The sequence below is a fragment of the Miniopterus schreibersii genome (genome assembly GCF_964146895.1).
Source record: "Miniopterus schreibersii genome assembly, chromosome: 4".
NCBI lineage: Eukaryota > Metazoa > Chordata > Mammalia > Chiroptera > Miniopteridae > Miniopterus > Miniopterus schreibersii.
In genome coordinates this window covers 2102954-2174109 of record NC_138105.1, presented here as the reverse complement: position 1 = coordinate 2174109, position 71156 = coordinate 2102954, and positions in this window count along the sequence as shown.

Here is a 71156-nt window from a genome sequence, read left to right as displayed (position 1 = left end):
GACCTAGTGTTAGGGTTATATTGAGGGCTAGGGTTAGAGAGATGATTAGGGTTAGGATTGGAGCTAGCGTTAGGGTTATGTTGAGGGCTGGGTTAAATAGACGATTAGGGTTAGGATTGGACCTAGGGTTAGGGTTATGTTGATGGCTAGGGTTAGATAGATGATTAAGCTTAAGATTGGACCTAGGGTTAGGGTTACCTTAAGGGCTAGGGTTAGGTGGACGATTAGGGTTAGGATTGGACCTAGTGTTAGGGTTGTGTTGAGGGCTAGGGTTAGGTAGACGAATAGGGTTAGGATTGGACCTAGGGTTAGGGTTATGTTTAAGGCTAGGGTAGATAGACAAATAGGGTTAGGATTTTACCTAGGGTAAGGGTTATGTTGAGGGCTAGGGTTAGGTAGACGATTAGGGTTAGGATTGGAGCTAGGATTAGGGTTATTTTGAGGGCTAGGGTTAGATAGACGATTAGCGTTAGGATTGGACCTAAGGTTAGGGTTATGTTTAGGGCTAGGGTTAGGTAGACGATTAGGGTTAGGATTGGACCTAGGGTTAGTGTTGTGTTGAGGGCTAGGGTTAGAGAGACTATTAGGGTTAGGATTGGAGCTAGGGTTAGCATTATGTTGAGGGCTAGGTTTAGGTGGACGTTAGGGTTAGGATTGGAGCTAGGGTTAGTGTTATGTTGAGGGCTAGGGTTAGATAGACAATTACGGTTAGGATTGGTCCTAGGGTTAGGGTAATGGTGAGGGATAGGGTTAGATAGACGATTCTGGTTAGGATCAGACCTAGTGTTAGGGTTATATTGAGGGCTAGGGTTAGAGAGATGATTAGGGTTAGGATTGGAGCTAGGGTTAGGGTTATGTTGAGGGCTGGGTTAAATAGATGATTAGGGTTAGGATTGGACCTAGGGTTAGGGTTATGTTGATGGCTAGGGTTAGATAGATGATTAAGCTTAAGATTGGACCTAGGGTTAGGGTTACCTTAAGGGCTAGGGTTAGAGAGACGATTAGGTTTAGGATTGGACCTAGGGTTAGGGTTTTGTTGAGGGCTAGGGTTAGAGAGACGATTAGTGTTATTATTGGACCTAGGGTTAGTGTTGTGATGAGGGCTTGGGTTAGATAGATGATTAGTGTTAGGATTGTACGTAGGGTTAGGGTTATGTTGAGGGCTAGGATTAGAGAGACGATTACGGTCAGGATTGGAGCTAGGGTTAGGGGTAATTTGAGGGCTAGGGTTAGGTAGACGATTAGGATTAGGATTGGACCTAGGGTTAGGGTTATGTTGAGGGCTAAGGTTAGATAAACGGTTCAGGTTAGGAGTGGACCTAGGGTTAGGGTTATGTTTAGGGCTAGGGTTAGAGAGACGATTAGGGTTAAGATTGGAGCTAGGGTTAGGGTTAATTTTAGGGCTAGGGTTAGGTAGATGATTAGGGTTAGGTATGGAGCTAGTGTTAGGTTTATGTTGAGGGCTAGGGTTATGTAGACGATTAGGGTTAGGATTGGACCTAGGGTTTGGGTTATGTTTAGGCCTAAAGTAGGTAGACAAATAGGGTTAGGATTGGACCTAGGGTTAGGGTTATGTTGATGGCTAGGGATAGAGAGACAGTTCGGGTTAGGATTCAACGTAGGGTTAGGGTTATATTGAGGGCTAGGGTTAGAGAGACGGTTCGGGTTAGGATTGCACCTAGGGTTAGGGTTGTGTTGAGGGCTAGGGTTAGAGAGACTATTAGTGTTAGCATTGGAGCTAGGGTTAGCGTAATGTTGAGGGTTAGAGTTAGGTGGACGATTAGGGTTAGGATTGGTGCTAGGCTTAGAGTTATGTTGAGGGCTAGGGTTAGATAAGCGATTAGGGTTATGATTGGCCCTAGTGTTAGGGTAATGGTGAGGGCTAGGGTTAGATAGAGGATTAGGGTTATGATCAGACCTAGGGTTATGGTTATATTGAGGGATAGGGTTAGAATGATGATTAGGGTTAGGATTGGAGCTAGGGTTAGGGTTATGTTGAGGGCTAGGGTTAGGTAGACGATTAGGTTTAGGATTGGATCTACGGTTAGTGTTATTTTGAGGGCTAGGGTTAGATAGACGATTAGGGTTAGGATTGGACCTAAGGTTAGGGTTATGTTTAGGCCTAGGGTTAGGTAGACGATTAGGGTTAGGATTGGACTTAGGGTTAGTGTTGTGTTGAGTGCTAGGGTTAGATTGACGATTAGGGTTATGATCAGACCTAGTGTTAGGGTTATATTGAGGACTAGGGTTAGAGAGATGTTTAGGGTTGGGATTGGACCTAGGTTCAGGGTTATGTTGAGGGTTAGGGTTAGAGAGACTGTTCGGGTTAGGATTGGACCTAGGGTTAGGGTTGTTTTGAGTGCTAGGGTTAGAGAGACTATTAGGTTAGGATTGGAGCTAGGGTTAGGCTTATGTTGAGGGCTAGAGTTAGGTAGACGATTAGGGTTAGGATTGTACCTAAGGTTAGGGTTATGTTTAGGGTTAGGGTTAGGTAGAATTAGGGTTAATATTGGACTAGGGTTAGTGTTTTATTGAGGGCTAGCGTTAGAGAGAATATTAGGGTTAGGATTGGAGCTAGGGGTAGGGTAATGGTGAGGGATAGGGTTAGATAGACGATTAGGGTTAGGATCAGACCTAGGGTTAGTGTTATATTGAGGGTTAAGATTAGAGAGATGATTAGGGTTTGGATTGGAGCTAGGGTTAGGGTTAGGTTGAGGGCTAGGGTTAGAGAGACAGTTCGGGTTAGGATTGGACCTAGGGTTAGGGTTGTGCTGTGGGCTAGGGTTAGATAGATGATTAAGGTTAGGATTGGAACTAGGTTTAGGGTTATGTTGAGGGCTAAGGTTAGAGAGACAGTTCGGGTTAGGATTGGACTTAGGGTTAGGGTTGTGTTGTGGGCTAGGGTTAGATAGATGATTAACGTTAGGATTGGACCTAGGGTTAGGGTTATGTTGAGGGCTAGGATTAGAGAGACGATTAGGGTTAGGATTGGAGCTAGGGTTAGGGTTAATTTGAGGGGTTGGGTTAGGTAGACGATTAAGGTTAGGATTGGAGCTAGTGTTAGTGTTATGTTGAGGGCTAAGGTTAGGTAGACGTTTAGGGTTAGGATTGGACCTAGGGTTAGGGTTATGTTTAGGGCTAGGGTAGGTAGACAAATAGAGTTAGGATTGGACCTAGGGTTAGGGTTACGTTGAGAGCTAGGATTAGGTAGACGATTGGGTTAGGATTGGAGCTAGGGTTAGGGTTATGTTGAGGGCTAGGGTTAGATAGACGCTTAGGATTAGGATTGGACCTAAGGTTAGGGTTACGTTTAGGGCTCTGGTTAGGTAGACGATTAGGGTTAATATTGGAACTAGGGTTAGTGTTGTGTTGAGGGCTAGGGTTAGAGAGACTATTAGGGTTATGATTGGAGCTAGGGTTAGGGTATGGTGAGGGATAGAGTTAGATAGACGATTAGGGTTAGGATCAGACCTAGGGTTAGGGTTATATTGAGGGTTAGGGTTAGAGAGATGATTAGGGTTAGGATTGGAGGTAGTGTTAGGGTTAGGTTGAAGGCTAGGGTTAGGTAGATGAGAAGGTTAGGATAGGACCTAGGGTTAGGGTTGTGTTGTGGGCTAGGGTTAGATAGATGATTAAGGTTAGGATTGGATCTAGGGTTAGGGTTATCTTGAGGGCTAGGGTTAGAGAGACGTTTAGGTTTAGTATTGGACCTAGGGTTAGGGTTATGTTGAGGGCTAGGGTTAGATAGACGATTAGTGTTAGGATTGTACCTAGGGATAGGGTTATGTTGAGGGCTAGGATTAGAGAGACGATTAGGGTTAGGATTGGAGCTAGGGTTAGGGTTAATTTGGGGGCTAGGGTTAGGTAGACGTTTAGGGTTAGGATTGGACCTAGGGTTACGGTTATGTTTAGGGCTAGGGTAGGTAGACATATAGGGTTAGGATTGGACCCTGGGTTAGGGTTATGTTGACAGCTAAGATTAGGTAGACGATTAGGGTTAGGATTGGAGCTAGGGTTAGTGTTATGTTGAGGGCTAGGGTTAGATAGACGTTTAGGTTTAGGATTGGACCTAAGTTAGGGTTATGTTTAGGGCTAGGGTTAGGTAGACGATTAGGATTTGGATTGGACCTAGGTTTGGGTTGTGTTGAGGGCTAGGGTTAGAGAGAATATTAGGGTTAGGATTGGAGCTAGGGTTAGCGTTATGTTGAGGGCTAGGGTTAGGTAGAAGATTAGGGTTAGGATTGGACCTAGGGTTAGGGTTATGTAGAGGGCTAGTGTTAGAGAGACGGTTCGGGTTAGAATTGGACCTAGGGTTAGGGTTTGGTTGAGGGCTGGGGTTAGAGAGACGATTAGGGTTCGGATTTTAGTTAGGGTTAGGGTTATGTTGAGAGCTAGGGTTAGAGAGACGGTTCGGGTTAGGATTGGACCTAGGGTTAGGGTTATGTTGAGGACTACGGTTAGAGATTCGATTAGGGTTATAATTGGACCTAGCGTTAGGGTACGTTGAGGGCTAGGGTTAGAGGGACAAATAGGTTAGGATTGGACCTAGTGTTAGGGTTATGTTGATGGCTAGGGTTAGAGAGACGGTTCGGGTTTGGATTGGACCTAGGGTTACGTTTATGTAGAGGGCTAGGGTTAGAGAGACGGTTCGGGGTAGGATTGGACCTAGGGTTAAGTTTATGTTGAGGGCTAGGTTTAGAGAGACGGTTAAGGTTAGGATTGGACCTAGGGTAAGGGTTGTGTTGAGGCCTAGTGTCAGAGAGACTATTAGGGTTTGGATTGGAGCTAGGGTTATGGTTATGTTATGGGCTACGGTTAGAGAGTTGATTAGGGTTAGGATTGGACGTAGGGTTAGGGTTATTTTGAGGGGTAGGGTTAGGTAGACTATTTGGGATAAGATTGGACCTAGGGTTAGGGTTATGTTGAGGGCTAGGGTTAAAGAGATGATACGGGTTAATATTGGACCTAAGGTTAGGGTTATCTTTAGGGCTAGGGTTAGATACACGATTAGGGTTAGGACTGGACCTAGGGTTAGGGTTATGTTGAGGTCTAGGGTTAGGTAGACGATTAGGGTTAATATTGGACCTAGGGTTAGGGTTATGTAGAGGGCTAGGGTTAGGTAGACGATTAGGGTTAGGATTGGATGTAGGGTTAAGTTTATGTTGAGGGCTAGGGTTACAGAGACGATTAGGGTTAGAATTGGAGGTAGGTTTAGGGTTATGTTGAGGGCTAGGTTTAGGTAGACGATTAGGGTTAGGATTGGAGCTAGGGTTAGTGTTATGTTGAGGGGTAGGGTTAGGTAGACGATTAGGGTTAGGATTGCATGTAGGGTTAAGTTTATGTTGAGGGCTAGGGTTAGAGAGACGGTTCAGGTTAGGATTGGAGCTAGGGTTAGGGTTATGTTGAGGGCTAGGGTTCCAAAGACGTTTCGGGTTTGGATTGGACCTAGGGTTAGGGTTATGTTTAGAGCTAGGGTTAGATATACGATTAATGTTAGGATTGTACCTAGGGTTACGGTTATGTTGAGGGTTAGGGTTAGAGAGACGATTTGGGTTAGTATTTGACCTAGGGTTAGGGTTATGTTGAGTGCTAGGGTTAGAGAGAGGGTTCGGGTTAGGATTGGACCTAGCGTTCGGTTTATGTTGAGGGCTAGGGTTAGAGAGACAGTTCGGGTTAGGAGTGGACCTAGGGTTAGGGTTGCGTTGAGGGCCAGGGTTAGAGAGACTATTAGGGTTAGGATTGGAGCTAGGGTAGGGTTATGTTGAGGACTAGGGTTAGGTGGACGATTAGGGTTAGGATTAGAGTTAGGGTTAGGGTTATGTTGAGGGCTAGGTTTAGAGAGACGGTTCGGGTTAGCATTTGACCTAGGGTTAGGGTTATGTTTAGGGCTAGGATTAAATAGACGATTAGGGTTAGGATTGGACCTAGGGTTAGGGTAATGTTGAGGGCAAGGCTTACATAGACGATTAGGGTTAGGATTGGAGCTAGAGTTAGGGTTATGTTGAGGGTTAGGGTTTGGTAGACGATTATGGTAAGATTGGATGTAGGGTTAAGTTAATGTTGAGGCCTAGGGTTAGAGAGACGGTCCAGGTCAGGATTGGAGCTAGGGTTAGGGTTAAGTTGAGGGCTAGGGTTAGAGAGACGTTTCGGGTTAGGATTGGACCTAGGGATAGGGATAGGTTTAGGGCTAGGGTTAGAGAGACGGTTCGGTTTTGGATTGGACCTAGGGTTAGGGTTATGTTGAGGGCTAGTATTAGAGAGACGATTAGGGTTAGGATTTGAGCTAGGGTTAGGGTTATGTTGAGGGCTAGGGTTAGAGAGACGTTTCGGGTTAGGATTGGACCTAGGGATAGGGTTATATGAAGGTTTAGGGTTAGGTTGTCGATTAGGGTTATGATTGGAGCCAGGGTTCGGGTTATGTTGAGGGCTAGGGTTAGAGAGACGTTTCTGGTTAGGATTGGACATAGGGATAGGGTTAGGTTGAGGGCTAGGGTTAGAGAGAAGGTTCGGGTTTGGATTGGACCTAGGGTTAGGGTTATATTGAGGGTTAAGGTTAGAGAGACGATTAGTGTTAGGATTGTACCTAGGGTTAGGGTTATATGGAGGGTTAGGGTTAGGTGGACGATTAGGGTTAGGATTGGAGCTAGGGTTCGGGTTATTGTGAGGGCTAGGGTTAGAGAGACGTTTCGCGTTAGGATTGGACCTAGGGATAGGGTTACGTTGAGGGCTAGGGTTAGAGAGACGGTTCGGGTTTGGATTGGACCTAGGGTTAGGGTTATGTTGATGGCTAGGATTAGAGAGATTATTAGGGTTAGGATTTGAGCTAGGGTTAGGGTTATGTTTAGGGCTAGGGTTAGATAGACGATTAGTGTTAGGATTGTACCTAGGGTTAGTGTTATATTGAGGCTTAGGGTTAGAGAGACGGTTTGGGTTTGGATTGGACCTAGGGTTAGGGTTATGTTGAGGGCTAGGATTAGAGAGACGATTTGTGTTAGGATTGTACCTAGGGTTAGGGTTACATTGAGGGTTAGGCTTAGAGTGATGGTTCGGGTTAGGATGGGACCTAGGGTTAGGGTTATCTTGAGGGCTAGGGTTAGAGAGACTGTTCGGGTTAGGATTGGACCTAGGGTTAGGGTAATGTTGAGGGCTACTGCTAGAGAGACGTTTCGGGTTAGGATTGGACCTAGGGATAGGGTTAGGATGAGGGCTAGGGTTAGAGAGACGGTTCGGTTTTTTTGGACCTAGGGTTAGGGTTATGTTGAGGGCTAGGATTAGAGAGACGATTAGGGTTAGGATTTGAGCTAGGGTTAGGGTTATGTTGAGGGCTAGGGTTAGGTGGACGATTAGGGTTAGGATTGGAGCTAGGGTTCGGGTTATGCTGAGGGCTAGGGTCAGAGAGACGGTTAGGGTTAGGATTGGACCTAGGGTTAGGGTTAGGTTGAGGGCTAGGGTTAGAGAGACGATTAGGGTTAGGATTGGAGCTAGGGTTAGGGTTAATTTGAGGGGTTGGGTTAGGTAGACGATTAAGGTTAGGATTGGAGCTAGTGTTAGTGTTATGTGGAGGGCTAAGGTTAGGTAGACGTTTAGGGTTAGGATTGGACCTAGGGTTAGGGTTATGTTTAGGGCTAGGGTAGGTAGACAAATAGGGTTAGGATTGGACCTAGGGTTAGGGTTACGTTGAGAGCTAGGATTAGGTAGACGATTAGTGTTAGGATTGGAGCTAGGGTTAGGGTTATGTTGAGGGCTAGGGTTAGATAGACGCTTAGGGTGAGGATTGGACCTAAGGTTAGGGTTACGTTTAGGGCTCTGGTTAGGTAGACGATTAGGGTTAATATTGGAACTAGGGTTAGTGTTGTGTTGAGGGCTAGGGTTAGAGAGACTATTAGGGTTATGATTGGAGCTAGGGTTAGGGTATGGTGAGGGATAGGGTTAGATAGACGATTAGGGTTAGGATCAGACCTAGGGTTAGGGTTATATTGAGGGTTAGGGTTAGAGAGATGATTAGGGTTAGGATTGGAGCTAGTGTTAGGGTTAGGTTGAGGGCTAGGGTTAGGTAGATGAGAAGGTTAGGATAGGACCTAGGTTTAGGGTTGTGTTGTGGGCTAGGGTTAGATAGATGATTAAGGTTAGGATTGGACCTCGGGTTAGGGTTGTGTTGTGGGCTAGGGTTAGATAGATGATTAAGGTTAGGATTGGATCTAGGGTTAGGGTTATCTTGAGTGCTAGGGTTAGAGAGACGTTTAGGTTTAGTATTGGACCTAGGGTTAGGGTTATGTTGAGGGCTAGGGTTAGATAGACGATTAGTGTTAGGATTGTACCTAGGGATAGGGTTTTGTTGAGGGCTAGGATTAGAGAGACGATTAGGGTTAGGATTGGAGCTAGGGTTAGGGTTAATTTGGGGGCTAGGGTTAGGTAGACGTTTAGGGTTAGGATTGGACCTAGGGTTACGGTTATGTTTAGGGCTAGGGTAGGTAGACATATAGGGTTAGGATTGGACCCTGGGTTAGGGTTATGTTGACAGCTAAGATTAGGTAGACGATTAGGGTTAGGATTGGAGCTAGGGTTAGGGTTATGTTGAGGGCTAGGGTTAGATAGACGTTTAGGTTTAGGATTGGACCTAAGTTAGGGTTATGTTTAGGGCTAGGGTTAGGTAGACGATTAGGATTCGGATTGGACCTAGGTTTGGGTTGTGTTGAGGGCTAGGGTTAGAGAGAATATTAGGGTTAGGATTGGAGCTAGGGTTAGCGTTATGTTGAGGGCTAGGGTTAGGTAGAAGATTAGGGTTAGGATTGGACCTAGGGTTAGGGTTATGTAGAGGGCTAGTGTTAGAGAGACGGTTAGGGTTAGAATTGGACCTAGGGTTAGGGTTTGGTTGAGGGCTAGGGTTAGACAGACGATTAGGGTTCGGATTTTAGTTAGGGTTAGGGTTATGTTGAGAGCTAGGGTTAGAGAGACGGTTCGGGTTAGGATTGGACCTAGGGTTAGGGTTATGTTGAGGACTACGGTTAGAGATTCGATTAGGGTTATAATTGGACCTAGCGTTAGGGTACGTTGAGGGCTAGGGTTAGAGGGACAAATACGTTAGGATTGGACCTAGGGTTAGGGTTATGTTGATGGCTAGGGTTAGAGAGACGGTTCGGGTTTGGATTGGACCTAGGGTTACGTTTATGTAGAGGGCTAGGGTTAGAGAGACGGTTCGGGGTAGGATTGGACCTAGGGTTAAGTTTATGTTGAGGGCTAGGTTTAGAGAGACGGTTAAGGTTAGGATTGGACCTAGGGTAAGGGTTGTGTTGAGGGCTAGTGTCAGAGAGACTATTAGGGTTTGGATTGGAGCTAGGGTTACGGTTATGTTATGGGCTCCGGTTAGAGAGTTGATTAGGGTTAGGATTGGACGTAGGGTTAGGGTTATTTTGAGGGGTAGGGTTAGGTAGACTATTTGGGATAAGTTTGGACCTAGGGTTAGGGTTATGTTGAGGGCTAGGGTTAGAGAGACGATACGGGTTATTATTGGACCTAAGGTTAGGGTTATGTTTAGGGCTAGGGTTAGATACACGATTAGGGTTAGGACTGGACCTAGGGTTAGGGTTATGTTGAGGTCTAGGGTTAGGTAGACGATTAGGGTTAATATTGGACCTAGGGTTAGGGTTATGTAGAGGGCTAGGGTTAGGTAGACGATTAGGGTTAGGATTGGATGTAGGGTTAAGTTTATGTTGAGGGCTAGGGTTACAGAGACGATTAGGGTTAGGATTGGAGGTAGGTTTAGGGTTATGTTGAGGGCTAGGTGTAGGTAGACGATTAGGGTTAGGATTGGAGCTAGGGTTAGTGTTATGTTGAGGGGTAGGGTTAGGTAGACGATTAGGGTTAGGATTGCATGTAGGGTTAAGTTTATGTTGAGGGCTTGGGTTAGCGAGACGGTTCAGGTTAGGATTGGAGCTAGGGTTAGGGTTATGTTGAGGGCTAGGGTTACAAAGACGTTTCGGGTTTGGATTGGACCTAGGGTTAGGGTTATGTTTAGGGCTAGGGTTAGAGAGACGGTTAGTGTTAGGATTGGACCTAAGGTAAGGTTTATGTTGAGGGCTAGGGTTAGAGAGACGGTTAGGGTGAGGATTGGACCTAGGGTTAGATTTTGTTGAGGGTTAGGGTTAGAGAGACGGTTAGGGTTAGGATTGGACCTAGGGTTAGAGTTATGTTGAGGGCTAGGGTTAGACTGACAGTTAGGGTTAGGATTGGACCTAGGGTTAGGGTTATGCTGAGGGCTAGGGTCAGAGAGACGGTTAGGGTTAGGATTGGACCTAGGGTTAGGGTTAGGTTGAGGGCTAGGGTTAGAGAGAGAATAGGGTTAGGATTGGACCTAGGGTTTAGGGCTATATTGAGGGCTAGGGTTAGAGAGACGGTTAGTGTTAGGATTGGACCTAGGGTTAGGGTTATGTTGAAGGCTAGGGTTAGAGAGACGGTTAGGGTTAGGATTGGACCTAGTGTTAGGGTTATGTTGAGGGCTAGGGTCAGAGAGACGGTTAGGGTTAGGATTGGACCTAGGGTTAGGGTTATGTTGAGGGCTAGGGTTAGAGCGACGGTTAGGGTTAGGATTGGTCCTAGGGTTAGGCTTATGTTGAGGGCTAGAGTTAGAGAGACGGATAGGGTTAGGATTGGACCTAGGGTTAGGCTTATGTTGAGGGCTAGGGTTAGAGAGACGGTTACTGTTAGGATTGGACCTAGGGTTAGGCTTATGTTGAGGGCTAGGGTTAGAGAGACGGTTAGGGTGATTATTGGACCAAGGGTTAGGTTTATGTTGAGGTCTAAGGTTAGAGAGACGGTTAGGGTTAAGATTGGACCTAGGGTTAGGGATATGTTGAGGGCTAGGGTTAGAGAGACGGTTAGTGTTACGACTGGACCTGGGGTTAGGGTTATGTTTAGGGCTAGGGTTGGAGAGACGGTTAGGGTGAGAATTGGACCTAGGGTTAGGGTTATGTTGAGGGCTAGGGTTAGAGAGATGGTTAGGGTTAGGATTCGACCTAGGGTTAGGGTTATGTTGAGGGCTAGGGTTAGACTGACAGTTAGGGTTAGGATTGGACCTAGGGTTAGGGTTATGCTGAGGGCTAGGGTCAGAGAGACGGTTAGGGTTGGGATTGGACCTAGGGTTAGGGTTAGGTTGTGGGCTAGGGTTAGAGAGACGGTTAGGGTTAGGATTTGTCCTAGGGTTATGGTTATGTTGAGGGCTAGAGTTAGAGAGAGGGATAGGGTTAGGATTGGACCTAGGGTTAGGGTTATGTTGATTGCTAGGGTTAGAGAGACAGTTAGGGTTAGGATTGGACCTAGGGTTAGGGTTATGTTGAGGGCTAGGGTTAGAGAGACGGTTAGGGTTAGGATTGGACCCAGGGTTAGAGATATGTTGAGGGCTAGGGTTAGAGAGACAGTTAGGGTTAGGATTGGACCTAGAGTTAGGGTTATGTTGAAGGCTAGGGTTGGAGAGATGGTTAGGGTGAGGATTGGACCTAGGGTTAGGGTTATGTTGAGGGCTAGGGTTAGAGAGACGGTTAGGGTTAGGATTGGACCTAGGGTTAGGGTTATGTTGAGGGCTAGGGTTAGACAGACAGTTAGGGTTAGGATTGGACCTAGGGTTAGGGTTATGCTGAGGGCTAGGGTCAGACAGACGGTTAGGGTTAGGATTGGACCTAGGGTTAGGTTTAGGTTTAGGGCTAGCGTTAGAGAGACGGTTAGGGTTAGGATTGGACCTAGGGTTAGGGCTACGTTGAAGGCTAGGTTTAGAGAGACGGTTAGGGTTAGGATTGGACTTAGGTTAGGGCTATGTTGAGGGCTAGGGTTAGAGAGACGGTTAGGGTGAGGATTAGACCTAGGGTTAGGGTTATGTTGAGGGCTAGGGTTAGGGAGACGGTTAGGGTGAGGATTGGACCTAGGGTTAGGGTTATGTTGAGGGCTAGGGTTAGACAGACGGTTAGGGCTAGGATTGGACCTAGGGTTAGGGTTATGTTGAGGGCTAGGGTTAGAGAGACGGTTAGTGTTAGGATTGGACCTAGGGTTAGGGTTATGTTGAGGGATATGGTTAGAGAGACGGTTAGGGTTAGGATTGGACCTAGGGTTAGGGTTATGTTGAGGGCTAGGATTAGAGAGACGGTTAGGGTTAGGATTGGACATAGGGTTCGGGTTATGTTGAGGGCATGGGTTAGAGGGACGGTTAGGGTTAGGATTGGACCTAGGGTTGGGGTTATGTTGAGGGCTAGAGTTAGAGAGACGGTTAGGGTTAGAATTGGACCTAGGGTTAGGGTTAGGTTGAGGGCTAGGGTTAGAGAGATGGTTAGGGTTAGGATTGGACATAGGGTTAGGGTTAGGTTGAGGGCTAGGGTTAGAGGGACGGTTAGGGTTAGGATTGGACCTAGGGTTAGGGTTATGTTGAGGGCTAGGGTTAGAGAGACGGTTAGGGTTAGGATTGGACCTAGGCTTAGGGTTATGTTTAGGGCTAGGTTGAGAGAGACGTTTAGCGTTAGGATTGGACCTAGGGTTAGGGTTATGTTGAGGGCAAGGGTTAGAGAGATGGTTAGGCTTAGGATTGGACCTAGGGTTATGGTTATGTTGAGGGCTAGGGTTAGAGCAGCGGTTAGGGTTAGGATTGGACCTAGGGTTCGGGTTATGTTGAGGGCTAGGGTTAGAGAGACGGTTAGGGTTAGGATTGGACGTAGGGTTAGGGTTAGGTTGAGGGCTAGTTTAGAGAGACGGTTAGGGTTAGGACTGGACCTAGGGTAAGGGTGATGCTGACGGTTAGGGTTAGAGAGACGGTTAGGGTTAGGATTGGACCTAGTGTTAGGGTTATGTTGAGGGCTAGGGTTAGAGAAACTGTTAGGGTTAGGATTGGAACTAGGGTTAGAGTTATGTTGAGGGCTAGGGTTAGAGAGACGGTTAGGGTTAGGACTGGAACTAGGGTTAGGGTTATGCTGAGTGCTAGGGTCAGAGAGAGGGTTAGAGTTAGGATTGGACCTAGGGTTAGGGTTATGTTGAGGGCTAGGGTTAGACAGACAGTTAGGGTTAGGATTGCACCTAGGGTTAGGGTTATGCTGAGGGCTAGGGTCAGAGAGACGGTTGGGGTTAGGATTGGACCTAGGGTTAGGGTTAGGTTGAGGGCTAGGGTTAGAGAGACGGTTAGGGTTAGGATTGGACCTAGGGTTAGGGTTAGGTTGAGGGCTAGGGTTAGAGAGACGGTTAGGGTTAGGATTGGACCTAGGGTTAGGGCTATGTTGAGGGCTAGGGTTAGAGAGACGGTTAGGGTGAGGATTGGACCTAGGGTTAGGGTTATGTTGAGGGCTAGGGTTAGAGAGACGGTTAGGGTGAGGATTGGACCTAGGGTTAGGGTTAGGTTGAGGGCTAGGGTTAGAGAGACGGTTAGGGTTAGGATTGGACCTAGGGTTAGGCTCATGTTGAGGGCTAGGGTTAGAGAGACAGTTAGGGTTAGGATTGGACCTAGGGTTAGGGTTATGTTGAGGGCTAAGTTTAGAGAGACGATTAGGGTTAGGATTGGAGCTAGGGTTAGGGTTATGTTGAGGGCTAGGGTTAGGTAGATGATTAAGGTTAGGATTGGATCTAGGGTTAGGGTTATGTTGAGGGCTAGGGTTAGAGAGAAGGTTCGGGTTAGGAATGGACCTAGGGTTAGTGTCATGTTGAGGGCTAGGGTTAGAGAGACAGTTCGGGTTAGGATTGCACCGAGGGTTAGGGTTATGTTGAGAGCTAGGGTTAGGAAGACGGTTTTGGTTTGGATTGGACCTAGGTAAGGTTATATTGAGGGCTAGGATTAGAGAGACGATAGGGTTAGGATTGGAGCCAAGGTTAGGGTTATGTTGAGGGCTAAGGTTAGAGGGACGATTAGGGTTAGGATTGGTGCTAGGGTTAGGGTTATGTTTAGGGCTAGGTTTAGATAGACGATTATTGTTATGATTGTACCTAAGGTTAGGGTTATGTTGAGGGATAGGGTTAGAGAGACGGTTCGTGTTAGGATTGGACCTATGTTTAGGGTTATGTTGAGGGCTATGGTTAGAGGGTCGATTAGGGTTACGATTGGACCTAGGGTTATGGTTGTGTTGAGGGCTAAGGTTAGGTAGACGATTAGGGTTAGGATTGGAGCTAGGGGTAGGGTTACTTTGAGGGCCAGGGTTAGATAGACGAGTAGGTTTAGGATTGGACCTAGGGTTAGGGTTATGTTGAGGGCTAGGGTTACGTCTACAATTAGGGTTAGGATTGGACCTAGGGTTAGGGTTATGTTGAGGGCTAAGGTTAGAGAGACGGTTCGGGTTAGGATTGTACCTAGGGTTAGTGTTATGTTTAGGGCTAGTTTTAGATAAACGATTAGGGATAGGATTGGACCTAGGTTTAGGGCCCTTCTTTTATGCTTTCTTGAATGTTCTCAATGCATTAGGTGAAACATAATCCGCGTTTTTCCACATTGTGTAAGAAAGAACATGAGGCTTGCAAGAGATTGAAACAATTCATCCCAAAATGTATTCCAGCAGTGAAAACACACGTTTCTACAAAGACTTTGAAGGAGCAAGCAAAAGAATAGTGGCTGAGTGTTGTTTCAGAGAGAAACACACGCATTTCTTCTTTGTGGAGTGAGTCTCCAGCCAGGAATTCATATGCATTTTGTACTGTGCGGAATGTAACTACCTGCTCGGGAGTTGTGTCATTGAAGCACCTTTCCTGCAGGGGCTTATTGCAACATTCATTGATTGGCTAAGTCCTTTAGGATTGGTTTTGGAAGGTCTTTCAACTTTGGCCAAATCCCGCTTCCTACGAAATTTTTTCACAGCGCTGCTTCCAAGTGTCCACAAAGAGCTGCTGCTTGAAACTGTCCACATGCACATCTCCCACACTGGCATGGTCATTTCACTACCTGGAATTTGGTTTCCTCTTCTTTCTTTGAAATGAGAAGCCTTCATTCAGCATGCTACACACATCTTGTAGTAGTTTCTATTTTAAGCATGTTGGTGCTCTAAGAACGCTGTCTAACCTGTGTAGAGTGTGTCACTCTCCAGCACTGAATACACAACTTAGAGCTCCTTTCACCACAGACACGCAAACGCATGTTTTTGTGAAATTCCTACTTCAGGTCACTTGGAAATGTCAGGGTTTCATTGAGAACATGAAGTCAATCATGCTTTTGCACTCTGCAACCGAAATAAATGGCTTTTTGTACATACTAGTGTGAAATTCACTGCAAAAAGTCCTTCTTTTCTGCTTTCTTGAATGTTCTCAATGCATTAGGTGAAAGAGCGTGTTTGAGCAAGAGTGATGCAGGGTGCGTTTTCCTGGATTTCAAGTTATTTGGGAAACATAATCCGCGTTTTTCCACATTGTCTAAGAAACAACATGAGGCTTGCAAGAGACTGAAACAATGCATCCCACAACGTATTCCAACAGTGAAAACACACGTTTCTACAAAGACTTTGAAGGAGAAAGCAAAAGACTAGTGGCTGAGTGTTCTTTCAGAGAGAAACACATGCATTTCATTCTTCTGGAGTGAGTTTTCAGCCAGGAATTCATATGCATTTTGTACTGTGCAGAATGTAGCTACCTGCTCGGGGATTGTGTCATAGAAGCACCTTTCCTGCAGGAGCTTATTGCAAAATTCATTGATTGGCTAAGTTCTTTAGGGCTGGTTTTGGAAGATCTTTCAACTTTGGCCAAATCCCGCTTCGAACGAAATGTTTTTACATTGCTTTTTCCAAGTGTCCAGAAGGAGCTGCTGCTTGAAACTGTCCACATGCACATCTCCCATACTGGTGTGCTCGTTTCAGTACCTGGATTTTGGTTTCCTCTTCTTTCTTTGAAATGACAAGCCTTCTTTCTGCCTGCTACACACATCTTGTAGCAGTTTCAATTTTAAGCATCTTGGTGCTCTAAGAACGCTGTCTAACCTGTGTAGAGTGTGTCACTCCCCAGCACTGAATACACAACTTAGAGTTTCTTTCACCACTGACAAGCAAACACATGTTTTTGTGAAAGTCATACTTCAGGTCACTTGGAAATGTAAGGGTTTCATAGAGAACATGAAGTCAATCATGCTTTTGCACTCTGCAACCGAAATAAATGGCTTTTTGTACACAACAATCTGAAATTCACTGCAAAAGGCCCTTATTTTCTGCTTTCTTGAATGTTCTCAATGCATTAGGTGAAAGAGCGTGTTTGAGCAAGAGTGATGCAGGTTGCGATTTTCTGGATTTCAAGTGATTTGGCAAACATAATCCGCGTTTTTCCACGTTGTGTAAGAAAGAACATGAGGCCTGCAAGAGATTAAAACAATGCATCCCACAACGTATTCCAGCAGTGAAAACACACGTTTCTACAAAGACCTTAAAGGAGCAAGCAAAAGAATAGTGGCTGAGTGTTCTTTCAGAGAGAAACACACGCATTTCTTCCTTCTGGAGTGAGTTTTCAGCCTGGAATTCATATGCATTTTGTACTGTGCAGAATGTAGCTACCTGCTCTGGAGTTGTTTCATTGAAGCACCTTTCCTGCAGGAGCTTATTGCAACATTCATTGTTTTGCTAAGTCCGTTAGGTTTGGTTTTGGAAAGACTTTCAACTTTGGCCAAATCCCGCTTCGTACGAATTTTTTTCACAGCAATGTTTATATGTGTCCACAAAGAGCTGCTGCTGGAAACTGTCCACATGCACATCTCCCATACTGGTGGGCTCGTTTCACTTCCTGGAATTTGGTTTCCTCTTCTTTGTTTGAAATGAGAAGCCTTCATTCAGCATGCTACGCACATCTTGTAGCAGTTTCAATTTTAAGCATGTTGGTTCTCTAAGAACGTTTTTTAACCTATGTAGAGTGTGTCACTCTCCAGCATTGAATACACAACTTAGAGCTCCGTTGCCACAGACACGCAAACATCTTTTTGGGAAAGTCCTAATTGTGGTCACTTGGAAATGTAAGGCTTTCATCGAAAACATGAAGACCATCATGCATTTACACCCTGCAACTGAAAGAAATGGCCTTTTGTACATGCCAGTCTGAATTTCACTACCAAATGCTCTTCCTTTCTGCTTTCTTGAATGTTCTCAACACATTAGGAGAAAGAGCATGTTTAGGCAAGAGTGATGCAGTGTGTGTTTTTCTGGATTGCAAGTGATCTGGGAAACATACTCCTTGTTTTTCCACTTCGTCTAAGAAAGAACATGAGGCTTGCAAGAGATTGAAACAATGCATCCCAAAACGTATTCCACCAGTGAAAACACATGTTTCTACAAAGACTTTGAAGGAGCAAGCAAAAGCCTAGTGGCTGAGTGTTCTTTCAGAGAGAAACACACGCATTCCTTCCTTCTGGAGTGAGTTTCCAGCCAGGAATTCATATGCATTTTGTACTGTGCAGAATGTAGCTACCTGCTCGGGAGTTGTGTCATTGAAGCACCTTTCCTGCAGGAGCTTATTGCAACATTCATTGTTTGGCTAAGTCCTTTAGGGTTGCTTTTGGCAAGTCTTTCAACTTTGGCAAAACCCGCTTCGTACGAAATATTTTCACAGTGCTGTTTCCAAGTGTCCACAAAGAGCTGCTGCTGGAAACTGTCCACATGCACATTTCCCATACTGGTGTGCTCGTTTCACTACCTGGAATTTGGTTTCCTATTCTTTCTTTGAAATGACAAGCCTTCATTCAGCATGCTACACAAATCTTGTGGCAGTTTCTATTTTCAGCATGTTGGTGCTCTAAGGACGCTGTCTAACCTGTGTAGAGTGTGTCACTCTCCAGCACTCAATACACAACTTAGAGTTCCTTTCACCACAGACACGCAAACACATGTTTTTGTGAAATTCCTACTTCAGGTCACTTGGAAATGTAAGGGTTTCATAGAGAACATGAAGTCAATCATGCTTTTGCACTCTGTAACCGAAATAAATGGCTTTTGTACATACCAGTGTGAAATTCACTGCAAAAGGCCCTTCTTTTCTGCTTTCTTGAATGTTCTCAACGCATTAGGTGAAAGAGCGTGTTTGAGCAAGACTGATGCAGGGTGCGTTTTCCTGGATTTCAAGTGATTGGGGAAACATAATCCGCGTTTTTCCACATTGTCTAAGAAACAACATGAGGATTGGAAGAGATTGAAACAATGCATCCAAAAACGTATTCCACCAGTGAAAATACACGTTTCTACAAAGACTTTGAAGGAGCAAGCAAAAGAATAGTGGCTGAGTGTTCTTTCAGAGAGAAACACACGCATTTCTTCCTTCTGGAGTGAGTTTTCAGCCTGGAATTCATATGCATTTGTACTGTGCAGAATGTAGCTACCTGTTTGGGGTTTGTGTCATAGTAGCGCCTTTCCTACAGGAGCTTATTGCAACATTCATTGTTTGGCTAAGTTCTTTAGGGTTGGTGTTGGAAGGTCTTTCAACTTGGCCAAATCCCACTTCGAACGAAATGTTTATACATTGCAGTTTCCAAGTGTCCAGAAGGATGGGCTGCTTGAAACTGTCCACATGCACATCTCCCATACTGGTGTGCTCGTTTCAGTACCTGGATTTTGGTTTCCTCTTCTTTCTTTGAAAGGACAAGCCCTCTTTCTGCATGCTACACACACCTTGTAGCAGTTTCACCTTTGAGCATGTTGGTGCTCTTAAAACGCTGTTAAACCTATGTAGACTGTGTCACTCTCCAGCACTGAATACACAACTTAGAGCTCCTTTCGCTACAGACACTCAAACACAATTTTTGGGTAATGTCCTAATTGAGGTCACTTGGAAATGTAAGGGTTTCATCGAGAACATGAAGACCATCATGCTTTTACACCCTGCAACCGAAAGAAATGGCTTTTTGAACATGCCAGTCTGAATTTCACTGCAAAATGCTCTTCCCTTCTGCTTTCTTGAATGTTCTCAACTCATTAGGAGAAAGAGCATGTTTGGGCAAGAGTGATGCACTGTGCGTTTTTCTGGATTGCTAGTGATTTGGGAAACATACTCCTAGTTTTTCCACATCCTCTAAGAAAGAACATGAGGCTTGCAAGAGATTGAAACAATGCATCCCAAAACATATTCCAGCAGTGTAAACACACGTTTCTACAAAGACTTTGAAGGAGCAAGCAAAAGAATAGTGGCTGAGTGTTGTTTCAGAGAGAAACACACGCATTTCTTCCTTCTGGAGTGAGTTTTCAGCCTGGAGTTCATATGCATTTTGTACTGTGCAGAATGTAGCTACCTGCTCGGGGGTTGTGTCATAGAAGCACCTTTCCTGCAGGAGCTTATTGTAACATTCATTGTTTGGCTAAGTTCTTTAGGGTTGGTGTTGGAAGGTCTTTCAACTTTGGACAAATCCCGCTTCGAACGAAATGTTTTTACATTGCTGTTTCCAAGTGTCCAGAAGGAGCTGCTGCTTGAAACTGTCCACATGCACATCTCCCATACTGGTGTGCTCGTTTCACTACCTGGATTTTGGTTTCCTCTTCCTTCTTTGAAATGACAAGCCTTCTTCCTGCATGCTACGCACACCTTGTAGCAGTTTCAGTTTGAAACATGTTGCTGCTCTCAAAACGCTGTGTAAGCTACGTAGAGTGTGTCACTCTCCAGCACTTAATACTCAACTAAGAGCTACTTTCACCACAAACACGCAAAGACATCTTTTTGTGAAAGTCCTACTTCAGGTCACTTGGAAAAGTAAGAGTGTCATCGAGAACATGACGTCAATCGCGCTTTTGCACTCTGCTACCAATAGCAATGTCCTTTTGAACATACACGTCTGAATTTCAATGCAAAATGCCCTTCTTTTCTGGTTTCTTGAATGTTATCAACACATTAGGAGAAAGAGCGTGCTTTGGCAAGAGTGATGCAGTGTGCGTTTCTCTGGATTACAAGTGATTTGGGAAACATACTCTTTGTTTTTCCACATTGTCTAAGAAACAACATGAGGCTTGCAAGAGACTGAAACAATGCATCCCACAACGTATTCCAACAGTGAAAACACACGTTTCTACAAAGACTTTGAAGGAGAAAGCAAAAGACTAGTGGCTGAGTGTTCTTTCAGAGAGAAACACATGCATTTCATTCTTCTGGAGTGAGTTTTCAGCCAGGAATTCATATGCATTTTGTACTGTGCAGAATGTAGCTACCTGCTCGGGGACTGTGTCATAGAAGCACCTTTCCTGCAGGAGCTTATTGCAAAATTCATTGATTGGCTAAGTTCTTTAGGGCTGGTTTTGGAAGGTCTTTCAACTTTGGACAAATCCTGCTTCACACGAAATTTTTTCACAGCGCTGTTCCCAAGTGTCCACAAAGAGCTGCTGCTTGAAACTGTCCACATGCACATCTCCCATACTTTTGTGCTCGTTTTACTACCTGTATTTTGGTTTCCTCTTCTTTTTTTGAAATGACAAGCCTTCTTTCTGCATGCTACACACACCTTGTAGCAGTTTCAGTTTGAAGCATGTTGCTGCTCTTAAAACGCTGTTAAACCTATGTAGACTGTGTCACTCTCCAGCACTGAATAAACAACTTAGAGCTCCTTTCGCTACAGACACGCAAACACATCTTTTGGGGAATGTCCTAATTGAGGTCACTTGGAAATGTAAGGGTGTCATGGAGAACATGAAGTCAATCGTGCTTTTGCGCACTGCAACCAATAGAAATGTCCTTTTGAACATACCCGTCTGAATTTCACTGCAAAATGCCCTTCTTTTCTGGTTTCTTGAATGTTATCAACACATTAGGAGAAAGAGCGTGCTTTGGCAAGAGTGATGCAGTGTGCGTTTCTCTGGATTACAAGTGATTTGGGAAACATACTCTTTGTTTTTCCACATTGTCTAAGAAACAACATGAGGCTTGCAAGAGACTGAAACAATGCATCCCACAACGTATTCCAACAGTGAAAACACACGTTTCTACAAAGACTTTGAAGGAGAAAGCAAAAGACTAGTGGCTGAGTGTTCTTTCAGAGAGAAACACATGCATTTCATTCTTCTGGAGTGAGTTTTCAGCCAGGAATTCATATGCATTTTGTACTGTGCAGAATGTAGCTACCTGCTCGGGGATTGTGTCATAGAAGCACCTTTCCTGCAGGAGCTTATTGCAAAATTCATTGATTGGCTAAGTTCTTTAGGGCTGGTTTTGGAAGGTCTTTCAACTTTGGACAAATCCTGCTTCATACGAAATTTTTTCACAGCGCTGTTCCCAAGTGTCCACAAAGAGCTGCTGCTTGAAACTGTCCACATGCACATCTCCCATACTTTTGTGCTCGTTTAACTACCTGTATTTTGGTTTCCTCTTCTTTTTTTGAAATGACAAGCCTTCTTTCTGCATGCTACACACACCTTGTAGCAGTTTCAGTTTGAAGCATGTTGCTGCTCTTAAAACGCTGTTAAACATATGTAGACTATGTCACTCTCCAGCACTGAATACACAACTTAGAGCTCCTTTCGCTACAGACACGCAAACACATCTTTTGGGGAATGTCCTAATTGAGGTCACTTGGAAATGTAAGGGTGTCATGGAGAACATGAAGTCAATCGTGCTTTTGCGCACTGCAACCAATAGAAATGTCCTTTTGAACATAGCCGTCTGAATTTCACTGCAAAATGCCCTTCTTTTCTGGTTTCTTGAATGTTATCAACACATTAGGAGAAAGAGCGTGTGTGAGCAAGAGTGATGCAGTGTGCGTTTCTCTGGATTACAAGTGATTTGGGAAACATACTCCTTGTTTTTCCACATTGTCTAAGAAACAACATGAGGCTTGCAAGAGATTGAAACAATGCATCCCACAACGTATTCCAACAGTGAAAACACACGTTTGTACAAAGACTTTAAAGGAGAAAGCAAAAGCCTAGTGGCTAAGTGTTCTTTCAGAGAGAAACACATGCATTTCATTCTTCTGTGGAGAATTTTCAGCCTGGAATTCATTTGCATTTTGTACTGTGCAGAATGTAGCTACCTGCTCGGGGGTTGTGTCATAGAAGCACCTTTCCTGCAGAAGCTTATTGCAACATTCATTGATTGGCTAAGTTCTTTAGGGCTGGTTTTGGAAGGTCTTTCAACTTTGGACAAATCCTGCTTCATACGAAATTTTTTCACAGCGCTGTTCCCAAGTGTCCACAAAGAGCTGCTGCTTGAAACTGTCCACATGCACATCTCCCATACTTTTGTGCTCGTTTAACTACCTGGATTTTGGTTTTGTCTTCTTTCTTTGAAATGACAAGCCTTCTTTCTGCATGCTACACACATTGTAGCAGTTTCAGTTTGAAGCATGTTGTTGCTCTCAAAGTGCTGTGTAACCTACGTAGAGTGTGTCACTCTCCAGCACTGAATACACAACTTAGAGCTCCTTTAACCACAGACCCTCAAACACATCTTTTTGTGAAAGTCCTACTGCAGGTCAGTTGGAAATGTAAGGGTGTCATGGAGAACGTGAAGGCAATCGTGCTTTTGCACTCTGCAACCAATAGAAATGTCATTTTGAACATACCCGTCTGAATTTCACTGCAAAATGCACTTCTCTTCGGGTTTCTTGAATGTTCTCAAAACATTATGAGAAAGAGCGTGTTTCAGCAAGAGTGATGCAGTGTGCCTTTTTCTGGATTACAAGTGATTTGGGAAACATACTCTTTGTTTTTCCATATTCTCTAAAAACAACATGAGGCTTGCAAGAGATTGAAACAATGCATCCCAAAACTTATTCCAGCAGTGAAAACACACGTTGGGTTAGGATTGGTCCTAGGGTTAAGGTTATATTGAGGGCTAGGATTAGAGAGACGATTACGGTTCGGTTGTCGATTAGGGATAGCATTGGAGCTAGTGTTAGAGTTATGTTCAGGGCTAGGGTTAGATAGACGATTAGGGTTAGGATTGGACCTAGGGTTATGGTTATGTTTAGCGCTAGGGTTAGATACACTATTAGGGTTAGGACTGGACCCTAGGGTTAGGGTTTTGTTGAGGGCTAGGGTTAGGTGGACGATTAGGGTTAGGATTGGCCCTAGGGTTAAGTTTATGTTGAGGGTTATGGTTATGTTGAGGGCTAGGGTTAGAGAGAAGGTTCGGGTTAGGATTGGACCGAGGGTTAGGGTTATGTTGAGGGCTAGTGTTGGATACACGATTAGGGTTAGTACTGGACCTAGGGATAGGTTTATGTTGAGGGCTAGGGTTAGAGAGACGGTTCGGGTTAGGATTGGACCTAGTGTTATGGTTATGTTGAGGGCTAGGGTTAGAGAGACGATTAGGGTTAGGATTGGACCTAGGGTTAGGTTTAGGTTGAGGGCTAGGGTTAGAAAGACAGTTCGGGTAAGGATTGGACCTGGGGTTATGGTTATGTTGAGGGCTAGGGTTAGAGAGACGGTTAGGGTTAGGATTGGAGCTAGGGTTAGCGTTATGTTGAGGGCTAGGGCTAGGTAGACAATGAGGGTTTATGAATGGACCTAGGGTTATGGTTATGTTTAGGGCTAGGGTTAGAGAGAAGGTTCGGGTTAGGATTGGACCGAGGGTTAGGGTTATGCTGAGGGCTAGGGTTAGATAGACGATTAGAGTTAGGATTGGACCTAGGGTTAGGGTTATGTTGAGGGCTAGGGTCAGAGAGGAGATTAGGGTGATTATTGGACCTAGGGTTAAAGTTATGTTTAGGGCTAGGGTTAGATAAACGATTAGTGTTTGGATTGTACCTAGGGTTAGGGTTATGTGGAGGGCTAGGGTTAGAGAGACGGTTCTGGTTAGGATTGGACCTAGGGGTAGGGTTATGTTAAGGGTATGGTTAGATAGACGATTAGGGTAGGATTGGACCTAGGGTTAGGCTAATGTTGATGGCTAGGGTTACAGAGACGATTAGGGTTAGGTTTGGAGTTAGGGTTAGGGTTATGTGGAGGGCTAGGGTTAGGTAGACGATTAGGGTTAGGATTGGACGTAGGAATATGGTTATGTTGAGGGCTACGGTTAAAGAGAATGTTCTGGTTAAAATTGGACCTAGGGTTAGGGTTATGTTGAGGGCTAGGTTTAGAGAGACGGTTCAGGTTAGGATTGGACCTAGGGTTAGGGTTATGTTGAGGACTACGGTTAGAGATTCGATTAGGGTTATAATTGGACCTAGCGTTAGGGTACGTTGAGGGCTAGGGTTAGAGGGACAAATAGGTTAGGATTGGAGCTAGGGTTAGGGTTATGTTGAGGGCTAGTGTTAGAGAGACCTTTCGGATTAGGATTGGACGTAGGGTTAGGGTTATGATGAGGGCTAGGGTTAGATACACTATTAGGGTTAGGATTGGGCCTAGGGTTAGGATTATTTTTAGGGCTAGGGTTAGATAGACGATTAGGGTTTGGATTGGAACTAGGGTTAGGGTTATGTTTAGGGCTAGGGTTAGATAGACGATTAGGGTTAGGATTGGACCTAGGGTTAGGGTTATGTTGAGGGCTAGGGGTAGAGAGACGATTAGGGTTAGGATTGGAGCTAGGGTTAGGGTTATGTTGAGGGCTAGGGTTAGGTAGATGATTAAGGTTAGGATTGGATCTAGGGTTAGGGTTATGTTGAGGGCTTGGGTTAGAGAGAAGTTTCAGGTTAGGAATGGACCTAGGGTTACTGTCATGTTGAGGGCTAGGGTTAGAGAGACAGTTCGGGTTAGGATTGCACCGAGGGTTAGGGTTATGTTGAGAGCTAGGGTTAGAGAGACGGATTTGGTTTGGATTGGACCTAGGGTAAGGTTATATTGAGGGCTAGGATTACAGAGACGATAGGGTTAATATTGGAGCCAAGGTTAGGGTTATGTTGAGGGCTAAGTTTAGAGGGACAATTAGGGTTAGGATTGGTGCTAGGGTTAGGGTTATGTTGAGGCCTAGGGTTAGGTAGACGGTTAGGGATAGGATTGGGCCTAGGGTTAGGGTTATGTTTAGGGCTAGGTTTAGATAGACGATTATTGTTAGGATTGTACCTATGGTTAGGGTTATGTTGAGGGCTAGGGTTAGAGAGATGATTAGGTTTAGGAGTGGACCTAGGCTTAGGGTTATGTTGAGGGCTAGGGTTAGAGAGACGGTTCGTGTTAGGATTGGACCTAGGTTTAGGGTTATGTTGAGGGCTACGGTTAGAGAGTCGATTAGGGTTACGATTGGACCTAGGGTTATGGTTGTGTTGAGGGCTAAGGTTAGGTAGACGATTAGGGTTAGGATTGGAGCTAGGGGTAGGGTTATGTTGAGGGCTTGGGTTACATAGACAATTAGGGTTAGGATTGGACCTAGGGTTAGGGTTATGTTTAGGGCTAGGGTTAGATAGACGAGTAGTTTTAGGATTGGACCTATTGTTAGGGTTATGTTGAGGGCTAGGGTTAGGTAGACGATTAGGCTTAGGATTGGAGCTAGGGTTAGGGTTATGTTGAGGGCTACGGATGGAGAGACGATTATGGTAGGTTTGGAGCTAGGGTTAGGGTTATGTTGACGGCTACGGTTAGGAACACGATTAGGCTTAGGATTGGACCGAGAGTTAGGGTAATGTTGAGGGCTAGGTTTAGGGAGACGGTTCGGTTTAGGATTGGACCAAGGGTTAGGGCCCTTCGTTTCTGCTTTCTTGAATGTTCTCAATGCATTAGGTGAAAGAGCGTGTTTGAGCAAGAGTGATGAAGGGTGCGTTTTCCTGGATTTCAAGTTATTTGGGAAACATACTCCTTGTTTTTCCACATTGTCTAAGAAACAACATGAGGCTTGCAAGAGATTGAAACAATGCATCCCAAAACGTATTCCAACAGTGAAAACACACGTTTCTACAATGACTTTGAAGGAGCAAGCAAAAGAATAGTGGCTGAGTGTTCTTTCAGAGAGAAACACACGCATTTCTCCTTCTGGAGTGAGTTTTCAGCCTGGAATTCGTATGCATTTTGTACTGTGCAGAATGTAGCTACCTGCTGGAGGGGGTTGTGTCATAGAAGTACGTTTCCTACAGGAGCTTATTGCAACATTCATTGTTTGGCTAAGTTCTTTAGGGTTGGTTTTGGAAGGTCGTTCAACTTTGGACAAATCCCGCTTCGAACGAAATGTTTTTACATTGCTGTTTCCAAGTGTCCAGAAGGAGCTGTTGCTGGAAACTGTCCACATGCACATTTCCCATACTGGTGTGCTCGTTTCACTACCTGGAATTTGGTTTCCTCTTCTTTCTTTGAAATGACAAGCCTTCATTCAGCATGCTACACAAATCTTGTAGCAGTTTCTATTTTAAGCATGTTGGTGCTCTAAGGACGCTGTCTAACCTGCGTAGAGTGTGTCACTCTCCAGCACTGAATACACAACTTAGAGTTCCTTTCACCACAGACACGCCAACACATGTTTTTGTGAAATTCCTACTTCAGGTCACTTGGAAATGTAAGGGTTTCATAGAGAACATGAAGTCAATCATGCTTTTGCACTCTGCAACCGAAATAAATGGCTTTTGTACATACCAGTGTGAAATTCACTGCAAAAGGCCCTTCTTTTCTGCTTTCTTGAATGTTCTCAATGCATTAGGTGAAAGAGCGTGTTTCAGCAAGACTGATGCAGGGTGCGTTTTCCTGGATTTCAAGTGATTTGGGAAACATAATCCGCGTTTTTCCACATTGTCTAAGAAACAACATGAGGATTGGAAGAGATTGAAACAATGCATCCCAAAACGTATTCCACCAGTGAAAACATGTTTCTACAAAGACTTTGAAAGAGCAAGCAAAAGAATAGTGGCTGAGTGTTCTTTCAGAGAGAAACACAAGCATTTCTTCCTTCTGGAGTGAGTTTTCAGCCTGGAATTCATATGCATTTGTACTGTGCAGAATGTAGCTACCTGTTTGGGGTTTGTGTCATAGAAACGCCTTTCCTACAGGAGCTTATTGCAACATTCATTGTTTGGCTAAGTTCTTTAGGGTTGGTGTTGGAAGGTCTTACAACTTTGGCCAAATCCCACTTCGAACGAAATGTTTTTACATTGCTGTTTCCAAGTGTCCAGAAGGATGGGCTGCTTGAAACTGTCCACATGCACATCGCCCATACTGGTGTGCTCGTTTCAGTACCTGGATTTTGGTTTCCTCTTCTTTCTTTGAAAGGACAAGCCTTCTTTCTGCATGCTACACACACCTTTAGCAGTTTCACCTTTGAGCATGTTGGTGCTCTTAAAGCGCTGTTAAACCTATGTAGACTGTGTCACTCTCCAGCACTGAATACACAACTTAGAGCTCCTTTCGCTACAGACACGCAAACACAATTTTTGGGGAATGTCCTAATTGAGGTCACTTGGAAATGTAAGGGTTTCATCGAGAACATGAAGACCATCATGCTTTTACACCCTGCAACCGAAAGAAATGGCTTTTTGTACATGCCAGTCTGAATTTCACTGCAAAATGCTCTTCCTTTCTGCTTTCTTGAATGTTCTCAACGCATTAGGAGAAAGAGCATGTTTGGGCAAGAGTGATGCACTGTGTGTTTTTCTGGATTGCTAGTGATTTGGGAAACATACACCTTGTTTTTCCACATCGTCTAAGAAAGAACATGAGGCTTGCAAGAGATTGAAACAATGCATCCCAAAACGTATTCCAGCAGTGTAAACACACGTATCTACAAAGACTTTGAAGGAGCAAGCAAAAGAATAGTGGCTGAGTGTTGTTTCAGAGAGAAACACACGCATTTCTTCCTTCTGGAGTGAGTTTTCAGCCTGGAATTCATATGAATTTTGTACTGTGCAGAATGTAGCTACCTGCTCGGGGGTTGTGTCATAGAAGCACCTTGCCTGCAGGAGCTTATTGCAACATTCATTGATTGGCTAAGTTCTTTAGGGCTGGTTTTGGAAGGTCTTTCAACTTTGGACAAATCTTGCTACGTACGAAATTTTTTCACAGCGCTGTTCCCAAGTGTCCACAAGAGCTGCTGCTTGAAACTGTCCACATGCACATCTCCCATACTTTTGTGCAAGCTTAACTACCTGGATTTTGGTTTCGTCTTCTTTCTTTGAAATGACAAGCCTTCTTTCTGCATGCTACACACATTGTAGCAGTTTCAGTTTGAAGCATGTTGCTGCTCTCAAAATGCTGTGTAACCTACGTAGAGTGTGTCACTCTCCAGCACTGAATACACAACTTAGAGCTCCTTTAACCACAGACCCTCAAACACATCTTTTTGTGAAAGTCCAACTGCAGGTCAGTTGGAAATGTAACGGTGTCATGGAGAACGTGAAGGCAATCGTGCTTTTGCACTCTGCAACCAATAGAAATGTCATTTTGAAAATACCCGTCTGAATTTCACTGCAAAATGCACTTCTCTTGGGGTTTCTTGAATGTTCTCAAAACATTATGAGAAAGAGCGTGTTTCAGGAAGAGTGATGCAGTGTGCCTTTTTCTGGATTACAAGTGATTTGGGAAACATACTCTTTGTTTTTCCATATTCTCTAAAAACAACATGAGGCTTGCAAGAGATTGAAACAATGCATTCCAAAACTTATTCCAGCAGTGAAAACACACGTTGGGTTAGGATTGGTCCTAGGGTTAAGGTTATATTGAGGGCTAGAATTAGAGAGACGATTAGGGTTCGGTTGTCGATTAGGGATAGCATTGGAGCTAGTGTTAGAGTTATGTTCAGGGCTAGGGTTAGATAGACGATTAGGGTTAGGATTGGACCTAGGGTTATGGTTATGTTTAGCGCTAGGGTTAGATACACTATTAGGGTTAGGACTGGACCATAGGGTTACGGTTTTGTTGAGGGCTAGGGTTAGGTGGACGATTAGGGTTAGGATTGGCCCTAGGGTTAAGTTTATGTTGAGGGTTATGGTTATGTTGAGGGCTAGGGTTAGAGAGAAGGTTCGGGTTAGGATTGGACCGAGGGATAGGGTTATGTTGAGGGCTAGTGTTGGATACACGATTAGGGTTAGGACTGGACCTAGGGATAGGTTTATGTTGAGGGCTAGGGTTAGAGAGACGGTTCAGGTTAGGATTGGACCTAGTGTTATGGTTATGTTGAGGGCTAGGGTTAGAGAGACGATTAGGGTTAGGATTGGACCTAGGGTTAGGTTTAGGTTGAGGGCTAGGGTTAGAAAGACAGTTCGGGTAAGGATTGGACCTGGGGTTAGGGTTATGTTGAGGGCTAGGGTTAGAGAGACGGTTAGGGTTAGGATTGGAACTAGGGTTAGGATAGGAACTAGCGTTATGTTGAGGGCTAGGGCTCGGTAGACAATTAGGGTTTATGAATGGACCTAGGGTTATGGTCATGTTTAGGGCTAGGGTTAGAGAGAAGGTTCGGGTTAGGATTGGACCGAGGGTTAGGGTTATGCTGAGGGCTAGGGTTAGATAGACGATTAGAGTTAGGATTGGACCTAGGGTTAGGGTTATGTTGAGGGCTAGGGTCAGAGAGACGATTAGGGTGATTATTGGACCTAGGGTTAAAGTTATGTTTAGGGCTAGGGTTAGATAAACGATTAGTGTTTGGATTGTACCTAGGGTTAGGGTTATGTGGAGGGCTAGGGTTAGAGAGACGGTTTGGGTTAGAATTGGATCTAGGGTTAGGGTTATGCTGAGGGCTATGGTTAGATAGTCGATTAGGGTTAGGATTGGACCTAGGGTTAGAGTTATGTAGAGGGCTACGGTTAGAGAGTGGATTAGGGTTAGGATTGGACCTAGGGGTAGGGTTATGTTAAGGGCTAGGGTTAGAGCGACGATTCGGGTTAGGATTCGACCTAGGGTTAGGCTTATGTTGAGGGCTACGTTAGAGAGTCGATTAGGGTTAGGATTGGACCTAGGGTTAGGGTTATGTTAAGGGCTAGGTTTAGAGCGACAATTAGGGTTAGTATTCAACCTAGGGTTAGGGTTATGTTGAAGGCTAGGTTTAGAGATACTGTTCGCGTTAGGATTGGATCTAGGGTTAGGGTTATGTTGAGGGCTATGTTTAGAGAGACAGATCGGTTTAGGATTGGACCTAGGGTTAGGGTTATGTTTAGGGTTAGGGTTAGATAGACGATTAGTGTTAACATTGTACCTAGGGCTAGGGTTATGTTGAGGGCTAGGATTAGGGAGACGATTAGGGTTAGGATTGGAGCTAGGGTTAGGGTTAATTTGAAGGCTAAGCTTAGGTAGACTATTAATGTTAGGATTGTACCTAGGGTTAGGGTTATGTTGAGGGGTAGGATTAGAGAGACGATTAGGCTTAAGATTGGAGCTAGGGTTAGGGTTATGTTGAGGGCTAGGATTAGAAACACGATTAGGGTTAGGATTGGAGCTAGGGTTAGGGTTATGTTTACGGCTAGGGTAGATAGACAAATAAGGTTAGGATTTTACCTAGGGTTAGGGTTATGTTGAGGGCTCGGGTTAGGTAGACGATTAGGGTTAGGATTGGAGCTAGGGCTAGGGTTATTTTGAGGGCTAGGGTTAGATAGACTATTAGGGTTAGGATGGGACCTAAGTTTAGGGTTATTTTTAGGGCTAAGGTTAAGTAGACGATTAGGGTTAGGTTTGGACCTAGGGTTAGTGTTGTGTTGAGGGTAGGGTTAGAGATACTATTAGGGTTAGGATTGGAGCTAGGGTTAGCATTATGTTGAGGGAAAGGGTTAGGTGTACATTAGGGTTAGCATTGGAGGTAGGGTTAGTGTTATGTTGAGGGCTAGGGTTAGATAGACGATTAGGGTTAGGATCAGGCCTAGGGTTAGGGTAATGGTGAGGGATAGGGTTAGATAGACGATTAGGGATAGGATCAGACCTAGGGTTAGGGTTATACTGAGGGCTAGGGTTAGAGAGATGATTAGGGTTAGGATTGGAGCTAGGGTTACGGTTAGGTTGAAGGCTAGGGTTAGGTAGACGATTAGGGTTAGGATTGGAGCTAGGGTTAGGGTTATGTTGAGGGCTAGGGTTAGAGAGACAGTTCGGGTTAGGAGTGAACCTAGGGTTAGGATTGCGTTGAGGGCCAGGGTTAGAGAGACTATTAGGGTTAGGATTGGATCTAGGGTTAGGGTTATGTTGAGGGCTAGGGTTAGGTAGACGATTAGGGTTAGGATTGGAGCTAGGGTTAGGGTTATGTTGAGGGCTAGGGTTAGGAAGATGATTAGGGTTAGGATTGGACCTAGGGTTAGGGTTATGTTGATGGCTAGGGTTAGATAGATGATTAAGTTTAGGATTGGACCTAGGGTTAGGGTTATGTTGAGGGCTAGGGTTAGATAGACGATTAGGGTTAACATTGTACCTAGGATTAGGGTTATGTTGAGGGCTAGAATTAGAGAGACGTTTAGGGTTAGGATTGGAGCTAGGATTAAGGTTAATTTGAGGGCTAAGCTTAGGTAGACAATTAGGGTCAGGATTGGACCTAGCGTTAGGGTTATCTTGAAGGCTAGGTTTAGAGAGACGGTTCGGGTTAGGATTGCACCTAGGGTTACGGTTATGTTTAGGGCTAGGGTTAGATAGACGATTAGTGTTAGGATTGTACCTAGGGTTAGGGTTATGTTGAGGGGTAGGATTAGAGAGACTATTAGGGTTAAGATTGGAGATAGGGTTAGGGTTATGTTGTGGGCTAGGATTAGAGACACGATTAGGGTTAGTATTGGAGCTAGGGTTAGGGTTAATTTGAGGGCTAGGGTTAGGTAGGCGATTAGGGTTAGGATTGGACCTAGTGTTAGGGTTGTTTTGAGGGCTAGGGTTAGGGAGACGAATAGGGTTAGGATTGGACCTAGGGTTAGGGTTATGTTTAAGGCTAGGGTAGATAGACAAATAGGGTTAGGATTTTACCTAGGGTAAGGGTTATCTTGAGGGCTAGGGTTAGGTAGACGATTAGGGTTAGGATTGGAGCTAGGATTAGGGTTATTTTGAGGGCTAGGGTTAGATAGACGATTAGCGTTAGGATTGGACCTAAGGTTAGTGTTATGTTTAGGGTTAGGGTTAGATAGACGATTAGGGTTAGGATTGGACCTAGGGTTAGTGTTGTGTTGAGGGCTAGGGTTAGAGAGACTATTAGGGTTAGGATTGGAGCTAGGGTTAGCATTATGTTGAGGGCTAGGTTTAGGTGGACGTTAGGGTTAGGATTGGAGCTAGGGTTAGTTTTATGTTGAGGGCTAGGGTAAGATAGACAATTACGGTTAGGATTGGTCCTAGGGTTAGGGTAATGGTGAGGGATAGGGTTAGATAGACGATTCTGGTTAGGATCAGACCTAGTGTTAGGGTTATATTGAGGGCTAGGGTTAGAGAGATGATTAGGGTTAGGATTGGAGCTAGCGTTAGGGTTATGTTGAGGGCTGGGTTAAATAGACGATTAGGGTTAGGATTGGACCTAGGGTTAGGGTTATGTTGATGGCTAGGGTTAGATAGATGATTAAGCTTAAGATTGGACCTAGGGTTAGGGTTACCTTAAGGGCTAGGGTTAGGTGGACGATTAGGGTTAGGATTGGACCTAGTGTTAGGGTTGTGTTGAGGGCTAGGGTTAGGTAGACGAATAGGGTTAGGATTGGACCTAGGGTTAGGGTTATGTTTAAGGCTAGGGTAGATAGACAAATAGGGTTAGGATTTTACCTAGGGTAAGGGTTATGTTGAGGGCTAGGGTTAGGTAGACGATTAGGGTTAGGATTGGAGCTAGGATTAGGGTTATTTTGAGGGCTAGGGTTAGATAGACGATTAGCGTTAGGATTGGACCTAAGGTTAGGGTTATGTTTAGGGCTAGGGTTAGGTAGACGATTAGGGTTAGGATTGGACCTAGGGTTAGTGTTGTGTTGAGGGCTAGGGTTAGAGAGACTATTAGGGTTAGGATTGGAGCTAGGGTTAGCATTATGTTGAGGGCTAGGTTTAGGTGGACGTTAGGGTTAGGATTGGAGCTAGGGTTAGTGTTATGTTGAGGGCTAGGGTTAGATAGACAATTACGGTTAGGATTGGTCCTAGGGTTAGGGTAATGGTGAGGGATAGGGTTAGATAGACGATTCTGGTTAGGATCAGACCTAGTGTTAGGGTTATATTGAGGGCTAGGGTTAGAGAGATGATTAGGGTTAGGATTGGAGCTAGGGTTAGGGTTATGTTGAGGGCTGGGTTAAATAGATGATTAGGGTTAGGATTGGACCTAGGGTTAGGGTTATGTTGATGGCTAGGGTTAGATAGATGATTAAGCTTAAGATTGGACCTAGGGTTAGGGTTACCTTAAGGGCTAGGGTTAGAGAGACGATTAGGTTTAGGATTGGACCTAGGGTTAGGGTTTTGTTGAGGGCTAGGGTTAGAGAGACGATTAGTGTTATTATTGGACCTAGGGTTAGTGTTGTGATGAGGGCTTGGGTTAGATAGATGATTAGTGTTAGGATTGTACGTAGGGTTAGGGTTATGTTGAGGGCTAGGATTAGAGAGACGATTACGGTCAGGATTGGAGCTAGGGTTAGGGGTAATTTGAGGGCTAGGGTTAGGTAGACGATTAGGATTAGGATTGGACCTAGGGTTAGGGTTATGTTGAGGGCTAAGGTTAGATAAACGGTTCAGGTTAGGAGTGGACCTAGGGTTAGGGTTATGTTTAGGGCTAGGGTTAGAGAGACGATTAGGGTTAAGATTGGAGCTAGGGTTAGGGTTAATTTTAGGGCTAGGGTTAGGTAGATGATTAGGGTTAGGTATGGAGCTAGTGTTAGGTTTATGTTGAGGGCTAGGGTTATGTAGACGATTAGGGTTAGGATTGGACCTAGGGTTTGGGTTATGTTTAGGCCTAAAGTAGGTAGACAAATAGGGTTAGGATTGGACCTAGGGTTAGGGTTATGTTGATGGCTAGGGATAGAGAGACAGTTCGGGTTAGGATTCAACGTAGGGTTAGGGTTATATTGAGGGCTAGGGTTAGAGAGACGGTTCGGGTTAGGATTGCACCTAGGGTTAGGGTTGTGTTGAGGGCTAGGGTTAGAGAGACTATTAGTGTTAGCATTGGAGCTAGGGTTAGCGTAATGTTGAGGGTTAGAGTTAGGTGGACGATTAGGGTTAGGATTGGTGCTAGGCTTAGAGTTATGTTGAGGGCTAGGGTTAGATAAGCGATTAGGGTTATGATTGGCCCTAGTGTTAGGGTAATGGTGAGGGCTAGGGTTAGATAGAGGATTAGGGTTATGATCAGACCTAGGGTTATGGTTATATTGAGGGATAGGGTTAGAATGATGATTAGGGTTAGGATTGGAGCTAGGGTTAGGGTTATGTTGAGGGCTAGGGTTAGGTAGACGATTAGGTTTAGGATTGGATCTACGGTTAGTGTTATTTTGAGGGCTAGGGTTAGATAGACGATTAGGGTTAGGATTGGACCTAAGGTTAGGGTTATGTTTAGGCCTAGGGTTAGGTAGACGATTAGGGTTAGGATTGGACTTAGGGTTAGTGTTGTGTTGAGTGCTAGGGTTAGATTGACGATTAGGGTTATGATCAGACCTAGTGTTAGGGTTATATTGAGGACTAGGGTTAGAGAGATGTTTAGGGTTGGGATTGGACCTAGGTTCAGGGTTATGTTGAGGGTTAGGGTTAGAGAGACTGTTCGGGTTAGGATTGGACCTAGGGTTAGGGTTGTTTTGAGTGCTAGGGTTAGAGAGACTATTAGGTTAGGATTGGAGCTAGGGTTAGGCTTATGTTGAGGGCTAGAGTTAGGTAGACGATTAGGGTTAGGATTGTACCTAAGGTTAGGGTTATGTTTAGGGTTAGGGTTAGGTAGAATTAGGGTTAATATTGGACTAGGGTTAGTGTTTTATTGAGGGCTAGCGTTAGAGAGAATATTAGGGTTAGGATTGGAGCTAGGGGTAGGGTAATGGTGAGGGATAGGGTTAGATAGACGATTAGGGTTAGGATCAGACCTAGGGTTAGTGTTATATTGAGGGTTAAGATTAGAGAGATGATTAGGGTTTGGATTGGAGCTAGGGTTAGGGTTAGGTTGAGGGCTAGGGTTAGAGAGACAGTTCGGGTTAGGATTGGACCTAGGGTTAGGGTTGTGCTGTGGGCTAGGGTTAGATAGATGATTAAGGTTAGGATTGGAACTAGGTTTAGGGTTATGTTGAGGGCTAAGGTTAGAGAGACAGTTCGGGTTAGGATTGGACTTAGGGTTAGGGTTGTGTTGTGGGCTAGGGTTAGATAGATGATTAACGTTAGGATTGGACCTAGGGTTAGGGTTATGTTGAGGGCTAGGATTAGAGAGACGATTAGGGTTAGGATTGGAGCTAGGGTTAGGGTTAATTTGAGGGGTTGGGTTAGGTAGACGATTAAGGTTAGGATTGGAGCTAGTGTTAGTGTTATGTTGAGGGCTAAGGTTAGGTAGACGTTTAGGGTTAGGATTGGACCTAGGGTTAGGGTTATGTTTAGGGCTAGGGTAGGTAGACAAATAGAGTTAGGATTGGACCTAGGGTTAGGGTTACGTTGAGAGCTAGGATTAGGTAGACGATTGGGTTAGGATTGGAGCTAGGGTTAGGGTTATGTTGAGGGCTAGGGTTAGATAGACGCTTAGGATTAGGATTGGACCTAAGGTTAGGGTTACGTTTAGGGCTCTGGTTAGGTAGACGATTAGGGTTAATATTGGAACTAGGGTTAGTGTTGTGTTGAGGGCTAGGGTTAGAGAGACTATTAGGGTTATGATTGGAGCTAGGGTTAGGGTATGGTGAGGGATAGAGTTAGATAGACGATTAGGGTTAGGATCAGACCTAGGGTTAGGGTTATATTGAGGGTTAGGGTTAGAGAGATGATTAGGGTTAGGATTGGAGGTAGTGTTAGGGTTAGGTTGAAGGCTAGGGTTAGGTAGATGAGAAGGTTAGGATAGGACCTAGGGTTAGGGTTGTGTTGTGGGCTAGGGTTAGATAGATGATTAAGGTTAGGATTGGATCTAGGGTTAGGGTTATCTTGAGGGCTAGGGTTAGAGAGACGTTTAGGTTTAGTATTGGACCTAGGGTTAGGGTTATGTTGAGGGCTAGGGTTAGATAGACGATTAGTGTTAGGATTGTACCTAGGGATAGGGTTATGTTGAGGGCTAGGATTAGAGAGACGATTAGGGTTAGGATTGGAGCTAGGGTTAGGGTTAATTTGGGGGCTAGGGTTAGGTAGACGTTTAGGGTTAGGATTGGACCTAGGGTTACGGTTATGTTTAGGGCTAGGGTAGGTAGACATATAGGGTTAGGATTGGACCCTGGGTTAGGGTTATGTTGACAGCTAAGATTAGGTAGACGATTAGGGTTAGGATTGGAGCTAGGGTTAGTGTTATGTTGAGGGCTAGGGTTAGATAGACGTTTAGGTTTAGGATTGGACCTAAGTTAGGGTTATGTTTAGGGCTAGGGTTAGGTAGACGATTAGGATTTGGATTGGACCTAGGTTTGGGTTGTGTTGAGGGCTAGGGTTAGAGAGAATATTAGGGTTAGGATTGGAGCTAGGGTTAGCGTTATGTTGAGGGCTAGGGTTAGGTAGAAGATTAGGGTTAGGATTGGACCTAGGGTTAGGGTTATGTAGAGGGCTAGTGTTAGAGAGACGGTTCGGGTTAGAATTGGACCTAGGGTTAGGGTTTGGTTGAGGGCTGGGGTTAGAGAGACGATTAGGGTTCGGATTTTAGTTAGGGTTAGGGTTATGTTGAGAGCTAGGGTTAGAGAGACGGTTCGGGTTAGGATTGGACCTAGGGTTAGGGTTATGTTGAGGACTACGGTTAGAGATTCGATTAGGGTTATAATTGGACCTAGCGTTAGGGTACGTTGAGGGCTAGGGTTAGAGGGACAAATAGGTTAGGATTGGACCTAGTGTTAGGGTTATGTTGATGGCTAGGGTTAGAGAGACGGTTCGGGTTTGGATTGGACCTAGGGTTACGTTTATGTAGAGGGCTAGGGTTAGAGAGACGGTTCGGGGTAGGATTGGACCTAGGGTTAAGTTTATGTTGAGGGCTAGGTTTAGAGAGACGGTTAAGGTTAGGATTGGACCTAGGGTAAGGGTTGTGTTGAGGCCTAGTGTCAGAGAGACTATTAGGGTTTGGATTGGAGCTAGGGTTATGGTTATGTTATGGGCTACGGTTAGAGAGTTGATTAGGGTTAGGATTGGACGTAGGGTTAGGGTTATTTTGAGGGGTAGGGTTAGGTAGACTATTTGGGATAAGATTGGACCTAGGGTTAGGGTTATGTTGAGGGCTAGGGTTAAAGAGATGATACGGGTTAATATTGGACCTAAGGTTAGGGTTATCTTTAGGGCTAGGGTTAGATACACGATTAGGGTTAGGACTGGACCTAGGGTTAGGGTTATGTTGAGGTCTAGGGTTAGGTAGACGATTAGGGTTAATATTGGACCTAGGGTTAGGGTTATGTAGAGGGCTAGGGTTAGGTAGACGATTAGGGTTAGGATTGGATGTAGGGTTAAGTTTATGTTGAGGGCTAGGGTTACAGAGACGATTAGGGTTAGAATTGGAGGTAGGTTTAGGGTTATGTTGAGGGCTAGGTTTAGGTAGACGATTAGGGTTAGGATTGGAGCTAGGGTTAGTGTTATGTTGAGGGGTAGGGTTAGGTAGACGATTAGGGTTAGGATTGCATGTAGGGTTAAGTTTATGTTGAGGGCTAGGGTTAGAGAGACGGTTCAGGTTAGGATTGGAGCTAGGGTTAGGGTTATGTTGAGGGCTAGGGTTCCAAAGACGTTTCGGGTTTGGATTGGACCTAGGGTTAGGGTTATGTTTAGAGCTAGGGTTAGATATACGATTAATGTTAGGATTGTACCTAGGGTTACGGTTATGTTGAGGGTTAGGGTTAGAGAGACGATTTGGGTTAGTATTTGACCTAGGGTTAGGGTTATGTTGAGTGCTAGGGTTAGAGAGAGGGTTCGGGTTAGGATTGGACCTAGCGTTCGGTTTATGTTGAGGGCTAGGGTTAGAGAGACAGTTCGGGTTAGGAGTGGACCTAGGGTTAGGGTTGCGTTGAGGGCCAGGGTTAGAGAGACTATTAGGGTTAGGATTGGAGCTAGGGTAGGGTTATGTTGAGGACTAGGGTTAGGTGGACGATTAGGGTTAGGATTAGAGTTAGGGTTAGGGTTATGTTGAGGGCTAGGTTTAGAGAGACGGTTCGGGTTAGCATTTGACCTAGGGTTAGGGTTATGTTTAGGGCTAGGATTAAATAGACGATTAGGGTTAGGATTGGACCTAGGGTTAGGGTAATGTTGAGGGCAAGGCTTACATAGACGATTAGGGTTAGGATTGGAGCTAGAGTTAGGGTTATGTTGAGGGTTAGGGTTTGGTAGACGATTATGGTAAGATTGGATGTAGGGTTAAGTTAATGTTGAGGCCTAGGGTTAGAGAGACGGTCCAGGTCAGGATTGGAGCTAGGGTTAGGGTTAAGTTGAGGGCTAGGGTTAGAGAGACGTTTCGGGTTAGGATTGGACCTAGGGATAGGGATAGGTTTAGGGCTAGGGTTAGAGAGACGGTTCGGTTTTGGATTGGACCTAGGGTTAGGGTTATGTTGAGGGCTAGTATTAGAGAGACGATTAGGGTTAGGATTTGAGCTAGGGTTAGGGTTATGTTGAGGGCTAGGGTTAGAGAGACGTTTCGGGTTAGGATTGGACCTAGGGATAGGGTTATATGAAGGTTTAGGGTTAGGTTGTCGATTAGGGTTATGATTGGAGCCAGGGTTCGGGTTATGTTGAGGGCTAGGGTTAGAGAGACGTTTCTGGTTAGGATTGGACATAGGGATAGGGTTAGGTTGAGGGCTAGGGTTAGAGAGAAGGTTCGGGTTTGGATTGGACCTAGGGTTAGGGTTATATTGAGGGTTAAGGTTAGAGAGACGATTAGTGTTAGGATTGTACCTAGGGTTAGGGTTATATGGAGGGTTAGGGTTAGGTGGACGATTAGGGTTAGGATTGGAGCTAGGGTTCGGGTTATTGTGAGGGCTAGGGTTAGAGAGACGTTTCGCGTTAGGATTGGACCTAGGGATAGGGTTACGTTGAGGGCTAGGGTTAGAGAGACGGTTCGGGTTTGGATTGGACCTAGGGTTAGGGTTATGTTGATGGCTAGGATTAGAGAGATTATTAGGGTTAGGATTTGAGCTAGGGTTAGGGTTATGTTTAGGGCTAGGGTTAGATAGACGATTAGTGTTAGGATTGTACCTAGGGTTAGTGTTATATTGAGGCTTAGGGTTAGAGAGACGGTTTGGGTTTGGATTGGACCTAGGGTTAGGGTTATGTTGAGGGCTAGGATTAGAGAGACGATTTGTGTTAGGATTGTACCTAGGGTTAGGGTTACATTGAGGGTTAGGCTTAGAGTGATGGTTCGGGTTAGGATGGGACCTAGGGTTAGGGTTATCTTGAGGGCTAGGGTTAGAGAGACTGTTCGGGTTAGGATTGGACCTAGGGTTAGGGTAATGTTGAGGGCTACTGCTAGAGAGACGTTTCGGGTTAGGATTGGACCTAGGGATAGGGTTAGGATGAGGGCTAGGGTTAGAGAGACGGTTCGGTTTTTTTGGACCTAGGGTTAGGGTTATGTTGAGGGCTAGGATTAGAGAGACGATTAGGGTTAGGATTTGAGCTAGGGTTAGGGTTATGTTGAGGGCTAGGGTTAGGTGGACGATTAGGGTTAGGATTGGAGCTAGGGTTCGGGTTATGCTGAGGGCTAGGGTCAGAGAGACGGTTAGGGTTAGGATTGGACCTAGGGTTAGGGTTAGGTTGAGGGCTAGGGTTAGAGAGACGATTAGGGTTAGGATTGGAGCTAGGGTTAGGGTTAATTTGAGGGGTTGGGTTAGGTAGACGATTAAGGTTAGGATTGGAGCTAGTGTTAGTGTTATGTGGAGGGCTAAGGTTAGGTAGACGTTTAGGGTTAGGATTGGACCTAGGGTTAGGGTTATGTTTAGGGCTAGGGTAGGTAGACAAATAGGGTTAGGATTGGACCTAGGGTTAGGGTTACGTTGAGAGCTAGGATTAGGTAGACGATTAGTGTTAGGATTGGAGCTAGGGTTAGGGTTATGTTGAGGGCTAGGGTTAGATAGACGCTTAGGGTGAGGATTGGACCTAAGGTTAGGGTTACGTTTAGGGCTCTGGTTAGGTAGACGATTAGGGTTAATATTGGAACTAGGGTTAGTGTTGTGTTGAGGGCTAGGGTTAGAGAGACTATTAGGGTTATGATTGGAGCTAGGGTTAGGGTATGGTGAGGGATAGGGTTAGATAGACGATTAGGGTTAGGATCAGACCTAGGGTTAGGGTTATATTGAGGGTTAGGGTTAGAGAGATGATTAGGGTTAGGATTGGAGCTAGTGTTAGGGTTAGGTTGAGGGCTAGGGTTAGGTAGATGAGAAGGTTAGGATAGGACCTAGGTTTAGGGTTGTGTTGTGGGCTAGGGTTAGATAGATGATTAAGGTTAGGATTGGACCTCGGGTTAGGGTTGTGTTGTGGGCTAGGGTTAGATAGATGATTAAGGTTAGGATTGGATCTAGGGTTAGGGTTATCTTGAGTGCTAGGGTTAGAGAGACGTTTAGGTTTAGTATTGGACCTAGGGTTAGGGTTATGTTGAGGGCTAGGGTTAGATAGACGATTAGTGTTAGGATTGTACCTAGGGATAGGGTTTTGTTGAGGGCTAGGATTAGAGAGACGATTAGGGTTAGGATTGGAGCTAGGGTTAGGGTTAATTTGGGGGCTAGGGTTAGGTAGACGTTTAGGGTTAGGATTGGACCTAGGGTTACGGTTATGTTTAGGGCTAGGGTAGGTAGACATATAGGGTTAGGATTGGACCCTGGGTTAGGGTTATGTTGACAGCTAAGATTAGGTAGACGATTAGGGTTAGGATTGGAGCTAGGGTTAGGGTTATGTTGAGGGCTAGGGTTAGATAGACGTTTAGGTTTAGGATTGGACCTAAGTTAGGGTTATGTTTAGGGCTAGGGTTAGGTAGACGATTAGGATTCGGATTGGACCTAGGTTTGGGTTGTGTTGAGGGCTAGGGTTAGAGAGAATATTAGGGTTAGGATTGGAGCTAGGGTTAGCGTTATGTTGAGGGCTAGGGTTAGGTAGAAGATTAGGGTTAGGATTGGACCTAGGGTTAGGGTTATGTAGAGGGCTAGTGTTAGAGAGACGGTTAGGGTTAGAATTGGACCTAGGGTTAGGGTTTGGTTGAGGGCTAGGGTTAGACAGACGATTAGGGTTCGGATTTTAGTTAGGGTTAGGGTTATGTTGAGAGCTAGGGTTAGAGAGACGGTTCGGGTTAGGATTGGACCTAGGGTTAGGGTTATGTTGAGGACTACGGTTAGAGATTCGATTAGGGTTATAATTGGACCTAGCGTTAGGGTACGTTGAGGGCTAGGGTTAGAGGGACAAATACGTTAGGATTGGACCTAGGGTTAGGGTTATGTTGATGGCTAGGGTTAGAGAGACGGTTCGGGTTTGGATTGGACCTAGGGTTACGTTTATGTAGAGGGCTAGGGTTAGAGAGACGGTTCGGGGTAGGATTGGACCTAGGGTTAAGTTTATGTTGAGGGCTAGGTTTAGAGAGACGGTTAAGGTTAGGATTGGACCTAGGGTAAGGGTTGTGTTGAGGGCTAGTGTCAGAGAGACTATTAGGGTTTGGATTGGAGCTAGGGTTACGGTTATGTTATGGGCTCCGGTTAGAGAGTTGATTAGGGTTAGGATTGGACGTAGGGTTAGGGTTATTTTGAGGGGTAGGGTTAGGTAGACTATTTGGGATAAGTTTGGACCTAGGGTTAGGGTTATGTTGAGGGCTAGGGTTAGAGAGACGATACGGGTTATTATTGGACCTAAGGTTAGGGTTATGTTTAGGGCTAGGGTTAGATACACGATTAGGGTTAGGACTGGACCTAGGGTTAGGGTTATGTTGAGGTCTAGGGTTAGGTAGACGATTAGGGTTAATATTGGACCTAGGGTTAGGGTTATGTAGAGGGCTAGGGTTAGGTAGACGATTAGGGTTAGGATTGGATGTAGGGTTAAGTTTATGTTGAGGGCTAGGGTTACAGAGACGATTAGGGTTAGGATTGGAGGTAGGTTTAGGGTTATGTTGAGGGCTAGGTGTAGGTAGACGATTAGGGTTAGGATTGGAGCTAGGGTTAGTGTTATGTTGAGGGGTAGGGTTAGGTAGACGATTAGGGTTAGGATTGCATGTAGGGTTAAGTTTATGTTGAGGGCTTGGGTTAGCGAGACGGTTCAGGTTAGGATTGGAGCTAGGGTTAGGGTTATGTTGAGGGCTAGGGTTACAAAGACGTTTCGGGTTTGGATTGGACCTAGGGTTAGGGTTATGTTTAGGGCTAGGGTTAGAGAGACGGTTAGTGTTAGGATTGGACCTAAGGTAAGGTTTATGTTGAGGGCTAGGGTTAGAGAGACGGTTAGGGTGAGGATTGGACCTAGGGTTAGATTTTGTTGAGGGTTAGGGTTAGAGAGACGGTTAGGGTTAGGATTGGACCTAGGGTTAGAGTTATGTTGAGGGCTAGGGTTAGACTGACAGTTAGGGTTAGGATTGGACCTAGGGTTAGGGTTATGCTGAGGGCTAGGGTCAGAGAGACGGTTAGGGTTAGGATTGGACCTAGGGTTAGGGTTAGGTTGAGGGCTAGGGTTAGAGAGAGAATAGGGTTAGGATTGGACCTAGGGTTTAGGGCTATATTGAGGGCTAGGGTTAGAGAGACGGTTAGTGTTAGGATTGGACCTAGGGTTAGGGTTATGTTGAAGGCTAGGGTTAGAGAGACGGTTAGGGTTAGGATTGGACCTAGTGTTAGGGTTATGTTGAGGGCTAGGGTCAGAGAGACGGTTAGGGTTAGGATTGGACCTAGGGTTAGGGTTATGTTGAGGGCTAGGGTTAGAGCGACGGTTAGGGTTAGGATTGGTCCTAGGGTTAGGCTTATGTTGAGGGCTAGAGTTAGAGAGACGGATAGGGTTAGGATTGGACCTAGGGTTAGGCTTATGTTGAGGGCTAGGGTTAGAGAGACGGTTACTGTTAGGATTGGACCTAGGGTTAGGCTTATGTTGAGGGCTAGGGTTAGAGAGACGGTTAGGGTGATTATTGGACCAAGGGTTAGGTTTATGTTGAGGTCTAAGGTTAGAGAGACGGTTAGGGTTAAGATTGGACCTAGGGTTAGGGATATGTTGAGGGCTAGGGTTAGAGAGACGGTTAGTGTTACGACTGGACCTGGGGTTAGGGTTATGTTTAGGGCTAGGGTTGGAGAGACGGTTAGGGTGAGAATTGGACCTAGGGTTAGGGTTATGTTGAGGGCTAGGGTTAGAGAGATGGTTAGGGTTAGGATTCGACCTAGGGTTAGGGTTATGTTGAGGGCTAGGGTTAGACTGACAGTTAGGGTTAGGATTGGACCTAGGGTTAGGGTTATGCTGAGGGCTAGGGTCAGAGAGACGGTTAGGGTTGGGATTGGACCTAGGGTTAGGGTTAGGTTGTGGGCTAGGGTTAGAGAGACGGTTAGGGTTAGGATTTGTCCTAGGGTTATGGTTATGTTGAGGGCTAGAGTTAGAGAGAGGGATAGGGTTAGGATTGGACCTAGGGTTAGGGTTATGTTGATTGCTAGGGTTAGAGAGACAGTTAGGGTTAGGATTGGACCTAGGGTTAGGGTTATGTTGAGGGCTAGGGTTAGAGAGACGGTTAGGGTTAGGATTGGACCCAGGGTTAGAGATATGTTGAGGGCTAGGGTTAGAGAGACAGTTAGGGTTAGGATTGGACCTAGAGTTAGGGTTATGTTGAAGGCTAGGGTTGGAGAGATGGTTAGGGTGAGGATTGGACCTAGGGTTAGGGTTATGTTGAGGGCTAGGGTTAGAGAGACGGTTAGGGTTAGGATTGGACCTAGGGTTAGGGTTATGTTGAGGGCTAGGGTTAGACAGACAGTTAGGGTTAGGATTGGACCTAGGGTTAGGGTTATGCTGAGGGCTAGGGTCAGACAGACGGTTAGGGTTAGGATTGGACCTAGGGTTAGGTTTAGGTTTAGGGCTAGCGTTAGAGAGACGGTTAGGGTTAGGATTGGACCTAGGGTTAGGGCTACGTTGAAGGCTAGGTTTAGAGAGACGGTTAGGGTTAGGATTGGACTTAGGTTAGGGCTATGTTGAGGGCTAGGGTTAGAGAGACGGTTAGGGTGAGGATTAGACCTAGGGTTAGGGTTATGTTGAGGGCTAGGGTTAGGGAGACGGTTAGGGTGAGGATTGGACCTAGGGTTAGGGTTATGTTGAGGGCTAGGGTTAGACAGACGGTTAGGGCTAGGATTGGACCTAGGGTTAGGGTTATGTTGAGGGCTAGGGTTAGAGAGACGGTTAGTGTTAGGATTGGACCTAGGGTTAGGGTTATGTTGAGGGATATGGTTAGAGAGACGGTTAGGGTTAGGATTGGACCTAGGGTTAGGGTTATGTTGAGGGCTAGGATTAGAGAGACGGTTAGGGTTAGGATTGGACATAGGGTTCGGGTTATGTTGAGGGCATGGGTTAGAGGGACGGTTAGGGTTAGGATTGGACCTAGGGTTGGGGTTATGTTGAGGGCTAGAGTTAGAGAGACGGTTAGGGTTAGAATTGGACCTAGGGTTAGGGTTAGGTTGAGGGCTAGGGTTAGAGAGATGGTTAGGGTTAGGATTGGACATAGGGTTAGGGTTAGGTTGAGGGCTAGGGTTAGAGGGACGGTTAGGGTTAGGATTGGACCTAGGGTTAGGGTTATGTTGAGGGCTAGGGTTAGAGAGACGGTTAGGGTTAGGATTGGACCTAGGCTTAGGGTTATGTTTAGGGCTAGGTTGAGAGAGACGTTTAGCGTTAGGATTGGACCTAGGGTTAGGGTTATGTTGAGGGCAAGGGTTAGAGAGATGGTTAGGCTTAGGATTGGACCTAGGGTTATGGTTATGTTGAGGGCTAGGGTTAGAGCAGCGGTTAGGGTTAGGATTGGACCTAGGGTTCGGGTTATGTTGAGGGCTAGGGTTAGAGAGACGGTTAGGGTTAGGATTGGACGTAGGGTTAGGGTTAGGTTGAGGGCTAGTTTAGAGAGACGGTTAGGGTTAGGACTGGACCTAGGGTAAGGGTGATGCTGACGGTTAGGGTTAGAGAGACGGTTAGGGTTAGGATTGGACCTAGTGTTAGGGTTATGTTGAGGGCTAGGGTTAGAGAAACTGTTAGGGTTAGGATTGGAACTAGGGTTAGAGTTATGTTGAGGGCTAGGGTTAGAGAGACGGTTAGGGTTAGGACTGGAACTAGGGTTAGGGTTATGCTGAGTGCTAGGGTCAGAGAGAGGGTTAGAGTTAGGATTGGACCTAGGGTTAGGGTTATGTTGAGGGCTAGGGTTAGACAGACAGTTAGGGTTAGGATTGCACCTAGGGTTAGGGTTATGCTGAGGGCTAGGGTCAGAGAGACGGTTGGGGTTAGGATTGGACCTAGGGTTAGGGTTAGGTTGAGGGCTAGGGTTAGAGAGACGGTTAGGGTTAGGATTGGACCTAGGGTTAGGGTTAGGTTGAGGGCTAGGGTTAGAGAGACGGTTAGGGTTAGGATTGGACCTAGGGTTAGGGCTATGTTGAGGGCTAGGGTTAGAGAGACGGTTAGGGTGAGGATTGGACCTAGGGTTAGGGTTATGTTGAGGGCTAGGGTTAGAGAGACGGTTAGGGTGAGGATTGGACCTAGGGTTAGGGTTAGGTTGAGGGCTAGGGTTAGAGAGACGGTTAGGGTTAGGATTGGACCTAGGGTTAGGCTCATGTTGAGGGCTAGGGTTAGAGAGACAGTTAGGGTTAGGATTGGACCTAGGGTTAGGGTTATGTTGAGGGCTAAGTTTAGAGAGACGATTAGGGTTAGGATTGGAGCTAGGGTTAGGGTTATGTTGAGGGCTAGGGTTAGGTAGATGATTAAGGTTAGGATTGGATCTAGGGTTAGGGTTATGTTGAGGGCTAGGGTTAGAGAGAAGGTTCGGGTTAGGAATGGACCTAGGGTTAGTGTCATGTTGAGGGCTAGGGTTAGAGAGACAGTTCGGGTTAGGATTGCACCGAGGGTTAGGGTTATGTTGAGAGCTAGGGTTAGGAAGACGGTTTTGGTTTGGATTGGACCTAGGTAAGGTTATATTGAGGGCTAGGATTAGAGAGACGATAGGGTTAGGATTGGAGCCAAGGTTAGGGTTATGTTGAGGGCTAAGGTTAGAGGGACGATTAGGGTTAGGATTGGTGCTAGGGTTAGGGTTATGTTTAGGGCTAGGTTTAGATAGACGATTATTGTTATGATTGTACCTAAGGTTAGGGTTATGTTGAGGGATAGGGTTAGAGAGACGGTTCGTGTTAGGATTGGACCTATGTTTAGGGTTATGTTGAGGGCTATGGTTAGAGGGTCGATTAGGGTTACGATTGGACCTAGGGTTATGGTTGTGTTGAGGGCTAAGGTTAGGTAGACGATTAGGGTTAGGATTGGAGCTAGGGGTAGGGTTACTTTGAGGGCCAGGGTTAGATAGACGAGTAGGTTTAGGATTGGACCTAGGGTTAGGGTTATGTTGAGGGCTAGGGTTACGTCTACAATTAGGGTTAGGATTGGACCTAGGGTTAGGGTTATGTTGAGGGCTAAGGTTAGAGAGACGGTTCGGGTTAGGATTGTACCTAGGGTTAGTGTTATGTTTAGGGCTAGTTTTAGATAAACGATTAGGGATAGGATTGGACCTAGGTTTAGGGCCCTTCTTTTATGCTTTCTTGAATGTTCTCAATGCATTAGGTGAAACATAATCCGCGTTTTTCCACATTGTGTAAGAAAGAACATGAGGCTTGCAAGAGATTGAAACAATTCATCCCAAAATGTATTCCAGCAGTGAAAACACACGTTTCTACAAAGACTTTGAAGGAGCAAGCAAAAGAATAGTGGCTGAGTGTTGTTTCAGAGAGAAACACACGCATTTCTTCTTTGTGGAGTGAGTCTCCAGCCAGGAATTCATATGCATTTTGTACTGTGCGGAATGTAACTACCTGCTCGGGAGTTGTGTCATTGAAGCACCTTTCCTGCAGGGGCTTATTGCAACATTCATTGATTGGCTAAGTCCTTTAGGATTGGTTTTGGAAGGTCTTTCAACTTTGGCCAAATCCCGCTTCCTACGAAATTTTTTCACAGCGCTGCTTCCAAGTGTCCACAAAGAGCTGCTGCTTGAAACTGTCCACATGCACATCTCCCACACTGGCATGGTCATTTCACTACCTGGAATTTGGTTTCCTCTTCTTTCTTTGAAATGAGAAGCCTTCATTCAGCATGCTACACACATCTTGTAGTAGTTTCTATTTTAAGCATGTTGGTGCTCTAAGAACGCTGTCTAACCTGTGTAGAGTGTGTCACTCTCCAGCACTGAATACACAACTTAGAGCTCCTTTCACCACAGACACGCAAACGCATGTTTTTGTGAAATTCCTACTTCAGGTCACTTGGAAATGTCAGGGTTTCATTGAGAACATGAAGTCAATCATGCTTTTGCACTCTGCAACCGAAATAAATGGCTTTTTGTACATACTAGTGTGAAATTCACTGCAAAAAGTCCTTCTTTTCTGCTTTCTTGAATGTTCTCAATGCATTAGGTGAAAGAGCGTGTTTGAGCAAGAGTGATGCAGGGTGCGTTTTCCTGGATTTCAAGTTATTTGGGAAACATAATCCGCGTTTTTCCACATTGTCTAAGAAACAACATGAGGCTTGCAAGAGACTGAAACAATGCATCCCACAACGTATTCCAACAGTGAAAACACACGTTTCTACAAAGACTTTGAAGGAGAAAGCAAAAGACTAGTGGCTGAGTGTTCTTTCAGAGAGAAACACATGCATTTCATTCTTCTGGAGTGAGTTTTCAGCCAGGAATTCATATGCATTTTGTACTGTGCAGAATGTAGCTACCTGCTCGGGGATTGTGTCATAGAAGCACCTTTCCTGCAGGAGCTTATTGCAAAATTCATTGATTGGCTAAGTTCTTTAGGGCTGGTTTTGGAAGATCTTTCAACTTTGGCCAAATCCCGCTTCGAACGAAATGTTTTTACATTGCTTTTTCCAAGTGTCCAGAAGGAGCTGCTGCTTGAAACTGTCCACATGCACATCTCCCATACTGGTGTGCTCGTTTCAGTACCTGGATTTTGGTTTCCTCTTCTTTCTTTGAAATGACAAGCCTTCTTTCTGCCTGCTACACACATCTTGTAGCAGTTTCAATTTTAAGCATCTTGGTGCTCTAAGAACGCTGTCTAACCTGTGTAGAGTGTGTCACTCCCCAGCACTGAATACACAACTTAGAGTTTCTTTCACCACTGACAAGCAAACACATGTTTTTGTGAAAGTCATACTTCAGGTCACTTGGAAATGTAAGGGTTTCATAGAGAACATGAAGTCAATCATGCTTTTGCACTCTGCAACCGAAATAAATGGCTTTTTGTACACAACAATCTGAAATTCACTGCAAAAGGCCCTTATTTTCTGCTTTCTTGAATGTTCTCAATGCATTAGGTGAAAGAGCGTGTTTGAGCAAGAGTGATGCAGGTTGCGATTTTCTGGATTTCAAGTGATTTGGCAAACATAATCCGCGTTTTTCCACGTTGTGTAAGAAAGAACATGAGGCCTGCAAGAGATTAAAACAATGCATCCCACAACGTATTCCAGCAGTGAAAACACACGTTTCTACAAAGACCTTAAAGGAGCAAGCAAAAGAATAGTGGCTGAGTGTTCTTTCAGAGAGAAACACACGCATTTCTTCCTTCTGGAGTGAGTTTTCAGCCTGGAATTCATATGCATTTTGTACTGTGCAGAATGTAGCTACCTGCTCTGGAGTTGTTTCATTGAAGCACCTTTCCTGCAGGAGCTTATTGCAACATTCATTGTTTTGCTAAGTCCGTTAGGTTTGGTTTTGGAAAGACTTTCAACTTTGGCCAAATCCCGCTTCGTACGAATTTTTTTCACAGCAATGTTTATATGTGTCCACAAAGAGCTGCTGCTGGAAACTGTCCACATGCACATCTCCCATACTGGTGGGCTCGTTTCACTTCCTGGAATTTGGTTTCCTCTTCTTTGTTTGAAATGAGAAGCCTTCATTCAGCATGCTACGCACATCTTGTAGCAGTTTCAATTTTAAGCATGTTGGTTCTCTAAGAACGTTTTTTAACCTATGTAGAGTGTGTCACTCTCCAGCATTGAATACACAACTTAGAGCTCCGTTGCCACAGACACGCAAACATCTTTTTGGGAAAGTCCTAATTGTGGTCACTTGGAAATGTAAGGCTTTCATCGAAAACATGAAGACCATCATGCATTTACACCCTGCAACTGAAAGAAATGGCCTTTTGTACATGCCAGTCTGAATTTCACTACCAAATGCTCTTCCTTTCTGCTTTCTTGAATGTTCTCAACACATTAGGAGAAAGAGCATGTTTAGGCAAGAGTGATGCAGTGTGTGTTTTTCTGGATTGCAAGTGATCTGGGAAACATACTCCTTGTTTTTCCACTTCGTCTAAGAAAGAACATGAGGCTTGCAAGAGATTGAAACAATGCATCCCAAAACGTATTCCACCAGTGAAAACACATGTTTCTACAAAGACTTTGAAGGAGCAAGCAAAAGCCTAGTGGCTGAGTGTTCTTTCAGAGAGAAACACACGCATTCCTTCCTTCTGGAGTGAGTTTCCAGCCAGGAATTCATATGCATTTTGTACTGTGCAGAATGTAGCTACCTGCTCGGGAGTTGTGTCATTGAAGCACCTTTCCTGCAGGAGCTTATTGCAACATTCATTGTTTGGCTAAGTCCTTTAGGGTTGCTTTTGGCAAGTCTTTCAACTTTGGCAAAACCCGCTTCGTACGAAATATTTTCACAGTGCTGTTTCCAAGTGTCCACAAAGAGCTGCTGCTGGAAACTGTCCACATGCACATTTCCCATACTGGTGTGCTCGTTTCACTACCTGGAATTTGGTTTCCTATTCTTTCTTTGAAATGACAAGCCTTCATTCAGCATGCTACACAAATCTTGTGGCAGTTTCTATTTTCAGCATGTTGGTGCTCTAAGGACGCTGTCTAACCTGTGTAGAGTGTGTCACTCTCCAGCACTCAATACACAACTTAGAGTTCCTTTCACCACAGACACGCAAACACATGTTTTTGTGAAATTCCTACTTCAGGTCACTTGGAAATGTAAGGGTTTCATAGAGAACATGAAGTCAATCATGCTTTTGCACTCTGTAACCGAAATAAATGGCTTTTGTACATACCAGTGTGAAATTCACTGCAAAAGGCCCTTCTTTTCTGCTTTCTTGAATGTTCTCAACGCATTAGGTGAAAGAGCGTGTTTGAGCAAGACTGATGCAGGGTGCGTTTTCCTGGATTTCAAGTGATTGGGGAAACATAATCCGCGTTTTTCCACATTGTCTAAGAAACAACATGAGGATTGGAAGAGATTGAAACAATGCATCCAAAAACGTATTCCACCAGTGAAAATACACGTTTCTACAAAGACTTTGAAGGAGCAAGCAAAAGAATAGTGGCTGAGTGTTCTTTCAGAGAGAAACACACGCATTTCTTCCTTCTGGAGTGAGTTTTCAGCCTGGAATTCATATGCATTTGTACTGTGCAGAATGTAGCTACCTGTTTGGGGTTTGTGTCATAGTAGCGCCTTTCCTACAGGAGCTTATTGCAACATTCATTGTTTGGCTAAGTTCTTTAGGGTTGGTGTTGGAAGGTCTTTCAACTTGGCCAAATCCCACTTCGAACGAAATGTTTATACATTGCAGTTTCCAAGTGTCCAGAAGGATGGGCTGCTTGAAACTGTCCACATGCACATCTCCCATACTGGTGTGCTCGTTTCAGTACCTGGATTTTGGTTTCCTCTTCTTTCTTTGAAAGGACAAGCCCTCTTTCTGCATGCTACACACACCTTGTAGCAGTTTCACCTTTGAGCATGTTGGTGCTCTTAAAACGCTGTTAAACCTATGTAGACTGTGTCACTCTCCAGCACTGAATACACAACTTAGAGCTCCTTTCGCTACAGACACTCAAACACAATTTTTGGGTAATGTCCTAATTGAGGTCACTTGGAAATGTAAGGGTTTCATCGAGAACATGAAGACCATCATGCTTTTACACCCTGCAACCGAAAGAAATGGCTTTTTGAACATGCCAGTCTGAATTTCACTGCAAAATGCTCTTCCCTTCTGCTTTCTTGAATGTTCTCAACTCATTAGGAGAAAGAGCATGTTTGGGCAAGAGTGATGCACTGTGCGTTTTTCTGGATTGCTAGTGATTTGGGAAACATACTCCTAGTTTTTCCACATCCTCTAAGAAAGAACATGAGGCTTGCAAGAGATTGAAACAATGCATCCCAAAACATATTCCAGCAGTGTAAACACACGTTTCTACAAAGACTTTGAAGGAGCAAGCAAAAGAATAGTGGCTGAGTGTTGTTTCAGAGAGAAACACACGCATTTCTTCCTTCTGGAGTGAGTTTTCAGCCTGGAGTTCATATGCATTTTGTACTGTGCAGAATGTAGCTACCTGCTCGGGGGTTGTGTCATAGAAGCACCTTTCCTGCAGGAGCTTATTGTAACATTCATTGTTTGGCTAAGTTCTTTAGGGTTGGTGTTGGAAGGTCTTTCAACTTTGGACAAATCCCGCTTCGAACGAAATGTTTTTACATTGCTGTTTCCAAGTGTCCAGAAGGAGCTGCTGCTTGAAACTGTCCACATGCACATCTCCCATACTGGTGTGCTCGTTTCACTACCTGGATTTTGGTTTCCTCTTCCTTCTTTGAAATGACAAGCCTTCTTCCTGCATGCTACGCACACCTTGTAGCAGTTTCAGTTTGAAACATGTTGCTGCTCTCAAAACGCTGTGTAAGCTACGTAGAGTGTGTCACTCTCCAGCACTTAATACTCAACTAAGAGCTACTTTCACCACAAACACGCAAAGACATCTTTTTGTGAAAGTCCTACTTCAGGTCACTTGGAAAAGTAAGAGTGTCATCGAGAACATGACGTCAATCGCGCTTTTGCACTCTGCTACCAATAGCAATGTCCTTTTGAACATACACGTCTGAATTTCAATGCAAAATGCCCTTCTTTTCTGGTTTCTTGAATGTTATCAACACATTAGGAGAAAGAGCGTGCTTTGGCAAGAGTGATGCAGTGTGCGTTTCTCTGGATTACAAGTGATTTGGGAAACATACTCTTTGTTTTTCCACATTGTCTAAGAAACAACATGAGGCTTGCAAGAGACTGAAACAATGCATCCCACAACGTATTCCAACAGTGAAAACACACGTTTCTACAAAGACTTTGAAGGAGAAAGCAAAAGACTAGTGGCTGAGTGTTCTTTCAGAGAGAAACACATGCATTTCATTCTTCTGGAGTGAGTTTTCAGCCAGGAATTCATATGCATTTTGTACTGTGCAGAATGTAGCTACCTGCTCGGGGACTGTGTCATAGAAGCACCTTTCCTGCAGGAGCTTATTGCAAAATTCATTGATTGGCTAAGTTCTTTAGGGCTGGTTTTGGAAGGTCTTTCAACTTTGGACAAATCCTGCTTCACACGAAATTTTTTCACAGCGCTGTTCCCAAGTGTCCACAAAGAGCTGCTGCTTGAAACTGTCCACATGCACATCTCCCATACTTTTGTGCTCGTTTTACTACCTGTATTTTGGTTTCCTCTTCTTTTTTTGAAATGACAAGCCTTCTTTCTGCATGCTACACACACCTTGTAGCAGTTTCAGTTTGAAGCATGTTGCTGCTCTTAAAACGCTGTTAAACCTATGTAGACTGTGTCACTCTCCAGCACTGAATAAACAACTTAGAGCTCCTTTCGCTACAGACACGCAAACACATCTTTTGGGGAATGTCCTAATTGAGGTCACTTGGAAATGTAAGGGTGTCATGGAGAACATGAAGTCAATCGTGCTTTTGCGCACTGCAACCAATAGAAATGTCCTTTTGAACATACCCGTCTGAATTTCACTGCAAAATGCCCTTCTTTTCTGGTTTCTTGAATGTTATCAACACATTAGGAGAAAGAGCGTGCTTTGGCAAGAGTGATGCAGTGTGCGTTTCTCTGGATTACAAGTGATTTGGGAAACATACTCTTTGTTTTTCCACATTGTCTAAGAAACAACATGAGGCTTGCAAGAGACTGAAACAATGCATCCCACAACGTATTCCAACAGTGAAAACACACGTTTCTACAAAGACTTTGAAGGAGAAAGCAAAAGACTAGTGGCTGAGTGTTCTTTCAGAGAGAAACACATGCATTTCATTCTTCTGGAGTGAGTTTTCAGCCAGGAATTCATATGCATTTTGTACTGTGCAGAATGTAGCTACCTGCTCGGGGATTGTGTCATAGAAGCACCTTTCCTGCAGGAGCTTATTGCAAAATTCATTGATTGGCTAAGTTCTTTAGGGCTGGTTTTGGAAGGTCTTTCAACTTTGGACAAATCCTGCTTCATACGAAATTTTTTCACAGCGCTGTTCCCAAGTGTCCACAAAGAGCTGCTGCTTGAAACTGTCCACATGCACATCTCCCATACTTTTGTGCTCGTTTAACTACCTGTATTTTGGTTTCCTCTTCTTTTTTTGAAATGACAAGCCTTCTTTCTGCATGCTACACACACCTTGTAGCAGTTTCAGTTTGAAGCATGTTGCTGCTCTTAAAACGCTGTTAAACATATGTAGACTATGTCACTCTCCAGCACTGAATACACAACTTAGAGCTCCTTTCGCTACAGACACGCAAACACATCTTTTGGGGAATGTCCTAATTGAGGTCACTTGGAAATGTAAGGGTGTCATGGAGAACATGAAGTCAATCGTGCTTTTGCGCACTGCAACCAATAGAAATGTCCTTTTGAACATAGCCGTCTGAATTTCACTGCAAAATGCCCTTCTTTTCTGGTTTCTTGAATGTTATCAACACATTAGGAGAAAGAGCGTGTGTGAGCAAGAGTGATGCAGTGTGCGTTTCTCTGGATTACAAGTGATTTGGGAAACATACTCCTTGTTTTTCCACATTGTCTAAGAAACAACATGAGGCTTGCAAGAGATTGAAACAATGCATCCCACAACGTATTCCAACAGTGAAAACACACGTTTGTACAAAGACTTTAAAGGAGAAAGCAAAAGCCTAGTGGCTAAGTGTTCTTTCAGAGAGAAACACATGCATTTCATTCTTCTGTGGAGAATTTTCAGCCTGGAATTCATTTGCATTTTGTACTGTGCAGAATGTAGCTACCTGCTCGGGGGTTGTGTCATAGAAGCACCTTTCCTGCAGAAGCTTATTGCAACATTCATTGATTGGCTAAGTTCTTTAGGGCTGGTTTTGGAAGGTCTTTCAACTTTGGACAAATCCTGCTTCATACGAAATTTTTTCACAGCGCTGTTCCCAAGTGTCCACAAAGAGCTGCTGCTTGAAACTGTCCACATGCACATCTCCCATACTTTTGTGCTCGTTTAACTACCTGGATTTTGGTTTCGTCTTCTTTCTTTGAAATGACAAGCCTTCTTTCTGCATGCTACACACATTGTAGCAGTTTCAGTTTGAAGCATGTTGTTGCTCTCAAAGTGCTGTGTAACCTACGTAGAGTGTGTCACTCTCCAGCACTGAATACACAACTTAGAGCTCCTTTAACCACAGACCCTCAAACACATCTTTTTGTGAAAGTCCTACTGCAGGTCAGTTGGAAATGTAAGGGTGTCATGGAGAACGTGAAGGCAATCGTGCTTTTGCACTCTGCAACCAATAGAAATGTCATTTTGAACATACCCGTCTGAATTTCACTGCAAAATGCACTTCTCTTCGGGTTTCTTGAATGTTCTCAAAACATTATGAGAAAGAGCGTGTTTCAGCAAGAGTGATGCAGTGTGCCTTTTTCTGGATTACAAGTGATTTGGGAAACATACTCTTTGTTTTTCCATATTCTCTAAAAACAACATGAGGCTTGCAAGAGATTGAAACAATGCATCCCAAAACTTATTCCAGCAGTGAAAACACACGTTGGGTTAGGATTGGTCCTAGGGTTAAGGTTATATTGAGGGCTAGGATTAGAGAGACGATTACGGTTCGGTTGTCGATTAGGGATAGCATTGGAGCTAGTGTTAGAGTTATGTTCAGGGCTAGGGTTAGATAGACGATTAGGGTTAGGATTGGACCTAGGGTTATGGTTATGTTTAGCGCTAGGGTTAGATACACTATTAGGGTTAGGACTGGACCCTAGGGTTAGGGTTTTGTTGAGGGCTAGGGTTAGGTGGACGATTAGGGTTAGGATTGGCCCTAGGGTTAAGTTTATGTTGAGGGTTATGGTTATGTTGAGGGCTAGGGTTAGAGAGAAGGTTCGGGTTAGGATTGGACCGAGGGTTAGGGTTATGTTGAGGGCTAGTGTTGGATACACGATTAGGGTTAGTACTGGACCTAGGGATAGGTTTATGTTGAGGGCTAGGGTTAGAGAGACGGTTCGGGTTAGGATTGGACCTAGTGTTATGGTTATGTTGAGGGCTAGGGTTAGAGAGACGATTAGGGTTAGGATTGGACCTAGGGTTAGGTTTAGGTTGAGGGCTAGGGTTAGAAAGACAGTTCGGGTAAGGATTGGACCTGGGGTTATGGTTATGTTGAGGGCTAGGGTTAGAGAGACGGTTAGGGTTAGGATTGGAGCTAGGGTTAGCGTTATGTTGAGGGCTAGGGCTAGGTAGACAATGAGGGTTTATGAATGGACCTAGGGTTATGGTTATGTTTAGGGCTAGGGTTAGAGAGAAGGTTCGGGTTAGGATTGGACCGAGGGTTAGGGTTATGCTGAGGGCTAGGGTTAGATAGACGATTAGAGTTAGGATTGGACCTAGGGTTAGGGTTATGTTGAGGGCTAGGGTCAGAGAGGAGATTAGGGTGATTATTGGACCTAGGGTTAAAGTTATGTTTAGGGCTAGGGTTAGATAAACGATTAGTGTTTGGATTGTACCTAGGGTTAGGGTTATGTGGAGGGCTAGGGTTAGAGAGACGGTTCTGGTTAGGATTGGACCTAGGGGTAGGGTTATGTTAAGGGTATGGTTAGATAGACGATTAGGGTAGGATTGGACCTAGGGTTAGGCTAATGTTGATGGCTAGGGTTACAGAGACGATTAGGGTTAGGTTTGGAGTTAGGGTTAGGGTTATGTGGAGGGCTAGGGTTAGGTAGACGATTAGGGTTAGGATTGGACGTAGGAATATGGTTATGTTGAGGGCTACGGTTAAAGAGAATGTTCTGGTTAAAATTGGACCTAGGGTTAGGGTTATGTTGAGGGCTAGGTTTAGAGAGACGGTTCAGGTTAGGATTGGACCTAGGGTTAGGGTTATGTTGAGGACTACGGTTAGAGATTCGATTAGGGTTATAATTGGACCTAGCGTTAGGGTACGTTGAGGGCTAGGGTTAGAGGGACAAATAGGTTAGGATTGGAGCTAGGGTTAGGGTTATGTTGAGGGCTAGTGTTAGAGAGATCTTTCGGATTAGGATTGGACGTAGGGTTAGGGTTATGATGAGGGCTAGGGTTAGATACACTATTAGGGTTAGGATTGGGCCTAGGGTTAGGATTATTTTTAGGGCTAGGGTTAGATAGACGATTAGGGTTTGGATTGGAACTAGGGTTAGGGTTATGTTTAGGGCTAGGGTTAGATAGACGATTAGGGTTAGGATTGGACCTAGGGTTAGGGTTATGTTGAGGGCTAGGGGTAGAGAGACGATTAGGGTTAGGATTGGAGCTAGGGTTAGGGTTATGTTGAGGGCTAGGGTTAGGTAGATGATTAAGGTTAGGATTGGATCTAGGGTTAGGGTTATGTTGAGGGCTTGGGTTAGAGAGAAGTTTCAGGTTAGGAATGGACCTAGGGTTACTGTCATGTTGAGGGCTAGGGTTAGAGAGACAGTTCGGGTTAGGATTGCACCGAGGGTTAGGGTTATGTTGAGAGCTAGGGTTAGAGAGACGGATTTGGTTTGGATTGGACCTAGGGTAAGGTTATATTGAGGGCTAGGATTAGAGAGACGATAGGGTTAATATTGGAGCCAAGGTTAGGGTTATGTTGAGGGCTAAGTTTAGAGGGACAATTAGGGTTAGGATTGGTGCTAGGGTTAGGGTTATGTTGAGGCCTAGGGTTAGGTAGACGGTTAGGGATAGGATTGGGCCTAGGGTTAGGGTTATGTTTAGGGCTAGGTTTAGATAGACGATTATTGTTAGGATTGTACCTATGGTTAGGGTTATGTTGAGGGCTAGGGTTAGAGAGATGATTAGGTTTAGGAGTGGACCTAGGCTTAGGGTTATGTTGAGGGCTAGGGTTAGAGAGACGGTTCGTGTTAGGATTGGACCTAGGTTTAGGGTTATGTTGAGGGCTACGGTTAGAGAGTCGATTAGGGTTACGATTGGACCTAGGGTTATGGTTGTGTTGAGGGCTAAGGTTAGGTAGACGATTAGGGTTAGGATTGGAGCTAGGGGTAGGGTTATGTTGAGGGCTTGGGTTACATAGACAATTAGGGTTAGGATTGGACCTAGGGTTAGGGTTATGTTTAGGGCTAGGGTTAGATAGACGAGTAGTTTTAGGATTGGACCTATTGTTAGGGTTATGTTGAGGGCTAGGGTTAGGTAGACGATTAGGCTTAGGATTGGAGCTAGGGTTAGGGTTATGTTGAGGGCTACGGATGGAGAGACGATTATGGTAGGTTTGGAGCTAGGGTTAGGGTTATGTTGACGGCTACGGTTAGGAACACGATTAGGCTTAGGATTGGACCGAGAGTTAGGGTAATGTTGAGGGCTAGGTTTAGGGAGACGGTTCGGTTTAGGATTGGACCAAGGGTTAGGGCCCTTCGTTTCTGCTTTCTTGAATGTTCTCAATGCATTAGGTGAAAGAGCGTGTTTGAGCAAGAGTGATGAAGGGTGCGTTTTCCTGGATTTCAAGTTATTTGGGAAACATACTCCTTGTTTTTCCACATTGTCTAAGAAACAACATGAGGCTTGCAAGAGATTGAAACAATGCATCCCAAAACGTATTCCAACAGTGAAAACACACGTTTCTACAATGACTTTGAAGGAGCAAGCAAAAGAATAGTGGCTGAGTGTTCTTTCAGAGAGAAACACACGCATTTCTCCTTCTGGAGTGAGTTTTCAGCCTGGAATTCGTATGCATTTTGTACTGTGCAGAATGTAGCTACCTGCTGGAGGGGGTTGTGTCATAGAAGTACGTTTCCTACAGGAGCTTATTGCAACATTCATTGTTTGGCTAAGTTCTTTAGGGTTGGTTTTGGAAGGTCGTTCAACTTTGGACAAATCCCGCTTCGAACGAAATGTTTTTACATTGCTGTTTCCAAGTGTCCAGAAGGAGCTGTTGCTGGAAACTGTCCACATGCACATTTCCCATACTGGTGTGCTCGTTTCACTACCTGGAATTTGGTTTCCTCTTCTTTCTTTGAAATGACAAGCCTTCATTCAGCATGCTACACAAATCTTGTAGCAGTTTCTATTTTAAGCATGTTGGTGCTCTAAGGACGCTGTCTAACCTGCGTAGAGTGTGTCACTCTCCAGCACTGAATACACAACTTAGAGTTCCTTTCACCACAGACACGCCAACACATGTTTTTGTGAAATTCCTACTTCAGGTCACTTGGAAATGTAAGGGTTTCATAGAGAACATGAAGTCAATCATGCTTTTGCACTCTGCAACCGAAATAAATGGCTTTTGTACATACCAGTGTGAAATTCACTGCAAAAGGCCCTTCTTTTCTGCTTTCTTGAATGTTCTCAATGCATTAGGTGAAAGAGCGTGTTTCAGCAAGACTGATGCAGGGTGCGTTTTCCTGGATTTCAAGTGATTTGGGAAACATAATCCGCGTTTTTCCACATTGTCTAAGAAACAACATGAGGATTGGAAGAGATTGAAACAATGCATCCCAAAACGTATTCCACCAGTGAAAACATGTTTCTACAAAGACTTTGAAAGAGCAAGCAAAAGAATAGTGGCTGAGTGTTCTTTCAGAGAGAAACACAAGCATTTCTTCCTTCTGGAGTGAGTTTTCAGCCTGGAATTCATATGCATTTGTACTGTGCAGAATGTAGCTACCTGTTTGGGGTTTGTGTCATAGAAACGCCTTTCCTACAGGAGCTTATTGCAACATTCATTGTTTGGCTAAGTTCTTTAGGGTTGGTGTTGGAAGGTCTTACAACTTTGGCCAAATCCCACTTCGAACGAAATGTTTTTACATTGCTGTTTCCAAGTGTCCAGAAGGATGGGCTGCTTGAAACTGTCCACATGCACATCGCCCATACTGGTGTGCTCGTTTCAGTACCTGGATTTTGGTTTCCTCTTCTTTCTTTGAAAGGACAAGCCTTCTTTCTGCATGCTACACACACCTTTAGCAGTTTCACCTTTGAGCATGTTGGTGCTCTTAAAGCGCTGTTAAACCTATGTAGACTGTGTCACTCTCCAGCACTGAATACACAACTTAGAGCTCCTTTCGCTACAGACACGCAAACACAATTTTTGGGGAATGTCCTAATTGAGGTCACTTGGAAATGTAAGGGTTTCATCGAGAACATGAAGACCATCATGCTTTTACACCCTGCAACCGAAAGAAATGGCTTTTTGTACATGCCAGTCTGAATTTCACTGCAAAATGCTCTTCCTTTCTGCTTTCTTGAATGTTCTCAACGCATTAGGAGAAAGAGCATGTTTGGGCAAGAGTGATGCACTGTGTGTTTTTCTGGATTGCTAGTGATTTGGGAAACATACACCTTGTTTTTCCACATCGTCTAAGAAAGAACATGAGGCTTGCAAGAGATTGAAACAATGCATCCCAAAACGTATTCCAGCAGTGTAAACACAAGTATCTACAAAGACTTTGAAGGAGCAAGCAAAAGAATAGTGGCTGAGTGTTGTTTCAGAGAGAAACACACGCATTTCTTCCTTCTGGAGTGAGTTTTCAGCCTGGAATTCATATGAATTTTGTACTGTGCAGAATGTAGCTACCTGCTCGGGGGTTGTGTCATAGAAGCACCTTGCCTGCAGGAGCTTATTGCAACATTCATTGATTGGCTAAGTTCTTTAGGGCTGGTTTTGGAAGGTCTTTCAACTTTGGACAAATCTTGCTACGTACGAAATTTTTTCACAGCGCTGTTCCCAAGTGTCCACAAGAGCTGCTGCTTGAAACTGTCCACATGCACATCTCCCATACTTTTGTGCAAGCTTAACTACCTGGATTTTGGTTTCGTCTTCTTTCTTTGAAATGACAAGCCTTCTTTCTGCATGCTACACACATTGTAGCAGTTTCAGTTTGAAGCATGTTGCTGCTCTCAAAATGCTGTGTAACCTACGTAGAGTGTGTCACTCTCCAGCACTGAATACACAACTTAGAGCTCCTTTAACCACAGACCCTCAAACACATCTTTTTGTGAAAGTCCAACTGCAGGTCAGTTGGAAATGTAACGGTGTCATGGAGAACGTGAAGGCAATCGTGCTTTTGCACTCTGCAACCAATAGAAATGTCATTTTGAAAATACCCGTCTGAATTTCACTGCAAAATGCACTTCTCTTGGGGTTTCTTGAATGTTCTCAAAACATTATGAGAAAGAGCGTGTTTCAGGAAGAGTGATGCAGTGTGCCTTTTTCTGGATTACAAGTGATTTGGGAAACATACTCTTTGTTTTTCCATATTCTCTAAAAACAACATGAGGCTTGCAAGAGATTGAAACAATGCATTCCAAAACTTATTCCAGCAGTGAAAACACACGTTGGGTTAGGATTGGTCCTAGGGTTAAGGTTATATTGAGGGCTAGAATTAGAGAGACGATTAGGGTTCGGTTGTCGATTAGGGATAGCATTGGAGCTAGTGTTAGAGTTATGTTCAGGGCTAGGGTTAGATAGACGATTAGGGTTAGGATTGGACCTAGGGTTATGGTTATGTTTAGCGCTAGGGTTAGATACACTATTAGGGTTAGGACTGGACCATAGGGTTACGGTTTTGTTGAGGGCTAGGGTTAGGTGGACGATTAGGGTTAGGATTGGCCCTAGGGTTAAGTTTATGTTGAGGGTTATGGTTATGTTGAGGGCTAGGGTTAGAGAGAAGGTTCGGGTTAGGATTGGACCGAGGGATAGGGTTATGTTGAGGGCTAGTGTTGGATACACGATTAGGGTTAGTACTGGACCTAGGGATAGGTTTATGTTGAGGGCTAGGGTTAGAGAGACGGTTCAGGTTAGGATTGGACCTAGTGTTATGGTTATGTTGAGGGCTAGGGTTAGAGAGACGATTAGGGTTAGGATTGGACCTAGGGTTAGGTTTAGGTTGAGGGCTAGGGTTAGAAAGACAGTTCGGGTAAGGATTGGACCTGGGGTTAGGGTTATGTTGAGGGCTAGGGTTAGAGAGACGGTTAGGGTTAGGATTGGAACTAGGGTTAGGATAGGAACTAGCGTTATGTTGAGGGCTAGGGCTCGGTAGACAATTAGGGTTTATGAATGGACCTAGGGTTATGGTCATGTTTAGGGCTAGGGTTAGAGAGAAGGTTCGGGTTAGGATTGGACCGAGGGTTAGGGTTATGCTGAGGGCTAGGGTTAGATAGACGATTAGAGTTAGGATTGGACCTAGGGTTAGGGTTATGTTGAGGGCTAGGGTCAGAGAGACGATTAGGGTGATTATTGGACCTAGGGTTAAAGTTATGTTTAGGGCTAGGGTTAGATAAACGATTAGTGTTTGGATTGTACCTAGGGTTAGGGTTATGTGGAGGGCTAGGGTTAGAGAGACGGTTTGGGTTAGAATTGGATCTAGGGTTAGGGTTATGCTGAGGGCTATGGTTAGATAGTCGATTAGGGTTAGGATTGGACCTAGGGTTAGAGTTATGTAGAGGGCTACGGTTAGAGAGTGGATTAGGGTTAGGATTGGACCTAGGGGTAGGGTTATGTTAAGGGCTAGGGTTAGAGCGACGATTCGGGTTAGGATTCGACCTAGGGTTAGGCTTATGTTGAGGGCTACGTTAGAGAGTCGATTAGGGTTAGGATTGGACCTAGGGTTAGGGTTATGTTAAGGGCTAGGTTTAGAGCGACAATTAGGGTTAGTATTCAACCTAGGGTTAGGGTTATGTTGAAGGCTAGGTTTAGAGATACTGTTCGCGTTAGGATTGGATCTAGGGTTAGGGTTATGTTGAGGGCTATGTTTAGAGAGACAGATCGGTTTAGGATTGGACCTAGGGTTAGGGTTATGTTTAGGGTTAGGGTTAGATAGACGATTAGTGTTAACATTGTACCTAGGGCTAGGGTTATGTTGAGGGCTAGGATTAGGGAGACGATTAGGGTTAGGATTGGAGCTAGGGTTAGGGTTAATTTGAAGGCTAAGCTTAGGTAGACTATTAATGTTAGGATTGTACCTAGGGTTAGGGTTATGTTGAGGGGTAGGATTAGAGAGACGATTAGGCTTAAGATTGGAGCTAGGGTTAGGGTTATGTTGAGGGCTAGGATTAGAAACACGATTAGGGTTAGGATTGGAGCTAGGGTTAGGGTTATGTTTACGGCTAGGGTAGATAGACAAATAAGGTTAGGATTTTACCTAGGGTTAGGGTTATGTTGAGGGCTCGGGTTAGGTAGACGATTAGGGTTAGGATTGGAGCTAGGGCTAGGGTTATTTTGAGGGCTAGGGTTAGATAGACTATTAGGGTTAGGATGGGACCTAAGTTTAGGGTTATTTTTAGGGCTAAGGTTAAGTAGACGATTAGGGTTAGGTTTGGACCTAGGGTTAGTGTTGTGTTGAGGGTAGGGTTAGAGATACTATTAGGGTTAGGATTGGAGCTAGGGTTAGCATTATGTTGAGGGAAAGGGTTAGGTGTACATTAGGGTTAGCATTGGAGGTAGGGTTAGTGTTATGTTGAGGGCTAGGGTTAGATAGACGATTAGGGTTAGGATCAGGCCTAGGGTTAGGGTAATGGTGAGGGATAGGGTTAGATAGACGATTAGGGATAGGATCAGACCTAGGGTTAGGGTTATACTGAGGGCTAGGGTTAGAGAGATGATTAGGGTTAGGATTGGAGCTAGGGTTACGGTTAGGTTGAAGGCTAGGGTTAGGTAGACGATTAGGGTTAGGATTGGAGCTAGGGTTAGGGTTATGTTGAGGGCTAGGGTTAGAGAGACAGTTCGGGTTAGGAGTGAACCTAGGGTTAGGATTGCGTTGAGGGCCAGGGTTAGAGAGACTATTAGGGTTAGGATTGGATCTAGGGTTAGGGTTATGTTGAGGGCTAGGGTTAGGTAGACGATTAGGGTTAGGATTGGAGCTAGGGTTAGGGTTATGTTGAGGGCTAGGGTTAGGAAGATGATTAGGGTTAGGATTGGACCTAGGGTTAGGGTTATGTTGATGGCTAGGGTTAGATAGATGATTAAGTTTAGGATTGGACCTAGGGTTAGGGTTATGTTGAGGGCTAGGGTTAGATAGACGATTAGGGTTAACATTGTACCTAGGATTAGGGTTATGTTGAGGGCTAGAATTAGAGAGACGTTTAGGGTTAGGATTGGAGCTAGGATTAAGGTTAATTTGAGGGCTAAGCTTAGGTAGACAATTAGGGTCAGGATTGGACCTAGCGTTAGGGTTATCTTGAAGGCTAGGTTTAGAGAGACGGTTCGGGTTAGGATTGCACCTAGGGTTACGGTTATGTTTAGGGCTAGGGTTAGATAGACGATTAGTGTTAGGATTGTACCTAGGGTTAGGGTTATGTTGAGGGGTAGGATTAGAGAGACGATTAGGGTTAAGATTGGAGATAGGGTTAGGGTTATGTTGTGGGCTAGGATTAGAGACACGATTAGGGTTAGTATTGGAGCTAGGGTTAGGGTTAATTTGAGGGCTAGGGTTAGGTAGGCGATTAGGGTTAGGATTGGACCTAGTGTTAGGGTTGTTTTGAGGGCTAGGGTTAGGTAGACGAATAGGGTTAGGATTGGACCTAGGGTTAGGGTTATGTTTAAGGCTAGGGTAGATAGACAAATAGGGTTAGGATTTTACCTAGGGTAAGGGTTATCTTGAGGGCTAGGGTTAGGTAGACGATTAGGGTTAGTATTGGAGCTAGGATTAGGGTTATTTTGAGGGCTAGGGTTAGATAGACGATTAGCGTTAGGATTGGACCTAAGGTTAGTGTTATGTTTAGGGTTAGGGTTAGATAGACGATTAGGGTTAGGATTGGACCTAGGGTTAGTGTTGTGTTGAGGGCTAGGGTTAGAGAGACTATTAGGGTTAGGATTGGAGCTAGGGTTAGCATTATGTTGAGGGCTAGGTTTAGGTGGACGTTAGGGTTAGGATTGGAGCTAGGGTTAGTTTTATGTTGAGGGCTAGGGTAAGATAGACAATTACGGTTAGGATTGGTCCTAGGGTTAGGGTAATGGTGAGGGATAGGGTTAGATAGACGATTCTGGTTAGGATCAGACCTAGTGTTAGGGTTATATTGAGGGCTAGGGTTAGAGAGATGATTAGGGTTAGGATTGGAGCTAGCGTTAGGGTTATGTTGAGGGCTGGGTTAAATAGACGATTAGGGTTAGGATTGGACCTAGGGTTAGGGTTATGTTGATGGCTAGGGTTAGATAGATGATTAAGCTTAAGATTGGACCTAGGGTTAGGGTTACCTTAAGGGCTAGGGTTAGGTGGACGATTAGGGTTAGGATTGGACCTAGTGTTAGGGTTGTGTTGAGGGCTAGGGTTAGGTAGACGAATAGGGTTAGGATTGGACCTAGGGTTAGGGTTATGTTTAAGGCTAGGGTAGATAGACAAATAGGGTTAGGATTTTACCTAGGGTAAGGGTTATGTTGAGGGCTAGGGTTAGGTAGACGATTAGGGTTAGGATTGGAGCTAGGATTAGGGTTATTTTGAGGGCTAGGGTTAGATAGACGATTAGCGTTAGGATTGGACCTAAGGTTAGGGTTATGTTTAGGGCTAGGGTTAGGTAGACGATTAGGGTTAGGATTGGACCTAGGGTTAGTGTTGTGTTGAGGGCTAGGGTTAGAGAGACTATTAGGGTTAGGATTGGAGCTAGGGTTAGCATTATGTTGAGGGCTAGGTTTAGGTGGACGTTAGGGTTAGGATTGGAGCTAGGGTTAGTGTTATGTTGAGGGCTAGGGTTAGATAGACAATTACGGTTAGGATTGGTCCTAGGGTTAGGGTAATGGTGAGGGATAGGGTTAGATAGACGATTCTGGTTAGGATCAGACCTAGTGTTAGGGTTATATTGAGGGCTAGGGTTAGAGAGATGATTAGGGTTAGGATTGGAGCTAGGGTTAGGGTTATGTTGAGGGCTGGGTTAAATAGATGATTAGGGTTAGGATTGGACCTAGGGTTAGGGTTATGTTGATGGCTAGGGTTAGATAGATGATTAAGCTTAAGATTGGACCTAGGGTTAGGGTTACCTTAAGGGCTAGGGTTAGAGAGACGATTAGGTTTAGGATTGGACCTAGGGTTAGGGTTTTGTTGAGGGCTAGGGTTAGAGAGACGATTAGTGTTATTATTGGACCTAGGGTTAGTGTTGTGATGAGGGCTTGGGTTAGATAGATGATTAGTGTTAGGATTGTACGTAGGGTTAGGGTTATGTTGAGGGCTAGGATTAGAGAGACGATTACGGTCAGGATTGGAGCTAGGGTTAGGGGTAATTTGAGGGCTAGGGTTAGGTAGACGATTAGGATTAGGATTGGACCTAGGGTTAGGGTTATGTTGAGGGCTAAGGTTAGATAAACGGTTCAGGTTAGGAGTGGACCTAGGGTTAGGGTTATGTTTAGGGCTAGGGTTAGAGAGACGATTAGGGTTAAGATTGGAGCTAGGGTTAGGGTTAATTTTAGGGCTAGGGTTAGGTAGATGATTAGGGTTAAGTATGGAGCTAGTGTTAGGTTTATGTTGAGGGCTAGGGTTATGTAGACGATTAGGGTTAGGATTGGACCTAGGGTTTGGGTTATGTTTAGGCCTAAAGTAGGTAGACAAATAGGGTTAGGATTGGACCTAGGGTTAGGGTTATGTTGATGGCTAGGGATAGAGAGACAGTTCGGGTTAGGATTCAACGTAGGGTTAGGGTTATATTGAGGGCTAGGGTTAGAGAGACGGTTCGGGTTAGGATTGCACCTAGGGTTAGGGTTGTGTTGAGGGCTAGGGTTAGAGAGACTATTAGTGTTAGCATTGGAGCTAGGGTTAGCGTAATGTTGAGGGTTAGAGTTAGGTGGACGATTAGGGTTAGGATTGGTGCTAGGCTTAGAGTTATGTTGAGGGCTAGGGTTAGATAAGCGATTAGGGTTATGATTGGCCCTAGTGTTAGGGTAATGGTGAGGGCTAGGGTTAGATAGAGGATTAGGGTTATGATCAGACCTAGGGTTATGGTTATATTGAGGGATAGGGTTAGAATGATGATTAGGGTTAGGATTGGAGCTAGGGTTAGGGTTATGTTGAGGGCTAGGGTTAGGTAGACGATTAGGTTTAGGATTGGATCTACGGTTAGTGTTATTTTGAGGGCTAGGGTTAGATAGACGATTAGGGTTAGGATTGGACCTAAGGTTAGGGTTATGTTTAGGCCTAGGGTTAGGTAGACGATTAGGGTTAGGATTGGACTTAGGGTTAGTGTTGTGTTGAGTGCTAGGGTTAGATTGACGATTAGGGTTATGATCAGACCTAGTGTTAGGGTTATATTGAGGACTAGGGTTAGAGAGATGTTTAGGGTTGGGATTGGACCTAGGTTCAGGGTTATGTTGAGGGTTAGGGTTAGAGAGACTGTTCGGGTTAGGATTGGACCTAGGGTTAGGGTTGTTTTGAGTGCTAGGGTTAGAGAGACTATTAGGTTAGGATTGGAGCTAGGGTTAGGCTTATGTTGAGGGCTAGAGTTAGGTAGACGATTAGGGTTAGGATTGTACCTAAGGTTAGGGTTATGTTTAGGGTTAGGGTTAGGTAGAATTAGGGTTAATATTGGACTAGGGTTAGTGTTTTATTGAGGGCTAGCGTTAGAGAGAATATTAGGGTTAGGATTGGAGCTAGGGGTAGGGTAATGGTGAGGGATAGGGTTAGATAGACGATTAGGGTTAGGATCAGACCTAGGGTTAGTGTTATATTGAGGGTTAAGATTAGAGAGATGATTAGGGTTTGGATTGGAGCTAGGGTTAGGGTTAGGTTGAGGGCTAGGGTTAGAGAGACAGTTCGGGTTAGGATTGGACCTAGGGTTAGGGTTGTGCTGTGGGCTAGGGTTAGATAGATGATTAAGGTTAGGATTGGAACTAGGTTTAGGGTTATGTTGAGGGCTAAGGTTAGAGAGACAGTTCGGGTTAGGATTGGACTTAGGGTTAGGGTTGTGTTGTGGGCTAGGGTTAGATAGATGATTAACGTTAGGATTGGACCTAGGGTTAGGGTTATGTTGAGGGCTAGGATTAGAGAGACGATTAGGGTTAGGATTGGAGCTAGGGTTAGGGTTAATTTGAGGGGTTGGGTTAGGTAGACGATTAAGGTTAGGATTGGAGCTAGTGTTAGTGTTATGTTGAGGGCTAAGGTTAGGTAGACGTTTAGGGTTAGGATTGGACCTAGGGTTAGGGTTATGTTTAGGGCTAGGGTAGGTAGACAAATAGAGTTAGGATTGGACCTAGGGTTAGGGTTACGTTGAGAGCTAGGATTAGGTAGACGATTGGGTTAGGATTGGACCTAGGGTTAGGGTTATGTTGAGGGCTAGGGTTAGATAGACGCTTAGGATTAGGATTGGACCTAAGGTTAGGGTTACGTTTAGGGCTCTGGTTAGGTAGACGATTAGGGTTAATATTGGAACTAGGGTTAGTGTTGTGTTGAGGGCTAGGGTTAGAGAGACTATTAGGGTTATGATTGGAGCTAGGGTTAGGGTATGGTGAGGGATAGAGTTAGATAGACGATTAGGGTTAGGATCAGACCTAGGGTTAGGGTTATATTGAGGGTTAGGGTTAGAGAGATGATTAGGGTTAGGATTGGAGGTAGTGTTAGGGTTAGGTTGAAGGCTAGGGTTAGGTAGATGAGAAGGTTAGGATAGGACCTAGGGTTAGGGTTGTGTTGTGGGCTAGGGTTAGATAGATGATTAAGGTTAGGATTGGATCTAGGGTTAGGGTTATCTTGAGGGCTAGGGTTAGAGAGACGTTTAGGTTTAGTATTGGACCTAGGGTTAGGGTTATGTTGAGGGCTAGGGTTAGATAGACGATTAGTGTTAGGATTGTACCTAGGGATAGGGTTATGTTGAGGGCTAGGATTAGAGAGACGATTAGGGTTAGGATTGGAGCTAGGGTTAGGGTTAATTTGGGGGCTAGGGTTAGGTAGACGTTTAGGGTTAGGATTGGACCTAGGGTTACGGTTATGTTTAGGGCTAGGGTAGGTAGACATATAGGGTTAGGATTGGACCCTGGGTTAGGGTTATGTTGACAGCTAAGATTAGGTAGACGATTAGGGTTAGGATTGGAGCTAGGGTTAGTGTTATGTTGAGGGCTAGGGTTAGATAGACGTTTAGGTTTAGGATTGGACCTAAGTTAGGGTTATGTTTAGGGCTAGGGTTAGGTAGACGATTAGGATTTGGATTGGACCTAGGTTTGGGTTGTGTTGAGGGCTAGGGTTAGAGAGAATATTAGGGTTAGGATTGGAGCTAGGGTTAGCGTTATGTTGAGGGCTAGGGTTAGGTAGAAGATTAGGGTTAGGATTGGACCTAGGGTTAGGGTTATGTAGAGGGCTAGTGTTAGAGAGACGGTTCGGGTTAGAATTGGACCTAGGGTTAGGGTTTGGTTGAGGGCTGGGGTTAGAGAGACGATTAGGGTTCGGATTTTAGTTAGGGTTAGGGTTATGTTGAGAGCTAGGGTTAGAGAGACGGTTCGGGTTAGGATTGGACCTAGGGTTAGGGTTATGTTGAGGACTACGGTTAGAGATTCGATTAGGGTTATAATTGGACCTAGCGTTAGGGTACGTTGAGGGCTAGGGTTAGAGGGACAAATAGGTTAGGATTGGACCTAGTGTTAGGGTTATGTTGATGGCTAGGGTTAGAGAGAAGGTTCGGGTTTGGATTGGACCTAGGGTTACGTTTATGTAGAGGGCTAGGGTTAGAGAGACGGTTCGGGGTAGGATTGGACCTAGGGTTAAGTTTATGTTGAGGGCTAGGTTTAGAGAGACGGTTAAGGTTAGGATTGGACCTAGGGTAAGGGTTGTGTTGAGGCCTAGTGTCAGAGAGACTATTAGGGTTTGGATTGGAGCTAGGGTTATGGTTATGTTATGGGCTACGGTTAGAGAGTTGATTAGGGTTAGGATTGGACGTAGGGTTAGGGTTATTTTGAGGGGTAGGGTTAGGTAGACTATTTGGGATAAGATTGGACCTAGGGTTAGGGTTATGTTGAGGGCTAGGGTTAAAGAGATGATACGGGTTAATATTGGACCTAAGGTTAGGGTTATCTTTAGGGCTAGGGTTAGATACACGATTAGGGTTAGGACTGGACCTAGGGTTAGGGTTATGTTGAGGTCTAGGGTTAGGTAGACGATTAGGGTTAATATTGGACCTAGGGTTAGGGTTATGTAGAGGGCTAGGGTTAGGTAGACGATTAGGGTTAGGATTGGATGTAGGGTTAAGTTTATGTTGAGGGCTAGGGTTACAGAGACGATTAGGGTTAGAATTGGAGGTAGGTTTAGGGTTATGTTGAGGGCTAGGTTTAGGTAGACGATTAGGGTTAGGATTGGAGCTAGGGTTAGTGTTATGTTGAGGGGTAGGGTTAGGTAGACGATTAGGGTTAGGATTGCATGTAGGGTTAAGTTTATGTTGAGGGCTAGGGTTAGAGAGACGGTTCAGGTTAGGATTGGAGCTAGGGTTAGGGTTATGTTGAGGGCTAGGGTTCCAAAGACGTTTCGGGTTTGGATTGGACCTAGGGTTAGGGTTATGTTTAGAGCTAGGGTTAGATATACGATTAATGTTAGGATTGTACCTAGGGTTACGGTTATGTTGAGGGTTAGGGTTAGAGAGACGATTTGGGTTAGTATTTGACCTAGGGTTAGGGTTATGTTGAGTGCTAGGGTTAGAGAGAGGGTTCGGGTTAGGATTGGACCTAGCGTTCGGTTTATGTTGAGGGCTAGGGTTAGAGAGACAGTTCGGGTTAGGAGTGGACCTAGGGTTAGGGTTGCGTTGAGGGCCAGGGTTAGAGAGACTATTAGGGTTAGGATTGGAGCTAGGGTAGGGTTATGTTGAGGACTAGGGTTAGGTGGACGATTAGGGTTAGGATTAGAGTTAGGGTTAGGGTTATGTTGAGGGCTAGGTTTAGAGAGACGGTTCGGGTTAGCATTTGACCTAGGGTTAGGGTTATGTTTAGGGCTAGGATTAAATAGACGATTAGGGTTAGGATTGGACCTAGGGTTAGGGTAATGTTGAGGGCAAGGCTTACATAGACGATTAGGGTTAGGATTGGAGCTAGAGTTAGGGTTATGTTGAGGGTTAGGGTTTGGTAGACGATTATGGTAAGATTGGATGTAGGGTTAAGTTAATGTTGAGGCCTAGGGTTAGAGAGACGGTCCAGGTCAGGATTGGAGCTAGGGTTAGGGTTAAGTTGAGGGCTAGGGTTAGAGAGACGTTTCGGGTTAGGATTGGACCTAGGGATAGGGATAGGTTTAGGGCTAGGGTTAGAGAGACGGTTCGGTTTTGGATTGGACCTAGGGTTAGGGTTATGTTGAGGGCTAGTATTAGAGAGACGATTAGGGTTAGGATTTGAGCTAGGGTTAGGGTTCTGTTGAGGGCTAGGGTTAGAGAGACGTTTCGGGTTAGGATTGGACCTAGGGATAGGGTTATATGAAGGTTTAGGGTTAGGTTGTCGATTAGGGTTATGATTGGAGCCAGGGTTCGGGTTATGTTGAGGGCTAGGGTTAGAGAGACGTTTCTGGTTAGGATTGGACATAGGGATAGGGTTAGGTTGAGGGCTAGGGTTAGAGAGAAGGTTCGGGTTTGGATTGGACCTAGGGTTAGGGTTATATTGAGGGTTAAGGTTAGAGAGACGATTAGTGTTAGGATTGTACCTAGGGTTAGGGTTATATGGAGGGTTAGGGTTAGGTGGACGATTAGGGTTAGGATTGGAGCTAGGGTTCGGGTTATTGTGAGGGCTAGGGTTAGAGAGACGTTTCGCGTTAGGATTGGACCTAGGGATAGGGTTACGTTGAGGGCTAGGGTTAGAGAGACGGTTCGGGTTTGGATTGGACCTAGGGTTAGGGTTATGTTGATGGCTAGGATTAGAGAGATTATTAGGGTTAGGATTTGAGCTAGGGTTAGGGTTATGTTTAGGGCTAGGGTTAGATAGACGATTAGTGTTAGGATTGTACCTAGGGTTAGTGTTATATTGAGGCTTAGGGTTAGAGAGACGGTTTGGGTTTGGATTGGACCTAGGGTTAGGGTTATGTTGAGGGCTAGGATTAGAGAGACGATTTGTGTTAGGATTGTA